The sequence below is a fragment of the Nerophis lumbriciformis genome, linkage group LG38, assembly GCF_033978685.3.
Source record: "Nerophis lumbriciformis linkage group LG38, RoL_Nlum_v2.1, whole genome shotgun sequence".
Classification (NCBI taxonomy): Eukaryota; Metazoa; Chordata; class Actinopteri; order Syngnathiformes; family Syngnathidae; genus Nerophis; species Nerophis lumbriciformis.
Genome location: NC_084585.2, coordinates 9980094 through 10041041, shown reverse-complemented (window position 1 = coordinate 10041041; position 60948 = coordinate 9980094). Strand labels below are relative to the sequence as shown.

Sequence of the window (60948 nt, the reverse complement as noted above, 5' to 3'; positions counted from 1 at the left end):
GAAATTGTCAGGAAAGAAGAGGAAGAAATTTAAAAGGTAAAAAGGTATATTTGTTTAAAAATCCTAAAATCATTTTTAAGGTTGTATTTTTTCTCTAAAATTGTATAAGAAGCAAAGTAAAAAATAAGTGAATTTATTTAAACAAGTGAAGACCCATCCATCCATCCATTTTCTACCGCTTATTCCAAGTGAAGACTAAGTCTTTAAAATATTTTCTTGGATTTTCAAATTCTATTTGAGTTTTGTCTCTTTTAGAATTTAAAAATGTCGAGCAAAGCGAGACCAGCTTGCTAGTAAATAAATAAAATTTAAAAAATAGAGGCAGCTCACTGGTAAGTGCTGCTCTTTGAGCTATTTTTAGAACAGGCCAGCGGGCGACTGATCTGGTCCTTACGGGCTACCTGGTGACCGCGGGCACCGCGTTGGTGACCCCTGCCCTAGTATATACAATAATATAAACCAAGTCATTGTATTTCATTTAGGATTATTTCATATCTTCATTTAAATAAAAATATATTTTTATATTTTTTTAGATACAGTCAATAAATAATGTGAACATGTATCATAACATGGAAATCTAAGAGAACGTGTTGTGGCTGATTGTGGACTGGGAATTTTTTTAATTTTATTTTTTACACATTTTTATAAAAAAATCAAAAAAAAAGTTTTTCCGACATATTACATTTTAGACGATTTCTCTTCTTAGTTATTATTTCTCCGGCTGTAGAAAAGACACGCTCACAGGGCACAGAGGAGGCGTCAGTGCGACACAGTTCGCGTATCGGTCACGTGACCAAAACAGCTCATGATCGGTCACGTGACTTTCTAAAAGCGGTACGCGCACCGGCACAGTGTTTTGCTCTATGAGCTCGACGCATGCGCCGATGCATCGGTGTTGCCGGACCCATCACTAGTTTCTAGTGTGTGAATGTGAGTGTGAATGTTGTCTGTCTATCTGTGTTGGCCCTGTGATGAGGTGGCGACTTGTCCAGGGTGTACGCCGCCTTCCGCCCGATTGTACCTGAGATAGGCTCCAGCGCCCCCCGCGACCCCGAAGGGAATAAGCGGTAGAAAATGGATGGATGGTCTAATACCTAAATCCCCCAATATCGGTGTGGTATCAGAAATAAAAGAGTTGTATCGGGACACCCCTTAGTGTCATATTAACTTCTAAAGCCTCACTGCTGCTCCCCAGATGGAACCGCAACACATGTTTTGTATTTTCTATGAAAAGATGAGCAAAAATGTTAACCCATTCAGTACTGATTCTGTATTACCTATACCAGGGGTCGGCAACCCAAAATGTTGAAAGAGCCATATTGGACCAAAAATACAAAAACAAATCTGTCTGGAGCCGCAAAAATTAAAAAAATTAAAAGCCATATTACATACAGATAGTGTGTCTTGAGATATAAATTGAATTAAGAGGACTCAAAGGAAACTAAATGACCTCAAATATAGCTACAAATGAGGCATAATGATGCAATATGTACATATAGCTAGCCTGAATAGCATGTTAGCATCGATTAGCTTGCAGTCATGCAGTGACCAAATATGTCTGATTAGCACTCCACACAAGTCAATAACATCAACAAAACTCACCTTTCATGCACAACGTTAAAAGTTTGGTGGACAAAATGAGACAGAAAAAGAAGTGGCATAAAACACGTCCTAGAAAGTTATACATGTAAACTAACTACGGTGAGTTCAAGGACCGCCAAAATTAGTAGGACAAAACGGCGCTCGCCAAATACTCGAATCAGTGAAGCATGTTTAATATAAACAGTGTGCTTTGTAACAATTAGGGAGGCTTGTGTCATGTTTGTCCTCCTACATAAACCATATTAAAACAAATTTTTTTTTTTTCCCCTCATCTTTTTCCATTTTTCATACATTTTTTAAAAAGCTCCAGAGAGCCACTAGGGCGGCGCTAAAGAGCCGCATGCGGCTCTAGAGCCGCGGGTTGCCGACCCCTGACCTATACCTACTCAGTGGCCTGGTGGTTAGAGTGTCCGCCCTGAGATCGGTAGGTTGCGAGTTTAAACCCCGGCCGAGTCATACCAAAGACTATAAAAAATGGGACCCATTACCTCCCTGCTTGGCACTCAGCATCAAGGGGTGGAATTGGGGGTTAAATCACCAAAAATGATTCCCGGGCGCAGCCACCGCTGCTGCTCACTGCTCCCCTCACTTCCCAGGGGGTGATCAAGGGTGATGGGTCAAATGCAGAGAATAATTTCGCCACACCTCGTGTGTGTGTGTGTGTGACAATCATTGGTACTTTAACTTGAACTTTATTAAGAGTACAGTTTCAAGGCGTCACATATTTAAAAAGCAAGCAGAATCATTGAGAGAGAGTTAACAATTTGCGCATAAAATAATGGTCTAGTCACTTCAGGTAGCTGAGGGTTTTAAATGTTTAGGGCCCAGGGTTGATGGATGGATCCTGTTTTGCTCGCTTGAATCTGCAAAACAAACCAAAAAACTTAATTCAATAAGATTTCATTGGAATAATTGTTCAATATTTACTTATTAGTAGAGATGTCCGATAATGGCTTTTTTGCTGATATCCGATATTCTGATATTGTCCAACTCTTAATTACCGATTCCGATATCAACCGATACCGATATATATATACAGTGGTGGAATTAACACATTATTATGCCTAATTTTGTTGTGATGCCCCGCTGGATGCATTAAACAATGTAACAAGGTTTCCCAAAAATAAATCAACTCAAGTTATGGAAAAAAAATGGCAAGATGGCACTGCCATATTTATTATTGAAGTCACAAAGTGCATTCTTTTTTTTAACATGCCTCAAAACAGCAAGCTTGGAATTTGGGACATGCTCTCCCTGAGAGAGCATGAGGAGGTTGAGCTGGGCGGGGTTGTTGAGGTGGGGTGGGGTAGGGGGTAGCAAGGGGTGTCTATTGTAGCGTCCCGGAAGAGTTAGTGCTGCAAGGGGTTTCTGGGTATTTGTTCTGTTGTGTTTACGTTTCGGATGTTCTCCCGAAATGTGTTTGTCATTCTTGTTTGGTGTGGGTTCACAGTGTGGTGCATATTTGTAACAGTGTTACCCACTCAGTGGCCTAGTGGTTAGAGTGTCCGCCCTGAGATCGGTAGGTTGTGAGTTCAAATCCCGGCCGAGTCATACCAAAGACTATAAAAATGGGACCCATTACCTCCCTGCTTGGCACTCAGCATCAAGGGTTGGAATTGGGGGTTAAATCACCAAAATGATTCCCGGGCGCGGCCACCGCTGCTGCCCACTGCTCCCCTCACCTCCCAGGGGGTGATCAAGGGTGATGGGTCAAATGCAGAGAATAATCTCGCCACACCTAGTGTGTGTGTGACAATCATTGGTACTTTAACTTTAACTTTAACTTTAAGTTGTTTTCACGGCCACCCTCAGTGTGACCTGTATGGCTGTTGACCAAGTACGCCTTGCATTCACTTGTGTGTGTGAAAAGCCGTAGATATTATGTGATTGGGCCGGCACGCAAAGGGAGTGCCTTTAAGGTTTATTGGCGCTCTGTACTTCTCCCTACGTCCGTGTACACAGCGGCGTTTTAAAAAGTCATACATTTTACTTTTTGAAACCGATACCGATAATTTCCGATATCACATTTTAAAGCATTTATCGGCCGACAATATCGGACATCTCTACTTATTTGTAAGCTTTATTTTGATGCAAACTACCTTCATTTGTAGCATTTCAACAAAAGACGATGCTATCAATATATTACAAATAGGGCTTCACACCTTTTGGGTGAAGGGGGCTGCACAGGCGAGGCAAATTCTCTCCGCAGTAGCAGGGCTGCTGAGAGAAAAACAACCCGTTAGGCCGACCTCTTTGCGTGCCGCTGCAATAGCATGTTTGATGGCGAAGAACACTGAGCTGCCCAAGAAGAGGGCGGGTTCCCCGATACCCTAAAGAGAAAACAAAAGAGTAATGACACCGCAGAGTTGACTTAAAAAAAACAGTTACTCGCCCACCACGACTTCTGACCTTGGAAGAGTAGACGGCATGGGGATTGTAGGAGTCCGAGAGGAGATAGACATTGAAGCTGAGGGGCATGTCGCAAACAGCGGGTATTTTATACTGTGATGGACCTCGGGTGTACAGAAGCCCGGAAGGAGAAAACTTCAACTCCTCCAGCGTGTACAGACCCAAACCCTGCGTGAAGGCACCTTCAATCTGCTCCAGGCAATTGATCACCAAAAAAAAAATATTATTGTTACTTTAACTCTGTGACATTTCTCTCTATTGACAATGTCAGACTCACCTGGCCGACGTCCACTGACGGGTTCAAACTCTGGCCAATGTCCACTACAATGTCTGTCCTCACCGTCTACAAGATCCACAAAGCAACACCTAAAAATGTCTGCCACACAGCAACTGACCGGAGATGTGCCAAGCTTTAACGTACCATGTAGTCACCGGTGAGGCAGTCTAGCTCCACCTCACTACAGCAGACCCCGAATGTGAAATAAGGGTAGGGGCGGCCCTCCATCTTGTCCCAGTCCATGTGAGAGTCTGCACCCCTAAGGGGAATGCAGCAAGCAGTATGTTCATAAGCACTCTTAGTGTTATTATAATTATTGCATGAAATGGGAATGTATTTATATCAGAACTTTCAAAAAGTTAACTCGTGTGATTAATCACCAGAAAATAGCGCATTGAGCATTGTTGCGTCGACCAGCTGTTCCTCCCAGGGAATCTAAGTTACCGGTCAAACAAATTCTTTTGATGACATATATGCTGAGTAAGAAGGACCATCAAGACAGAATTGGAATATTTTCAAGTTTTACTAAAGCTTTAGCAGGTCAACTTAACCAATACACTATGGACTGGACTCTTACTATTATGTTGGGGCGGCATGGCGTAGTGGGTAGAGCAGCCGTGCCAGAAACCTGAGGGTTGCAGGTTCGCTCCCCGCCTCTTACCATCCAAAAATCGCTGCCGTTGTGTCCTTGGGCGGGACACTTCACCCTTTGCCCCCGGTGCCACTCACACCGGTGAATTGAATGATGAATGACAGGTGGTGGTCGGAGGGGCCGTTGGAGCAAATTGCAGCCACGCTTCCGTCAGTCTACCCCAGGGCAGCTGTGGCTATGAAAGTAGCTTACCACCCCCAGGTGTGAACGAATGATGGGTTCTACATGTAAAGCGACTTTGGGTACTTAGAAAAGCGCTATATAAATCCCAGTTATTATTATTATGTTGGATCCACTATGGACTGGACTCTCACAATATTATGTCAGACCCACTCGACATCCATTGCTTTCGGTCTCCCCTAGAGGGGGGGGGGGGGTTACCCACATATGCGGTCCTCTCCAAGGTTTCTCATAGTCATTCACATCGACGTCCCACTGGGGTGAGTTTTTCCTTGCCCTTATGTGGGCTTTGTACCGAGGATGTCGTTGTGGCTTGTGCAGCCCTTTGAGACACTTGTGATTTAGGGCTATATAAATAAACATTGATTGATTGATTGATTGAATACATTCATATCGGCTACTCTAGTTGATCTGACATTCAAACGGAAAAGCCAACTCCTTTGCACACAAAGAAAACCCCCATCTCTCCCCCTCGCAACACTGATAAGGAAAAGGTGGGGGTTTGGTTTCACATTCCAAGGGTGAAGACACTAAACAGACAATCTGAAGACAAAGAGAGACTCGTAGAATATACAAAGGAAAAGTGCTACGGCTATGAATAGAGAAATAACTCTTAAACATATATGCATCCTCCACAGCATACACACTCAATGCGCAGATTGGATTGTACATGCTCAATTCCACCTGAAAAGGGCCTAATGTCAACTAACTCATTAAGTCCTGGTCTACTGCGCTTATCTAAAAACTGCCTGTCAAAGCAGGCATCAACACACTAAGAAAATACAATTTGAGACCCAAATGGGTTATTTCTATGAAAAAAATAATTCCTTTTATGTCAACCTATGTTGTAGTTGTGTTGACTTCTGTATATCTTGTATGACATTCTGACAATAAAATTGCTAATGTGTCAACATGACTTTACTTTTTTAAAGTAATTTTAAATTAAGTAATTTACTTCAATTAATCACGATTAATCAAAATGCAAAAGTGATTACTTTGATTTAAAAATGTAATCGTTCGACAACACTACTGATAATATTTCTTTGCTCAAGTTGCTGGCACCAGCAATCTGCATACAATCACCCTCTTATCAATAATAGACTAATAAAAGGAGCTGGGATAACATTTGAAACTACTTGAAACTATTTTCCAACTATTTCAAAGACTGATCAGTCTGTGTGACTCTCAAAACAGAGGAAAAAGTATAAACAATTCACTAGCATCATTCAAATATTGGTCATGTGTCATGTTCATCAGCTTAATATTTAAATAAAAAAAGGTACAATGTTGACTTTGAAAACATTTTTTGTAAAAGGTTTTGCACCCTTCAATGTGTTGGGCTAGTGATGGGTCCGGCAACACCGATGCATCGGCGCATGCGTCGAGCTCATAGAGCAAAACCCTGTGCCGGTGCGCGTACCGCTTTTAGAAAGTCACGTGACCGATCATGAGCTGTTTTGGTCACGTGACCGATACGCGAACTGTGTCGCACTGACGCCTCCTCTGTGCCCTGTGAGCGTGTCTTTTCTACAGCCGGTGAAATAATAACTAAGAAGAGAAATCGTCTAAAATGTAATACGTCGGAAAAACTTTTTTTTTTTTTTTTTTATAAAAATGTGTAAAAAAATAAAATTAAAAAAAATTCCCAGTCCACAATCATCCACAACACGTTCTCTTAGATTTCCATGTTATGATACATGTTCACATTATTTATTGACTGTATCTAAAAAAGATAAAAAATATATTTTTATTTAAATGAAGATATGAAATAATCCTAAATGAAATACAATGACTTGGTTTATATTATTGTATATACTAGGGCAGGGGTCACCAACGCGGTGCCCGCGGTCACCAGGTAGCCCGTAAGGACCAGATCAGTCGCCGCTGACTGTTATTTATTTACTAGCAAGCTGGTCTCGCTTTGCTCGACATTTTTTATTCTAAAAGAGACAAAACTCAAATAGAATTTGAAAATCCAAGAAAATATTTTAAAGACTTGGTCTTCACTTGGAATAAGCGGTAGAAAATGGATGGATGGATGGGTCTTCACTTGTTTAAATAAATTCATTTATTTTTTTTACTTTGCTTCTTATTACTTTTAGAAATACAATTTTAGAGAAAAAAATACAACCTTAAAAATGATTTTAGGATTTTTAAACAAATATACCTTTTTACCTTTTAAATTTCTTCCTCTTCTTTCCTGACAATTTAAATCAATGTTCAAGTAAGTGTATTTTTTTTTTATTGTAAAGAATAATAAATATTTTAGCTTCTGTTTTTTCGATGAAGAATATTTGTGAAATATTTCTTCAAACTTACTATGATTAAAATTCAAAAAAATTATTCTGGCAAATCTAGAAAATCTGTAGAATCAAATTTAAATCTTATTTCAAAGTATTTTGAATTTATTTTAAAAATTTTGTTCTGGAAAATCTAGAAGAAATACTGATTTGTCTTTGTTAGAAATATAGCTTGGTCCAATTTGTTAAATATTCTAACAAAGTGCAGATTGGATTTTAACCAATTTAAAACATGTAATCAAAATTTTAAAATGTATCTTAATCAGGAAAAATTACTAATGATGTTCCATAAATTCTTTTTTTTATTTTTTCAAAAAGATTCAAATTAACTAGTTTTTCTCTTCTTTTTGTCGATTGAATTTTGAATTTTAAAGAGTCAAAATTGAAGATAAACTATGTTTCAAAATTTTATTTTAATTTTTTTCGTGTTTTCTCCTCTTTTAAACCGTTCAATTCAGTGTTTTTTTTTCATCATTTATTCTCTACAAAAAACCTTCCGTAAAAGGAAAAAAAAATGTACGACGGAATGACAGACAGAAATACCCATTTTTTTTATATATATATAAATTTATTTATTTAGCTATTCTTGTTTAAATCACACTTAAGTGTAACTTACAAATGACAATATATTTATTTATTTAAGTGTGTATCAAACTGGTAGCCCTTCGCATTAATCAGTGGTCGGGGGTGGGGCGGGGGCGGGGGGCGTGGTTGGGGGCGTGGTTAAGATATATATATAAGAAATACTTGACTTTCAGTGAATTCTAGCTATATATATATATATATATTTTTTTTTTATTACATATATAAATAAATAAAAGAAATACTTGAATTTCAGTGTTCATTTATTTATACATACACACACATAACACTCATCTACTCATTGTTGAGTTAAGGGTTGAATTGTCCATCCTTGTTCTATTCTCTGTCACTATTTCAGAACACACACATTATACAAATATACATTATAAAATCAATAAGAAAACGGGAGCTCTAATTTGGGAGTCTGAATTAGGATCAGAAGTTCCTATATAAACATTGCGCACTCACGTTGCCTTTTTGCATTGATTACTGCAGCTGTGCACTGGATTCATTCACAAATACAAACTACAACTCACAAACACTTTAGAGTTAGGCTCCACCATCAGAATGTGTACTTAAACTTATAAAGATCACATGGATATTCTTCAGTGAGTTGATTCACCAAAACTAACCTGTTATACAGGAGGAAAAAGCACACAGGACGTTTCAATTGTTCACAGACTGGTCGCGCTCATCAGAATGACAAGACACTTCCGGTCTGCAGGTGATAACATTCAATTGGGAAGAAACGTCCTACTGCCCCCTACTGACCAATGTGAATACTGATAAATGTGTAATGACAGCTCCAAAAACGAATTCAAACCACAAAATAAAATAAATAAATCAACACAAAAATGTGACACATTATGGGTGGGTCACATATGCATGTACAGTAGATGGCAGTATTGCCCTGTTTAAAAGTGTCACAACATTGCTGTTTACGGCAGACGAACTGCTTTACAGTGGACGAAAACTTGACTGCTGTTGTTGTGTGTTGTTACCGCGCTGAGAGGACGTTAATGAAACTGCCTAACAATAAACCCACATAAGAAACCAAGAACTCGCCCTCCATCATTATCTGTTTATATTGTGGGAAAGCGGACGTGTGAACAGGCTGTCAACACGTCACTCAGGTCCGCATGGAGCTGGAGGGGGCGTGGCCTCCAGCTCCGCCTGAATTTCGGGAGATTTTCGGGAGAAATTTTGTTCCGGGAGGTTTTCGGGAGAGGCGCTGAATTTCGGGAGTCTCCCGGAAAATCCGGGAGGGTTGGCAAGTATGCCAGGACAGGAAGTGATTCTAAACACAGGAAAACCCAAACATAACCAAACTGCCAGTAGCAAGGCTGACAAATACCCATTGGAAAACAATGACATTTTTCAGCCAAGCATCTAAAATAAACAAATCAAATACTAAATAAATGGTACTCATAATATACGTCTAACATTTCTAATGACAACAGTCTCTGGAAGAGGAAGTGAAGTCTGGAAGCAGCGATATATAGTTTAAATATTAACAGTAAATAATAGCGAAAGGCTTTTATATTGCTCATTATTAACCGTATCAGTTTGGTACTAATCATGGATCAGGGCGACAAAAATGCAATTAAATAATCAAATGAATAGTTTTACATGCCTTTATCCGCAAGGTCTATACGAGGAAATGGACTCCAGTTCTGTGGATGACGTCCCACTAAGACTGAGCGGCATACTGAGTCTGGTGATGGAAAGGGGGTGTTTCAAGTACAATTACTTATCTATGGATTCCTCAAAAAAAACCTATTAATATTATGGGTAAGGACTGCCAGATTCATTTTCAGGAGCAATAAATACAATTAATTTTCCTTTTCATTCCTAACACAAACTTCTCCAGCTCTCTCTGTGCATCCATGTTCCTGTGTACTTTTTTACTGGGTTAAGCAGGCAGCCGATGGATTTGGTGGCAAAGCTTCCACCAAGCTGGAAGCTTTTGTTTTTCTTCAGCATGAATAAAGATGTAGTGAAATGCCTAACCTTCACACCCTCCTGATACCTCACTCAGACCCACTGGGGGGGTGTCGCCCTACGTACTTGGGAAGCACTGGTCTAAGGTAGTGTCAGAAAAATTGTATGTATCCATCCATCCATCCATCCATCTTCTTCCGCTTATCCGAGGTCGGGTCGCGGGGGCAGCAGCCTAAGCAGGGAAGCCCAGACTTCCCTTTCCCCAGCCACTTTGTCCAGCTCTTCCTGTGGGACCCCGAGGCGTTCCCAGGCCAGCCGGGAGACATAGTCTTCCCAACGTGTCCTGGGTCTTCCCCGCGGCCTCCTACCGGTCGGACGTGCCCTAAACACCTCCCTAGGGAGGCGTTCGGGTGGCATCCTGACCAGATGCCCGAACCACCTCATCTGGCTCCTCTCGATGTGGAGGAGCAGCGGCTTTACTTTGAGCTCCTCCGGGATGGCAGAGCTTCTCACCCTATCTCTAAGGGAGAGCCCCGCCACCTGGCGGAGGAAACTCATTTCAGCCGCTTGTACCCGTGATCTTGTCCTTTCGGTCATAACCCAAAGCTCATGACCATAGGTGAGGATGGGAACGTAGATCGACCGGTAAATTGAGAGCTTTGCCTTCCGGCTCAGCTCCTTCTTTACCACAACGGATCGATACAGCGTCCGCATTACTGAAGACGCCGCGCCGATCCGCCTGTCGATCTCACGATCCACTCTTCCCTCACTCGTGAACAAGACTCCGAGGTACTTGAACTCATCCACTTGGGGCAAGATCTCCTCCCCAACCCGGAGATTGTATGTAAATTATCAAAAAACATTCCGTTCTCTGAGTTCCCAATGAACAGACAAGAGGCTGTCTTTGTTGCACCAAGCAAAGGCTTGGAAAATTCCACTGTGTACGATGGGAGGAGACGAGAGGGGGTTATCTATTGTCATCAAAGACCTGTCAAGCTGAATCCAGGACCAGCCCAAGCCCGAGGCATCTTTTTCTTTTGTGTTAATGTGACCGAAAACGGACTGTTACATACTCCCCATTCCTTTGGAAGCAGCTGTTTAAAGGAGAAGTCGTAAACCTTTCTCGTCAGAGCGTGGGTGACACTGTAAGAGGTTACAGGTTGACACGTTTCTGCTCAATTGAGTCCAAATTTAATTCTGCCTTTGTTTGAGTCTTTGCTTCTTGTCCTGTTTAATAGATGTCATCAGTGTTTGAACCTGACAGGTAGGAAATCTGACACAATTTTAAGTCTCACCTGTGGTATCCAGTGGCAGATAAACTGATCTTCTCCATAATGGCTTCAAAGACCTGCAAATAAAGTAATGTACTAAATAACTTTTGTGTGTGACATAGCTGCAATTAAATGTATCATCCCTTCGTACCCAATTCTCCCATGTTCCTTTGGGGTTCTTCAGCCGGACTGGCTCCAGTCGCTGATAGAGAGTCTGGCAAGCATTCTAAAAACATGACAGTAATATTTAGCAGTGTACTTGTACTTTAAATGACAGGGGAACAAATAGCAAGAAAAAGGACGTATACCTTTACGGCAATGCCGTTGGCGTCTGTGCCATAGGAGGCGGCGGAGGGGAAGGTGTTAGGAACAGTGCTGGTGTTGGTTTCACTGATGTAGACTTTTGAGGGGGGGATGTGAAGCTCACGACTGGCCACCTGTCCGCATACGAGATTTTGATGCTCTGAAATATCAGACGGATGTCAGCCATCACATGCGCACCTGTTGCATTTTTGTGTGGACTCCTTGACCCATCTCTGTCCCAGCATGAGTCACCAGAACCGAGCCATCTACATAGATGTTCACCAGAGCGGCGCCCTAGACAAACAAACTTATTTCACCTCATTTTGTAAGCCAGAAAGGAGCTACACAAACAACCTACTTGGTTCATGAAGCCTTCTGCAAAGCCGATGCCATATTTAATCGGGGTAATGGCTATTCCTCTCTTCTTCCAGCGGTTCTGCTGGTTAAACTTGTCTACAGCATCGCAGCGGCCATTATAGTCAGACTTGACTTTACATTTGTCCCAGCAGCGCAGTAAGTTCTCTGGGCTGAACTCCATCTTGTAGTGGGTGAGTGATGGTCCTCTGTACATATTGATCTCTTGAATCTGATCAATCATTCATTATTCAGACATTTCATATAAAATATAAATAATTGGAGTGTACTTTAGATTTGACCTTATCCACAGGAAACTGTAGCGCCATTCCCACATCATGTATCATGTTCTCCACAATACAAGCACCTTGAGGCACCCCGAAGCCTCTGAAGGATGTGTTGGAGGGCAGGTTGGTTCTGCAGGCGGCAGCTCGGCCACGCAAATTGGGAATGTTGTAGGCGTTGTCCAGTTCAAGCAGTATCTTCTCTACTACCTGCAAGATCAATATCATTTGAGTCTTGCTTGGGTATTTGAAGAAGAAGCAGTCATACGGTCAACTAAAACATGTTTCCACCAAGTTCAGTTTCACTTGATGTGCATATCGGGATTGCTTGCCAAATCAAACCCGAGAGGTGAGGGATGACAAATGCCACCATGGCCCGCTCTGTTGCAAAAGCCGCAGCTCTAAGTGGATCTTGCACTGGGTGAGGAACTGCTGGACGTCCAAGGTATCTCCCAAGAATCTCTCCGGTCGTGATAGCTGGGAGTAGCTGACCGGCGCTGCTGAAGCCTGGACGGAACTGGCAACAGAATCAGCCACAGGTTTGGGCTGGGTGCGAGCAATCCCCTTTAATAGATTACTCTTTCATATACTGTAGGATTAACTAGCAAGAAGTCGCCATAATTGTTTACAGACTATCAATTCTTTTTGTGCAGAATATATGCAGTTAAACATTGCAATGTATGCTCTTAAGATGCTTTAAAATCATGTTTTAATGTAAAATATTTTTTGCACTTCCCCGTGTTCTGTATTACTGTTTTTTTTCTGTGATACCTATAAGAAATAATTAAAAACAATAATTTATATTGATTAGTTCAGTTCAGTTCAGTTTATTTATTTACATAGCACATTTAAAAACAGTTTGCCAAAGTGCTGTAGAGACATAAAAAAGTGGCACATAGTGTCACATTTACATGGATGAATAAAATACAGTAGTAAAATATACCTTAAAAAAGTGCAGAATATATCACCTAAAATACTTAAATGTAATAAATAAATAAAAACTGGATTTGAATGCCAGGGAGTAAAAATATGTTTTTGGCCTAGATTTAAATTGGCTCAGGGACTGGGAGGACCTAATAGATATTTGAAGGTTGTTCTATAGTCTGGGCCCTTCTACTGAGAAGGCTCTATATCCTCTCATTTTTAACCTAGTTTTAGGGACAGCTAGGAGGAGCTGGTCTGAAGACCTCCGAGTCCTGCTGGGACAATAGGGCTGCAGCATTTCAATAAGATACGGCGGGGCTTCTTGGTGTAAGCCAGGGGTCGGCAACCTTTACCAGTCAAAGAGACATTTTGACCAGTTTCACAAATTAAAGAAAACAATGGGAGCCACAAAATTCTTTTGAAATTTAAAATGAAATAACACTGCATACAAAGTTTTTTTTCTTGCTTTGTGCTATGTATTAACCAAGGGTCTCAGACACGCGGCCCACACCTTAATATGAAAATTGAATGTTAGTGCGGCCCGCAGGTTTTATATGAATGGCGCGTGACAGCGTCATACTTGTCAACCCTCCCGATTTTTCCGGCAGACTATGATTGTCAAGGCAACTGTTCTCTCGAACTTGCCGTGATGGTACAGCATTTAGCGCCCACTAAAATCAGCGTGCCGGCCCAGCCACACGTTGTATGGGGCTTCTGCTTGCACACGTAAGTGACAGCAAGGCATACTTGGTCAACAACCACACAGGTTACACTGACGGTGGCTGTATAAAAAACTTTAACACTCTTACTAATAATGCGCCACACTGTGAACCCACATCAAACAAGAATGACAAACACATTTCGGGAAAACATCCGCACTGTAACACAACATAAACACAACAGAACAAATACCCAGAATCCCATGCAGCCCTAACTCTTCACCTCAACCGACGCACAGAGGGGGGGTTGATGTGTGAGGGAGCAGGGTTGAGGTGGGGGCGGGGTTTGGTGGTAGCAGGGGTGTATAATGTAGCCCGGAAGAGTCAGGGCTGCATGGGATTCTGGGTATCTGTTCTGTTGTGTTTATGTTGTGTTAAGGTGCAGATGTTCTCCCGGAATGTGTTTGTCATTCTTGTTTGGTTTTGGTTCAAAGTGTGGCACATTATTAGTAAGAGTGTTAAAGTTGTTTTAAATGGCCACCGTCAGTGCAAACTGTGTGGCTGTTGACCAAGTATGCCTTGCTGTCACTTACGTGTGCAAGCAGAAGATGCATATAACAAGAGGCTGGGTTGGCACGCTGTTTATACAGATTGTAGAGGGCGCTAAATGCTGTACCATCATGGCACGCCCTTATTATTAATGTAAGGGTTAAAATCGGAGAATATTAATCCCGGGAGTTTTCTGCAAGAGGCACTGAAATCCGGAAGTCTCGGGCGGGGGGTGTCGGCAAGTCAGACTGATCAAAGAGCCGCATGCGGCTCCGGAGCCGTGGGTTGCCGACCCCTGATGTAAGCATTTAAAAACAATAAGCAACATTTGAAAATTAACTCTATAAGTAACTGGGAGCCAATGATGGGAAGCCACTGCAGGGGTAATGTGGTCACGTTGTTTGGTTTTAGTTAAAAGACAAGCCGCAGAGTTCTGCAAGCGCTGCAGCCGGTAATTTCTTTATAAGTCTTTGGTATGACTCGGCCGGGGTTTGAACTCACGACTCACCGAAGTCCACTGAGCAGGTTAAAATTAGCCCCCAACCATTCCTGCACATCATGCAAACAGTTCCGCAGCATAGTCATCGCAACCTGAGTATTACTCACTGTTACAAGCAGATATATCTGGATATCATCTGCGAAACAGTGAAAAGAGACATTGTACTTTTTAAAAACAGCACAGGGTATATAAAGAAAAGAGGACTGGTGCTAAAATTGAACCTTGGGGTACACCATACTTAACGGCAGACTCAGAGGAAGAGTATTGGCCTAGGTTTATAGAAAAACTCCTGCTGGTCAAAAATGACTGGAACCATTTTAGAGCTGTTCCTCTAATACCCACTCAAGACTCAAGGTGAGTTAAAAGAATGCTGTGGTCCACCTTATCAAAAGCAGCAGTCAAATCTAAAAGCATAAGAACGGCAGATTGACCTTAGTCCACAGCTAAAAACAGATCATTAAAAACTCTTAAAAGGGCAGTTTCTGTGCTATATTGTGATTAAAAACCATACTGGAATGTTCCCCCAATATCATTTGAGTTAAGATAAGGAAGAAGTTGATCATAAACAACCTTCTCTTAGACCTTGGATAGCGATCTAGCATTCAGTAGGCCAAGATGGAGCGTCAGATCCTCGTCATCCTGCGGAAAGGGACAGCTCTAGACTAAAACAACCAGAACCTGACAATCTGTTCCGATCAATTGATTGCCATGAGAACTGAACTGCTTGGTGGAAAAATAAGACTAAGAAAGAGTGAACCTATGTCACGCACAAAGACTGATTCATCGACTGCATTGCCAGCATTGGTGTAGATCTGGAAATCTGCCGCCAGGATCTTTCCATCTTTCTGGAAGCCAACCTAAAAACAAACACAGTTGTTGTTAACTGAAGAGTCTGCTGATTTGTACAAATGTGTCCAATACTTTGTATTTGCCCAGCACAGGATGACGTCCGCCAGTGATCAGCATGTCCTCACCTCGTTCCAGAACACAGCGGACCGGACAGTTGTTCCTGAAACAAAGTAACACAAATTTTGAAGTGATGAAGAACATCAGTTAGGTTTTTGGGAACACTTACTTCCACGCAGCCACAGACGTGATACAAGCAAGTATGTTGGTTTTTACGACCTTCCCTCCAAATGCCCCGCCTATTCTTTTGACGTGACAGATGACTCGGTTACACGGGATGGCCAACGTTTCAGCAACGGCCATCTAGAGGCAGAACATATGGCAGCACACCTGATGTCACAAGGGAGGAAATACATAACAGATGGTCTTGAAGTACCTGAAGTGCTGTTGGCCACTGAGAAGACGCATAAACGTTCAACTCCCTTTCCTCTCGAACTGGTACGACCAACATGCTCTGGGTCTCCATGTAGAAATGTTCCTGGCCGCCTATATGAATCTCTCCTGGAGAAAATATCCAAAGGTTTTCAAAGAGAATAGAGCACGTGGTCCTCAGTCCAAAATTCTTGTTTTTGTTGAATATTTTTGTAAATAACTACATTATATGAAAAATAATATGCAATGGCATTTAATTTTACTCTGACATCACAAAATTGGGTGCCGGTGATCATTCCCGGCAGCTGCGGAAATGAAGGAACAAACTTCCCTCCTAGGATTTCTCAATGAGGCTACTGAAAAGACTTCGCACACCAATGAGGATGATAAAGCGAATTTCAACCCAAATTAAGGGTGCGATGGATAATAAAGTTTGGGGAAAACACGAAAAGTATGGGAACATTTCAACATGTCAAACCAGACCTTGCTTGTAATAGCAGTACTTCTGTGATTCGGGAGCATTTAAAGTGGAGGCATGTCTAACATCTGGAGGATGTGGTCTCCAACATTTCTCTGTAAGCTAGCCAACAACAGAGAGATGGAGTTATCTCTGGGCGTTCAATCGTTTGCAACTGGACTGCTTGGTTTGTCTTGGAAGACATTTCGCCGCTCATCCGAGTAGGCTTCATCCGTCCGTGCTCATAGACTTAGATTGGTCAGATCTAGTACAAACGGTTGGTGCCAAAACTGTCTGGTCACGGAAGGTGACCAGAATGCAATTTGTGCCATTTGTTTACAACTGAATGGAATGCGTACGCGGGAGCATTCCGGACTATTTTGGACTGGAAGTAGTCGATCCACAGCAATTGTTCTGCCACACAATACCTCAATGCTAACAAGGGGAATGTTCACTTAAACGACTGTCTTTGGATTTAACAGTTAGGATGACCCATTTACATTAAACAGTTGTTTTTCTCACCACGACAGGGTGAAACCATCCTTGCCCAGGCACATCCTGGTTTTTGGAGTATAAATACACTATATGGGGTTTTGGCATCAACCGTTTGGACTAGATCTGACCAATCTAAGTCTATGAGCACGAACTGATGAAGCCTACTCGGATGAGCGGCGAAACGTCTTCACAGACAAACCAAGCAGTCCAGTTGCGAACGATTGAACGGCAAACAATGACCTGGATGAATGAGAACCTTCATAGGTAAGAGATGGAGTTGTGTAGAAAAATAACTTTAACTGTCTTTTTAGCCAGAGTCCGCTAAATTTAGTCTATATACCTATGTGCAGCTTTCTTAACACATCATCATCAAAAAATAATTTTATGCTTGACAGTTTTGGTGTTGTTTTTTTTCTTTTTTGCTATTTTATTTACTAACAAAATGCTAATTTGTTTATATTAGCACTTTACCTGTCCTTGTTTTAAAATAGACATACATTTACTGGAGTCAGGGGCGCCGCTAGGGATTTTGGGCCCCATGAAAAGAATCTTTACAGGGCCCCCAACACAGTGTCATTATTTTTTCTGTATTATAATTTCATCATCATTAGGGGCCTCTCTGGGCCCCCATCCATCATGGGCCCCTAGAATCCGTCTCATTTACCCCCTCTTTTCGGCGCCCCTGACTGGAGTTAATTTAATTTTTGTAGCAGCCTAATAAGCAGCACAGTTACAGTATAAATACACATTTCTGGATGAATTAGTCATTTTTATTGTAAGTTAGCACATGCCTAAAAATATTTCAAGCGGAATTTTAAAAAAAAGACTAAAATACAGCCAAAGAATAGGTATATTTTTCATAATCTGATTAGTCAACTAATTGTTAAGATAGTCGATAATTAGTTGATCATAAAAATAGTTGTTAGTTGCAGCCCTAACCCAAATGTAGCGGCAGCTCATTCATCGCTCCTCCTTCCATGCTAATGCGCCAAAGCAATTGTCTGTTTGTTACTTTTTGTTTAGTCATTTTGAAATGTTAAAAGGAACTCTCCAGAACTTTGGAAGGCCTCGTTGCTATCATCCAAGACCAAATTGAACACATGTTTAAGACACCATCTTTATCCTTGATGATAATCGTGGTGGTTGAGTGGCTTGGACTTGAATTGATCAGCGTTTCTCCAATTTCTGAACATTTTTGCAATGTCTGGTTTCCCTTGCATGGGGGTGGCCTTCCTTTTTCTTTGGCACTTAACCTTAAAAGGGAGTCTCCCTTGCATTTGGGAGTAGTGACGAAGCGCAGGAGGTTGGTGACCTTCCCGAGTGTATCTGTACAGAACTAAAGCGAGTGATGCGTCATCTATGTTGCTGCTTCTTGATCTTAGCGCTGCTTTCGATACCGTCGATCATAATATTTTATTAGAGCGTATCAAAACACGTATTGGTATGTCAGACTTAGCTTTGTCGTGGTTTAACTCTTATCTTACTGACAGGATGCAGTGCGTCTCCCATAATAATGTGACCTCGGACTATGTTAAGGTAACGTGCGGAGTTCCTCAGGGTTCGGTTCTTGGCCCTGCACTCTTTAGTATTTACATGCTGCCGCTAGGCGACATCATACGCAAATACAGTGTTAGCTTTCATTGTTATGCTGATGACAGCCAACTCTACATGCCCCTAAAGCTGACCAACACGCCGAATTGTAGTCAGCTGGAGGCGTGTCTTAATGAAATTAAACAATGGGTCCGCTAACTTCTTGCAACTCAACGCCAAGAAAACGGAAATGCTGATTATCGGTCCTGCTAAACACCGACATTTATTTAATAATACCACCTTAACATGTGACAACCAAACAATTACACAAGGCGACTCAGTAAAGAATCTGGGTATTATCTTCCACCCAACTCTCTCCTTTGAATCACACATTAAGAGTGTTACTAAAACGGCCTTCTTTCATCTCCGTAATATCGCTAAAATTCGTTCTATTTTATCCACTAGTGACGCTGAGATCATTATTCATGCGTTCGTTACGTCTCGTCTCGACTACTGTAACGTATTATTTTCGGGTCTCCCTATGTCTAGCATTAAAAGACTACAATTGGTACAAAATGCGGCTGCTAGACTTTTGACAAGAACAAGAAAGTTTGATCATATTACGCCTATACTGTATATACCTTTATATACTTATATTCTTATATATATACCTATACTGGCTCACCTGCACTGGCTTCCTGTGCACTTAAGATGTGACTTTAAGGTTTTACTACTTACGTATAAAATACTACACGGTCTAGCTCCGTCCTATCTTGTCGATTGCATTGTACCATATGTCCCGGCAAGAAATCTGCGTTCAAAGAACTCCGGCTTATTAGTGATTCCCAGAGCCCAAAAAAAGTCTGCGGGCTATAGAGCGTTTTCTATTCGGGCTCCAGTACTATGGAATGCCCTCCCGGTAACAATTAGAGATGCTACCTCAGTAGAAGCATTTAAGTCCCATCTTAAAACTCATTTGTATACTCTAGCCTTTAAATAGCCCCCCTGTTAGACCAGTTGATCTGCCGTTTCTTTTCTTTTCTCCTCTGCTCCCCTCTTCCTTGTGGAGGGGGGGGGGGGGCACAGGTCCGGTGGCCATGGATGAAGTGCTGGCTGTCCAGAGTCGGGACCCGGGGTGGACCGCTCGCCTGTGCATCGGCTGGGAACATCTCTGCGCTGCTGACCCGTCTCCGCTCGGGATGGTGTCCTGCTGGCCCCACTATGGACTGGACTCTTACTATTATGTTGGATCCACTATGGACTGGACTCTCACAATATTATGTCAGACCCACTCGATATCCATTGCATTCGGTCTCCCCTAGAGGGGGGGGGGGGGGGGTTACCCACATATGCGGTCCTCTCCAAGGTTTCTCATAGTCATTCACATCGACGTCCCACTGGGGTGAGTTTTTCCTTGCCCTTATGTGGGCTTTGTACCGAGGATGTCGTTGTGGCTTGTGCAGCCTTTTGAGACACTTGTGATTTAGGGCTATATAAATAAACATTGATTGATTGATTGATTGATTGAGTGTTTAATGAACAAAACCACTTAGAGTAGGTTGAAACACATTTTTAAAAGTAATTTATGGGAGTACGTCATAATCATGACGTGTTATAACACAACAAACAGCATTAGATTACTGTTAGGGGTGGAATGGAGCCGTTTAACTCCAAAGAGTTGAAAGGCTATTCACCTTCATGAACCAGATCGACAACCTTGAAGGCCTCTGTCACATTTCCTCTCTCAATCTTCCTCCGTGGCTCATAGAAGGATGACTGCTTAATGGCGTCCTGTTACAGTGAGAGTAAGACCACTTATCCCGAACCCGACAACGATGTACAACCCGATTGGTGTTTTTTCTTCACCTCGATAGTAAAAATCGGGTCTGGCAAGTCTTCATAGCTGATATTCACTGCTGACGCACCTCTTTTGGCATGGACTCTGGAGTCCGCCAAGACAGCACACACTATTTGACCGATGCATGACACCTGGACACACGGAATAAGCGCATGCACATCTTCTGCTGACCCTGCTGACAATTACATCCAAGATTAACAAATGACTGACCTGTGTCCTAGCAAGCACGTCTTCATCATAACCAGAAAGGATGCGGGTTTTCTTCCCAGGAATATCTTTGGCCGTGATGACGTCAATGACACCAGGAAGTAGTAGGGCATTGCTCACATCCACGCTTCTGTTAAAAAAATAAAAACATGAGTCATGCAGAACATGTTGAATGTGTTAATGTCCAGAATCATTTTTCCTCACATGATCTTGGCATGTGCTTTTGAGCTGGTGACCAGAGCCAGGAAATGTTCGCCATCAATTGTCGGGAGATCATCGCAGTAAACTGCCTCTCCAGTGGCCTGGCTGATGGCGGATCGATGCATGACGGGTCTGCCCACCGGGTCATGTTCGTTCTGGCCATCAGAGACATTCTGAAGAAGAGGCAGCCAGGTTTATTTGACAAATGTGTGCGTTTGAAGGAGAAAATGGTGACCTATACTGACATGGAACTCCTGTTGGCTCCGCTGGATCTCTCTGGGCAGTGGTTCAATCTTCTCCGTGACTTCCTCTTCAATCACGTTCTTCAAAAGACAATAATTTACCGTGCCAGTGAAAATACTCATTCATCCAAAGGGCATTGTATTCTCAAGGCATCATTCTGAGAAATGACCACAAGTGGACTGTTCAGATATTCTTAGAAGACGTTTCTCCTCAACTAGCAGACTTCATCAGTCCATACTCACAGACTTTAGTTAGACAGCTCTAGTTTGAGGTCATAGTGCAGGATCCAAATGATTTAAAGCAGGGCTATTCAACTGGCTGCCTAGGGGCCAAAAGCAGCCTGGGAATGAGACCATACAGGCTCCCAAGTTCAGTTCAAAATTTGGGAGACAAACATTTTTGCTACAATTTTCTAAATAACACTAGAATGCTCCTGTTGTATAAAGGAACTTGGACCATTATATGCACAGATACTTGCACTGGGCAGCACGGTGGCAGAGGGGTTAGTGCGTCTGCCTCACAATACGAAGGTCCTGAGTAGTCCTAGGTTCAATCCCGGGCTCGGGATCTTTCAGTGTGGAGTTTACATGTTCTCCCCGTGACTGCGTGGGTTTCCTCCGGGTACTCCGGCTTCCTCCCACCTCCAAAAACATGCACCTGGGGGTAGGTTGATTGGCAACACTAAATGGTCCCTAGTGTGTGAATGTGAGTGTGAATGTTGTCTGTCTATCTGTGTTGGCCCTGTGATGAGGTGGCGACTTGTCCAGGGTGTACCCCGCCTTCCGCCCGATTGTAGCTGAGATAGGCTCCAGCGACCCCGAAGAAATGGATGGATGGATGGATACTTGCACTGACATTTGAACCTTGCTAGCAAACATAGAACACTGTGTTCCAAAGTTGGGATTTACATAACTGAGGGGTTGTCAGGTTTGTCACTGACAGTTTAGTTATGTTTTGAGTTTTTCCTCTGTTTGTCTTTATTTCCTGTCGGCGCTCTTATTTTGGTAATTTCCTACTTGTCTCCCTGAGTGCTGTGTCCCCTCAGCTGTGGCTGATTGGCACCTGGCCACACCTGGTGTCAATCAGCCAGCTGCTATTTAAACCTGCCTTCTCCTCCAGTCACTGCTGGATTATTGTCGTTCCGACCTGTCGTGTCGATATCAGTGTAGCTGTATGCGGTAAGCTATATTTTGTAACTGTTTGTAGCTTACTGTCTTTTTGTTCCTAGTCCCTGTTTGCTGGATCCCTGTTCACTGTCTCCAGTTTGTCCATTCCTAGTTCCTGGTTGGTGTCTTTTCTTTATTCTTTGAACATTAAATAATGTTTTCCCGCACAATGCCTGCCGCCTTCTCTGCATCTTGGGGTTCGTCACCCACAACTCCTGACAGGGGTTCCTCAAAGCAACCCTTTAAAGGGGAACTGCATTTTTTTGGACGGCGGATGGATTTTTTCAAATGCATTCTAACACACAAACAAACGTAAATAAAATTCCACTAGCAGCGAAGACAATTGGAGGTCTTCTATTGCGCCCAAAAAATCCAGTAAATAACCATTCAAAAACTGCCAACAATACTCAATTTATAATTCGTGACTTGGATATTAACCAAGTATTAGTGATATTGTTATAATAAGCGCTAACACAGACAAATATTTATAGCGGCGCCATCATCACTACCGTGTGTCTCTTATGTTTACATCATCGAGTGGTCTGCTGCTTTCTCACTTCCTTGCTCCTAAAGGTTAATTGTAGATCATGTATCATGTTTTTTCAAGGGCTTTATAGGCGGAATTGCACGGCACCGGCTGCCATAGGCTCCATTGTAAGACAACTTTTGATCGCATTTGTTTAATATTTAGAAACAAAAACATCAATCGTTATTTCTCTCATAATGATGGTGAACAATAGGCAAAATTCCAAAAAAAAGTGCAGTTCCCCTTTGGATACTCTGCTTTTTGGCAGTGACAAATGTTTTTGTGATGTGATTTATGTAACTAAGGTGATGCTGTAGCCTCCTTACTTCGGATGCAGTCAGTAAACAAGGGATTGTTTGCCCAGGGCGTAAATTTAGCCTCTGATGCAGTTGCTATCCATTCAATACACTGAGAATACTTGACCAACGTTTCCACTATAAACGATGTAGGCTGGACCATGCAGCAGGTGCTTACCATCTTTCTGAGGGTCTGAAGGATCTCTAGATTGAATTTGAAAAGGAAACTGAGAATCAAAGAGCGACGGAACTCTGCTTTTCCTCCTGGAATCGAAGGTTTGAGGTCAAATTCTTTGATGAGGATGTCGTAAGCCTGGCTGAGGGTTTCATCATTCCACGGTCTGGATAAGATGTTGTTATAAATTAATGGTGAAACATCAACAATCTATAATCACTGTTTTGGATTCAATCTACATGGATTGTCATGAAGATGCATTGCCAAAACTAACAGAAACAATAATAAGAATACTATATAAAACATGGCTGACCGTGCAATGATAGCAGCACAGGTTTTGGCGGCGCGGGCTGTGGTTGCGCCTACACCTCCATAATAAATACTGAAATCTTCTACTATTCTGGACCCTTTAGAGAACATCACTCGCATCCCAGTGGTCACGGTAGCAAATGCGCTCTCCTTTCTTGGCGCCTGACGGAATGCTCGAACAAACTCTCCCTGCAGTACAAACATGACATGGCACCATATATTTATACTGATTTTAATATGTTCATGTGTGTATTGTTTTTGTATTTCCAAAAGCAACATTTTCACCTTTCTGGAAAAAGGGATTCGCACAGAGACAACAATCTCCTCTGGCTTCAAGATGGTTTTCCCAAGGCTCACAAAGAAGTCCTGATTGAGTGGAACCTCCCGTTTTCCTTCTGGTGATGCAGAATAAACGTGTGATTTGCAGAAGCGGTGAAAGTTCCTGTTTGTCAGTATCTTACCACTGTTGATGACGCTCACGCTGCAATTACCGGCAGCAAAAACTGGGTTTAGGTCAGAGTTTGGATATGCACTCATAATGTTTCCTCCAAGAGTCTGAAAAATGCAAACATGTGACACACAATTCACAGCCTTCATGACACAGAAATATAAATGTATAATCACTTCATGATAATATTATACAATAACCTACGCGTTTGATTATTATATTTTTTTATGAACAAACTGATGGATAACTTGCTTTGAAATCATAAGTCAAGATGACAGATAGATACTTACAACAAAAATGTTTGGAATACACGATCAAAATTAGTGCACTATCAAATCATAATAAAGGTTGAAAACAAAAACAGTCTACATGTGCTTTGTGGACTTGGAGAAGGCATTCGACCGTATCCCTCGGGAAGTCCTGTGGGGAGTGCTCAGAGAGTATGGGGTATCGGACTGTCTGATTGTGGCAGTCCGCTCCCTGTATGATCAGTGCCATAGCTTGGTCCGCATTGCCGGCAGTAAGTCGGACACGTTTCCAGTGAGGGTTGGACTCTGCCAAGGCTGCCCTTGTCACCGATTCTGTTCATAACTTTTATGGACAGAATTTCTAGGCGCAGTCAAGGCGTTGAGGGGATCTGGTTTGGTGGCTGCAGGATTAGGTCTCTGCTTTTTGCAGATGATGTGGTCCTGATGGCTTCATCTGGCCAGGATCTTCAGCTCTCACTGGATCGGTTCGCAGCCGAGTGTGAAGCGACTGGGATGAGAATCAGCACCTCCAAGTCCGAGTCCATGGTTCTTGCCCGGAAAAGGGTGGAGTGCCATCTCCGGGTTGGGGAGGAGATCTTGCCCCAAGTGGAGGAGTTCAAGTACCTCAGAGTCTTGTTCACGAGTGAGGGAAGAGTGGATCGTAAGATCGACAGGCGGATCGGTGCGGCGTCTTCAGTAATGCGGACGCTGTATCGATCCGTTGTGGTGAAGAAGGAGCTGAGCCGGAAGGCAAAGCTCTCAATTTACCGGTCGATCTACGTTCCCATCCTCACCTATGGTCATGAGGTTTGGGTTATGACCGAAAGGACAAGATCACGGGTACAAGCGGCCGAAATGAGTTTCCTCCGCCGGGTGGCGGGGCTCTCCCTTAGAGATAGGGTGAGAAGCTCTGCCATCCGGGAGGAGCTCAAAGTAAAGCGGCTGCTCCTCCACATCGAGAGGAGCCAGATGAGGTGGTTCGGGCATCTGGTCAGGATGCCACCCGAACGCCTCCCTAGGGAGGTGTTTAGGGCACGTCCGACCGGTAGGAGGCCGCGGGGAAGACCCAGGACATGTTGGGAAGACTATGTCTCCCGGCTGGCCTGGGAACGCCTCGGGGTCCCACAGGAAGAGCTGGACGAAGTGGCTGGGGAGAGGGAAGTCTGGGCTTCCCTGCTTAGGCTGCTTCCCCCGCGACCCGACCTCGGATAAGCAGAAGAAGATGGATGGGTGGATGGATGGAAAACGAAAACAATGCCTTTGGGTAGTCTACTCACAGCAACATTGCGGATCTGTTGGCTTCCCAAATTCCCTAGCTGCTTGATGAGCGCTCTGAACAGCTCAGTCTTCTCCTCTGGAAACTGGCAGCAAAACTTATTTAAAATAGCCCGGGTCTCAGAGAGGGTGTAGCCCGCTCCCACCCAAACACCTACAGAGAACCAATAACTAGTGACATTGACCATAATCAGATTATCAAAGCACAGCCTGATAGATTTTACCCACCATGTGGCGTCTCAGTCACCTCAAAGAGCTCCACTACTCGAATGGAAGATATCACCAATGGATGCGTAACGCCCTTGAATTTCATATCCGGACCTTTGACACCAAGCACAAGGATCAGCAAATTGCACCCTGCATCCTGGTTTTTTTCTTATCAGAATTAATCCTCAAATGACATATTGATTTGGACCTAAATTAGTATTCCCCATGATCAACGGAGCCTTTGGGTTGCTGGTCTTGAGCTGGACCAGCTCCTCTAGCAGAACAGGGGACTTCCAGGTCATCCTCTCCCCACGAAATGTGAGTGTCTGTGGCCTGTCAGTTTCCGCCATCAGCTGGGGGTAAGAACACAGACGGGTTAGACTAGCTAGACTTAGTCTAGCTCTGTACACAGCAAATGGAACACTTTGTGGGTTTACAATCAGTTCCGGGGGAAAGATCAGGTCTTGTGTCGCGTCCAGTGGCAGAAAGTCCAACTTGTCAAACAGCAATGGAGTTTCCTGGGAAGCAGAGACAATGTAAGGCATTCATATACGAATATAAACTAGAAATGTGTGGTCACTAAGCGATGATACAGTCAGTACTGGGGATCAGGGTTGTTCCAATATCAATTCTATTATTTTGTCAAAATTATGAGGGACAAGCGGTAGATAATTGATTATTATTCTACTTGTTCATTTACTGTTAATATCTGCTTACTTTCTGTTTTAACATGTTCTAGCTACCCTACTGTTAAAATGTTTTAATCACTTATTCTTCTGGTTTTTGATACTTAAAGGGGAACATTATCACCAGACCTATGTAAGCGTCAATATATACCTTGATGTTGCAGAAAAAAGACCATATATTTTTTTAACCGATTTCCAAACTCTAAATGGGTGAATTTTGGCTGATTAAACGCCTTTCTAATATTCGCTCTCAGAGCGATGACGTCACAACGTGGCGTCACATCGGGAAGCAATCCGCCATTTTCTCAAACACCGAGTCAAATCAGCTCTGTTATTTTCCGTTTTTTCGACTGTTTTCCGTACCTTGGAGACATCATGCCTCGTCGGTGTGTTGTCGGAGGGTGTAACAACACGAACAGGGACGGATTCAAGTTGCACCAGTGGCCCAAAGATGCGAAAGTGGCAAGAAATTGGACGTTTGTTCCGCACACTTTACCGACGAAAGCTATGCTACGACAGAGATGGCAAGAATGTGTGGATATCCTGCGACACTCAAAGCAGATGCATTTCCAACGATAAAGTCAAAGAAATCTGCCGCCAGACCCCCATTGAATCTGCCGGAGTGTGTGAGCAATTCAGGGACAAAGGACCTCGGTAGCACGGCAAGCAATGGCGGCAGTTTGTTCCCGCAGACGAGCGAGCTAAACCCCCTATCGACCCTAGCTTCCCTGGACTGCTGACATCAACTCCAAAACTGGACAGATCAGCTTTCAGGAAAAGAGCGCGGATGAGGGTATGTCTACAGAATATATTAATTGATGAAAATTGGGCTGTCTGCACTCTCAAAGTGCATATTGTTGCCAAATGTATTTCATATGCTAGAAACCTAGTTCATAGTTGTTAGTTTCCTTTAATGCCAAACAAACACATACCAATCGTTGGTTAGAAGGCGATCGCCGAATTCGTCCTCGCTTTCTCCCGTGTCGCTGGCTGTCGTGTCGTTTTCGTCGGTTTCGCTTGCATACGGTTCAAACCGATATGGCTCAATAGCTTCAGTTTCTTCTTCAATTTCGTTTTCGCTACCTGCCTCCACACTATGGAGGAAACCATCCGTTTCAATACATTCGTAATCTGTTGAATCGCTTAAGCCGCTGAAATCCGAGTCTGAATCCGAGCTAATGTCGCTATAGCTTGCTGTTCTTTCCGCCATGTTTGTTTGTGTTGGCTTCACTGTGTGACGTCACAGGAAAATGGACGGGTGATTATATTGATGGTTAAAATCAGGCACTTTGAAGCTTTTTTTTAGGGATATTGCGTGATTGGTCAAATTTTTTAAAAAACGTCGAAAAATATAATAAGCCACTGGGAACTGATTTTTAATGGTTTTAACCATTCTGAAATTGTGATAATGTTCCCCTTTAACATACAATTTGGATGATACTACACATTTTGGTCTCATTCCAATACTAAGTAGTTAGAGGGTCATACATTGGTCATAAATAATGTTCTCCTGTGTCAAGGGACTTATTTCATGGGTTTTTTCAACAATAAAAAAGACAAAAGATTTTGTGATAATAAAAGAATATCAATGTAATCATTGCAGTATTGACTATATAAGGTTCTTGTACTTGGCATTGTTATAGTCAATGTCTGTGTATGTAGAGTTGTGACCCACTCATGGCATTTGTTTTCATTCAGGAGCACTATCCATCCATCCATCCATCTTCTTCCGCTTATCCGAGGTCGGGTCGCGGGGGCAGCAGCCTAAGCAGGGAAGCCCAGACTTCCCTCTCCCCAGCCACTTCGTCCAGCTCTTCCTGTGGGACCCCGAGGCGTTCCCAGGCCAGCCGGGAGACATAGTCTTCCCAACGTGTCCTGGGTCTACCCCGCGGCCTCCTACCGGTCGGACGTGCCCTAAACACCTCCCTAGGGAGGCGTTCGGGTGGCATCCTGACCAGATGCCCGAACCACCTCATCTGGCTCCTCTCGATGTAGAGGAGCAGCGGCTTTACTTTGAGCTCCCCCCGGATGGCAGAGCTTCTCACCCTATCTCTAAGGGAGAGCCCCGCCACCCGGCGGAGGAAACTCATTTGGGCCGCTTGTACCCGTGATCTTGTCCTTTCGGTCATAACCCAAAGCTCATGACCATAGGTGAGGATGGGAACGTAGATCGACCGGTAAATTGAGAGCTTTGCCTTCCGGCTCAGCTCCTTCTTCACCACAACAGATCGATACAGCGTCCGCATTACTGAAGACGCCGCACCGATCCGCCTGTCGATCTCATGATCCACTCTTCCCTCACTCGTGAACAAGACTCCGAGGTACTTGAACTCCTCCACTTGGGGCAGGGTCTCCTCCCCAACCCGGAGATGGCACTTCACCCTTTTCCGGGCGAGAACCATGGACTCGGACTTGGAGGTGCTGATTCTCATCCCAGTCGCTTCACACTCGGCTGCGAACCGATCCAGTGAGAGCTGAAGATCCTGGCCAGATGAAGCCATCAGGACCACATCATCTGCAAAAAGCAGAGACCTAATCCTGCAGCCACCAAACCAGATCCCCTCAACGCCTTGACTGCGCCTAGAAATTCTGTCCATAAAAGTTATGAACAGAATCGGTGACAAAGGGCAGCCTTGGCGGAGTCCAACCCTCACTGGAAATGTGTCCGACTTACTGCCGGCAATGCGGACCAAGCTCTGACACTGAGCATACAGGGAGCGGACTGCCACAATCAGACAGTCCGATACCCCATACTCTCTGAGCACTCCCCACAGGACTTCCCGAGGGACACGGTCGAATGCCTTCTCCAAGTCCACAAAACACATGTAGACTGGTTGGGCAAACTCCCATGCACCCTCAAGGACCCTGCCGAGAGTATAGAGCTGGTCCACAGTTCCACGACCAGGACGAAAACCACACTGTTCCTCCTGAATCCGAGGTTCGACTATCCGGCGTAGCCTCCTCTCCAGTACACCTGAATAGACCTTACCGGGAAGGCTGAGGAGTGTGATCCCACGATAGTTAGAGCACACCCTCCGGTTCCCCTTCTTAAAGAGGAACCGCTAGTGAAGTGAATTGATTAACTCATATTATGTTCTACATATGGTGAATGTCTATTTTCAACTTGGAGAAAGTTGTTACATGTCACGACTTGGACGTGGTGTGGTTTACGGCGTGGATGGTTTTCTCGGAATGCAAGTGAACTGGACCGGACATGGCGTGAAGGTAAAGACATGTTTTAATTCTACTAAAAAAGTGCAAACAAAAGGCGCGCACAAAGCGGAGAACAAACTTGGCTAAGAAAACAAAAACTAGCACAAAGGAAGAACTATGAACATAAAAACGAAAACACTTACTGTGACATGAAAATAGCAGCATGAACTATGACATGGCATGAAACAGTAAACATGACATGAAGTCGCGTGCAGAGTACGCGTAGACGGAGTGAACAGAGTGATGACGCCAGGTCGACTACCCGGCAACTATGGCTTAAATAATAGTGACGTGATTGACAACAGGTGCGTGAGTCCGAACACATGACAGGTGAAAACTAATGGGTCGGCATGGTAACTGAAACAATGGAGCGTAAACAGAAACTAAAAGTGTCCAAAAACCAAACAGAACATAGCCAAACAAAACATGATTAAAAGACATGACATTACATCATACTTGCCAACCCACCCGGATTATCCGGGAGACTCCCGAAATTCAGCGCCTCTCCCGAAAACCTCCCGGGACAAATTTTCTCCCGAAAATCTCCCGAAATTCAGGTGGACTCAGGTCCATGCGGACCTGAGTCCGCTTTCCCACAAAATAAACAGCGTACCTGCCCAATCACGTTATAACTGTAGAATGATCGAGGGCGAGTTCTTGGTTTCTTATGTGGGTTTATTGTTAGGCAGTTTCATTAACGTCCTCCCAGACCCAGCGCGGCAACAACACACAACAACGGCAGTCACGTCTACCGTAAAGCAGTTTGTCTGCCGTAAACAGCAATGTTGTGACACTCTTAAACAGGACAATACTGCCATCTAGTGCATTTGATGAAAGCACTTTTGTGCGTGGCACACAGCAATGCATCATCAGCATGGTTAGAAAAATAGTGACAGAAAATAGAACAAGGATGGACAATTCAACCCTTAACTCAACAATGAGTAGATGAGTGTTATCTGTGTGTATATGTGTAAATAAATGAACACTGAAATTCAAGTATTTATTATATATATATATATATATATATATATATATATATATAATAAAAGAAATATATATTTATAGTTAGAATTCACTGAAAGTCAAGTATTTCTTGTATATATATATATATATGTATATGTATATATATATATATATATATATATATATATATATATATATATATATATATATATATATATATATATATATATATATAATATGAAATACTTGACTTAGTGAATTCTAGCTGTAAATATACTCCTCCCCTCTTAACCACGCCCCGCCCCCAACCACGCCCCCCACCCCACCCCCCACCTCCCGAAATCGGAGGTCTCAAGGTTGGCAAGTATGCATTACATTGCTGACCAATCAATCCAATCCACTTTATTTATATAGCACATTTAAACAACAAAAATGTTTCCAAAGTGCTGCACAACAATATTAAAAACAGTTAGTTTCCACCAAATTAATATAACCAAATTATTCAGAAGTACAGTTGTTTATTACTGCAAACTACTCCTGCAGTTATTCTAATCATGTAATAGGAACAACATACTCCTAAAAAAGCTTAAAAACACTAATAGTTGCATACTTATCAGCATAATGGAGTTATAATGGCATTTGTTGTGTACAAATGTCAAGTAGTGTATTTAGATAGTGAGTTTGGTTTACAGTAGACCCCTGGCTGCTTATTTGTGGTTTGACATTCACTCCCCAGCATATTTTTTGTTGTTGTTTCCTTTTTTTAATTGGTTGCCAAGTAAGTTTTGTTTATTATTGCCACAGTTAGTGTTTTTTTTGTTGTTCATAGTTTTTGCCTTTGTGCAAGTGTTTGGTTTCATAGTTTGTTCTCCGCCATTGTGCGCGCCTTTTGTTTACTTCCTTTTTTTGTAGTTCTAGTGTTTCAATAAAAAAATGTACTTACATTCCCGTCTCGCCCGAGCCAACTTTCCGTTGCATCCCAGAAAAACTAAACCCCAGGACCAAGTCTTGACAATCTATACCTTTGGCCATTCTAAGACAGTCATTTCCAGGAGTTATCTCACCCTCTGGGACGTTTTACTAATGTTTTTTGATGTTGTAAAAATGTGTACAATGAATATTACATTTCAACACTTCTGTCAACGAAGATTTGCGTCAGCCTGCGACACATGGTCATTTTGATAGTAGGCTAATATAGCTAATTAGCCACTTACATCATGTGTTGCCATCATTATAAGATTTATATAAGTCTTTTCATTTTTTGCGGCTCCAGACAGATTACTTTTTTGTATTTTTGGTCCAATATGGCTCTTTCAACATTATGGGTTACCACTCCTTCTTTGTCCACCAAATGTTTTATACTGTGCGTGAATGCACAAAGGTGAGCTTTGTTGATATTATTGACTTGTTATGGAGTGCTAATCAGGCATATTTCGTCACTGCATGACTGCAAGTTAATCAATGCTAACACGCTATTTAGTCTAACTGTATGTACATATTGCATCATTATGCCTTGTCCGTAGGTATATTTGAGCTCATTTAATGTATTTTACTTACGTTAATTTATATTTGCATGTCTGATGACACATTATCTGTATGTAATATTGGCTGCATTTCTGATAGATGTTTGCCATGTTGTTCCAGACCACAGCAAACGTTAGCCAGCTTGCAAAGATTGTAATAAATCCATTAGAAGAAGACAGCCTGCCGTTTCCTTTAACTTGGACACACACATCTACGTCATGTCTGTGTAATCATGTTTTGTTTTAAGTCATGTTTTGTTTAGTTATAGGACTCTTTGGTTTCTGTCTTTTCACTCCCTTGTCTTGTTTCCATGATTACCCCTTTAGTTTCACCTGTTCCACGTTTGGACTCATTGTGCACTCTTGATTGTCACCATAGCAACCCATTAGTTTTCACCTGTCACGTCACGCACCTGTTTCACGTTTTGAGTCACGCACCTGTTTTCGTTAATCATGTCTGTAGTATTTAAGTTCAGTGTTTTCAGTTTGTTCTTTCTGGTGACATCCCCACATTTATGCTCGACACATTTCTGATTCTTTTTCATGTCCATCGTTCACGCTGCTCCTTTTTTGTCCATGCCAAGTGAGTTTTGTTTATTATTGCCACAGTTAGTGTTTTTTTGTTGTTCATAGTTTTTGCCTTTGTGCAAGTGTTTGGTTTCATAGTTTGTTCTCCGCCATTGTGCGCGCCTTTTGTTTACTTCCTTTTTTTGTAGTTCTAGTGTTTCAATAAAAAAATGTACTTACATTCCCGTCTCGCCCGAGCCAACTTTTCGTTGCATCCCAGAAAAACTAAACCCCAGGACCAAGTCTTGACAATCCATACCTTTGGCCATTCTAAGACAGTCATTTCCAGGAGTTATCTCACCCTCTGAGACGTTTTACTAATGTTTTTTGATGTTGTAAAAATGTGTGCAATGAATATTACATTTCAACACTTCTGTCAACGAAGATTTGCGTCAGCCTGCGACACATGGTCATTTTGATAGTAGGCTAATATAGCTAATTAGCCAACTTACATCATGTGTTGCCATCATTATAAGATTTATATAAGTCTTTTCATTTTTTGCGGCTCCAGACAGATTACTTTTTTGTATTTTTGGTCCAATATGGCTCTTTCAACATTATGGGTTACCACTCCTTCTTTGTCCACCAAATGTTTTATACTGTGCGTGAATGCACAAAGGTGAGCTTTGTTGATATTATTGACTTGTTATGGAGTGCTAATCAGGCATATTTCGTCACTGCATGACTGCAAGTTAATCAATGCTAACACGCTATTTAGTCTAACTGTATGTACATATTGCATCATTATGCCTTGTCCGTAGGTATATTTGAGCTCATTTAATGTATTTTACTTATGTTAATTTATATTTGCATGTCTGATGACACATTATCTGTATGTAATATTGGCTGCATTTCTGATAGATGTTTGCCATGTTGTTCCAGACCACAGCAAACGTTAGCCAGCTTGCAAAGATTGTAATAAATCCATTAGAAGAAGACAGCCTGCCGTTTCCTTTAACTTGGACACACACATCTATGTCATGTCTGTGTAATCATGTTTTGTTTTAAGTCATGTTTTGTTTAGTTATAGGACTCTTTAGTTTCTGTCTTTTCACTCCCTTGTCTTGTTTCCATGATTACCCCATTAGTTTCACCTGTTCCACGTTTGGACTCATTGTACACTCTTGATTGTCACCATAGCAACCCATTAGTTTTCACCTGTCACATCATGCACCTGTTTCACGTTTTGAGTCACGCACCTGTTTTCGTTAATCATGTCTGTAGTATTTAAGTTCAGTGTTTTCAGTTTGTTCTTTCTGGTGACATCCCCACATTTATGCTCGACACATTTCTGACTCTTTTTCATGTCCATCGTTCACGCTGCTCCTTTTTTGTCCATGCCAAGTACGTTTTGTTTATTATTGCCACAGTTAGTGTTTTTTTGTTGTTCATAGTTTTTGCCTTTGTGCAAGTGTTTGGTTTCATAGTTTGTTCTCCGCCATTGTGCGCGCCTTTTGTTTACTTCCTTTTTTTGTAGTTCTAGTGTTTCAATAAAAAAATGTACTTACATTCCCGTCTCGCCCGAGCCAACTTTCCGTTGCATCCCAGAAAAACTAAACCCCAGGACCAAGTCTTGACAATCTATACCTTTGGCCATTCTAAGACAGTCATTTCCAGGAGTTATCTCACCCTCTGAGACGTTTTACTAATGTTTTTTGATGTTGTAAAAATGTGTACAATGAATATTACATTTCAACACTTCTGTCAACGAAGATTTGCGTCAGCCTGCGACACATGGTCATTTTGATAGTAGGCTAATATAGCTAATTAGCCACTTACATCATGTGTTGCCATCATTATAAGATTTATATAAGTCTTTTCATTTTTTGCGGCTCCAGACAGATTACTTTTTTGTATTTTTGGTCCAATATGGCTCTTTCAACATTATGGGTTGCCGACTCCTGGTCTATTTAATACCATAATACTGGAGAGAAAAAAATGGTTATTAGTCAATCCACATTAAGGAAGACATATCATGTTTGACGCCTGTTGAGATCTTAGATACACATGTACTGTAATAAATACAATTCCAAACAAAACTGTGTAAAAAAATGTCTCTCCTTACTCCCCAGGGTAAAATCTCAACTTACATCATATTTTTCTTCCACGCTGCAGCAGTTTTTCCCACTGTTGACTTGGCAGCAGTTGACTTCCTGCATGGATTGAGCATACTTTAGTTGAAGTACTTAAAAAATAGCTTAAAAACTGCAGAAGAAATCACTGCACTTGACAGAAGGTCCTGCAGCCGTCAACAATGGGCCGATATCCAGTGCAGCGGCACAGATTCCCTGAATCAGGAAAGCCAAGGTCAAGTCAAGTACGTTGAAACATAATTTGATCAATGCCTAATTCATGCAGTGAAGCTTTTGAAGGGTTGAAACAAAAATGCATGATATTCAAACGGTACCAGCCATGGCCTCGGTGATGTCATCTAGGCTGGGCTGAGGAGTGTTCCGCAGAAGGGTGTACATAGACATCACCATGCCTGGCGTGCAGAAGCCGCACTGGGAGCCATGCGCCTTCGCTATCCGCTCCTGGAAACACACCACGCACTGCTACTGACAAAACTCAAATCTCTCTCAACCACAGTCACGAGACTGCTAGCAAAATTGCGGTATTTTCCGGACTGTAAGACGCTACTTTTTTTCCCCCAAGCTTTGAACCCTGAGGTTTATACAAAGGTGCGGCTAATCTATGGAATTGTATTTGCTCACGGCTAAATTATGGAATGGATTAAAGGGGAACATTATCACCAGACCTATGTAAGCGTCAATATATACCTTGATGTTGCAGAAAAAAGACCATATATTTTTTTAACAGATTTCCGAACTCTAAATGGGTGAATTTTGGCGAATTAAACGCACCCTCAAGGACCCTGCCGAGAGTATAGAGCTGGTCCACAGTTCCACGACCAGGACGAAAACCACACTGTTCCTCCTGAATCCGAGGTTCGACTATCCGGCGTAGCCTCCTCTCCAGTACACCGGAATAGACCTTACCGGGAAGGCTGAGGAGTGTGATCCCACGATAGTTAGAACACACCCTCCGGTTCCCCTTCTTAAAGACAGGAACCACCACCCCGGTCTGCCAATCCAGAGGTACCGCCCCCGATGTCCACGCGATGCTGCAGACTACATTCAAGCAGTAAGAAGTAATATGCACGGCTGCAGCAAAGGACTCTGTGGCCTTGTTGGTTGGAAAAGTACCGAGATATACATAGATAGTTAACGATATACATACGGAGCCTTGCGTTTGGCAAACGTAAAGACTGCATGTTAAGTAGTGAGTCAATTCAAATCACAACATCAGCACACAATAGTAATATGGGAGTAGGTTCGCACACGGAGCATCCAGGTCTTACCTGGACAGGGTGGATCCTGGTCTTGGTACTCCCAACACCCTCAACGGTGGTAATGGCGGCTCCGTGAAGCTGGCAGAGTGGCATCAGGCAGGCATTGGCCGAGTAATGACTGAAATGTTGGTGAAGGTGCATTGAAGAAAACAATCATTTCTACAAGCTTCCATTAATGTGGCGTCCGTTTGAGACCCACAGCTTGTTTTCTGTTGGCCCGGGAACGGCCTGCATCAGAACTTCACAAAACATGACACTGAAAAGAAGTTTTTTTTTTCAGCCTAAGAAAAAAGTAATTGTTTTCAATACTTTAATCTAACAATAATTTTCTAAATATTGCAAATGAAAAACTTTAAAAAACAGTCTATTATCATAATTTCCTTTCATTGACTATTCAAAATATACATTAGCTACAACAGTGATTCTCCAACTGTGGTGATACGTGGGCTCCATCTAGTGGTATGCCAAAGATTTGATTCCTTATTTGAGTACTAAAAAATGTCCTATATTCAATCAATCAATGTTTATTTCTATAGCCCTAAATCACAAGTGTCTCAAAGGGCTGCACAAGCCACAACGACATCCTCGGCTCAGATCCCACATCAGGGCAAGGAAAAACTCAACCCAATGGGACAATGAGAAACCTTGGAGGGGACTGCAGGTGTGGGAACCCCCCCCTGGGCGATCGGTGCAATGGACGTTGAGTGGATCTAGCATAATATTGTGAGAGTCCAGTCCATAGTGGATCTAACATAATAGTGAGAGTCCAGTCCATAGTGGATCTAACATAATAGTGAGAGTCCAGTCCATAGTGGGGCCAGCAGGAGACCATCCCGAGCGGAGACAGGTCAGCAGCGCAGAGATGTCCCCAGCCGATGCACAGACGAGCGGTCCACCCCGGGTCCCGACTGTGGACAGCCAGCGCTTCATCCGTGGCCACCGAACCACTGCCCCTCCCTCCACGAAGGAGAGGGGGGCAGAGCAGAAAAGAAACGGCAGATCAACTGGTCTAAATGGGGGGTCTATTTAAAGGCTTGAGTATACAAATGAGTTTTAAGATGGGATATGGCACGGATTCGGTGACCACAGATGACGCACGAGCTGTCCAAAGTCGGGACCCAGGGTGGACCAGTCATCTGTGCATCAGTTGGGGACGTCTCTGCGCTGCTGACTTGTCTCCAATCAAGATGATCTCCTGCTGGCCCCACTATGGACTGGACTCTCACACTATTATGTTAGATCCACTATGGACTGGACTCTCACTATTATGTTATATCCACTATGGACTGGACTCTCACACTATTATATTAGATCCACTATGGACTGGACTCTCACTATTATGTTAGATCCACTATGGACTGGACTCTCACACTATTATGTTAGATCCACTATGGACTGGACTCTCACACTATTATGTTAGATCCACTATGGACTGGACTCTCACAATATTATGCTAGATCCACTATGGACTGGACTCGCACTATTATGTTAGATCCACTATGGACTGGACTCTCACAATATTATGTTAGATCCACTATGGACTGGATTCTCACACTATTATGTTAGATCCACTATGGACTGGACTCTCACAATATTATGCTAGATCCACTATGGACTGGACTCGCACTATTATGTTAGATCCACTATGGACTGGACTCTCACAATATTATGTTAGATCCACTATGGACTGGATTCTCACACTATTATGTTAGATCCACTATGGACTGGACTCTCACTATTATGTTAGATCCACTATGGACTGGACTCTCACTATTATGTTAGATCCACTATGGACTGGACTCTCACTATTATGTTAGATCCACTATGGACTGGACTCTCACTATTATGTTAGATCCACTATGGACTGGGCTCTCACACTATTATGTTATATCCACTATGGACTGGACTCTCACACTATTATATTAGATCCACTATGGACTGGACTCTCACTATTATGTTAGATCCACTATGGACTGGACTCTCACACTATTATGTTAGATCCACTATGGACTGGACTCACAATATTATGCTAGATCCACTATGGACTGGACTCTCACAATATTATGCTAGATCCACTATGGACTGGACTCTCACACTATTATGTTAGATCCACTATGGACTGGACTCTTACACTATTATGTTAGATTCACTATGGACTGGACTCTCACACTATTATGTTAGATCCACTATGGACTGGACTCTCACTATTATGTTAGATCCACTATGGACTGGACTCTCACACTATTATGTTAGATCCACTATGGACTGGACTCTCACAATATTATGCTAGATCCACTATGGACTGGACTCGCACTATTATGTTAGATCCACTATGGACTGGACTCTCACAATATTATGTTAGATCCACTATGGACTGGACTCTCACACTATTATGTTAGATCCACTATGGACTGGACTCTCACACTATTATGCTAGATCCTTTATGGACTAGACTCTCACTATTATGCTAGATCCACTATGGACTGGACTCTCACACTATTATGTTAGATCCACTATGGACTGGACTCTCACACTATTATGTTAGATCCACTATGGACTGGACTCTCACAATATTATGTTAGATCCACCATGGACTGGACTCTCACACTATTATGTTAGATCCACTATGGACTGGACTCTCACACTATTATGTTAGATCCACTATGGACTGGACTCTCACAATATTATGCTAGATCCACTATGGACTGGACTCTCACAATATTATGCTAGATCCACTATGGACTGGACTCTCACACTATTATGTTAGATCCACTATGGACTGGACTCTCACTATTATGTTAGATCCACTATGGACTGGACTCTCACAATATTATGTTAGATCCACTATGGACTGGACTCTCACACTATTATGTTAGATCTACTATGGACTGGACTCTCACTATTATGTTAGATCCACTATGGACTGGACTCTCTCACTATTATGTTAGATCCACTATGGACTGGACTCTCACACTATTATGTTAGATCCACTATGGACTGGACTCTCACAATACTATGCTAGATCCACTATGGACTCGACTCTCACTATTATGTTAGATCCACTATGGACTGGACTCTCACACTATTATGTTAGATCCACTATGGACTGGACTCTCACTATTATGTTAGATCCACTATGGACTGGACTCTCACTATTATGTTAGATCCACTATGGACTGGACTCTCACTATTATGTTAGATCCACTATGGACTGGATTCTCACAATATTATGTTAGATCCACTATGGACTGGACTCTCACACTATTATGTTAGATCCACTATGGACTGGACTCTCACAATATTATGCTAGATCCACTCGACGTCCATTGCACCGGTCGCCCAGGGTAGGGTCCCCACATCTGCGGTCCCCTCCAAGGTTTCTCATTGTCATCCCATTGGGTTGAGTTTTTCCTTGCCCTGATGTAGGATCTGAGCCGAGGATGTCGTTGTGGCTCGTGCAGCCCTTTGAGACACTCGTGATTTAGGGCTACATAAGTCAGGGGCGGCATGGCGAAGTGGGTAGAGCAACCGTGCCAGAAACCTGAGGGTTGCAGGTTCGCTCCCCGCCTCTTACCATCCAAAAATCGCTGCCGTTGTGTCCTTGGGCGGGACACTTCACCCTTTTCCCCCGGTGCCACTCACACCGGTGAATTGAATGATGAATGATAGGTGGTGGTCGGAGGGGCCGTTGGCGCAATTTGCAGCCACGCTTCCGTCAGTCTACCCCAGGGCAGCTGTGGCTATGAAAGTAGCTTACCACCACCAGGTGTGAATGATTGATGGGTTCTACATGTAAAGCGACTTTGGGTACTTAGAAAAGCGCTATATAAATCCCAGTTATTATTAATATTATTATTATTATAAGTAAACATTGATTGATGATTGATTGAAATACACTTCATCATCTTGAAGGATACACAATGGTTTTGTTTGAAGTTCGATAGCGTGACACCATCACGGTGCACGCACCGCAGCCTCCTCCTCCGCAGCCATATTTGGTTCCAGTTAACCTCACTGGTGTCACGGTAAGAAAAAAAAAACATGCATCAAAAAAGTGTAAGACACTTAAACAATTTGATCAGATGATCCTGTTTGCGGCTGTGAAGTGAAAGGATACACTTTTGTCTCAGGAAGGACAAGAGCGTGGTCTCAGGATCCACGTGCTCTTCAGTCACCTGTTGGTAAAGTAACATTAACTCCAGCATGCACCGAGATCAGCTCAAAACAATGTTAACCTGAGGTTATCTTCGCCCTACTTTTTGTATGATTTGGTTTTCGACAACCTTTTCCCCTGGTTTTCATATACTGTCTCAGGCCTAACAAACTGGTCCCTTTTCAGAATCAGAATCAGAATCAGAAGAGTTTTTATTGCCATTGTTTGAGAACGGGTTCACAAACTAGGAATTTTACTTGGCGCAATCGTGCAACATAAAACACATATAACACAGAATAGAATAACATGAGCTGTAACTGAGCTATCAGATCTTGTTATTGTTCATGTGTCTGATGGCCGAGGGGAAAAAACTGTTCGGGTGGCGGGAGTTGTGGGTCTGGATGGACCGTAGTCTCCTGCCTGAGGGGAGAGGGGAGAATAGTTTGTGTCCAGGGTGAGAAGAGTCAGCTGTGATCCGACCCACACGCCTCCTGGTCCTGGAGGAGAACAGGTCCTGGAAGGGTGGGAGTTTGCAACCAATAACCTTCTCAACAGCACGTACCATGCACTGCAGTCGGTGATGGAGGAGGTGAGGATGGACTCGATGATTGCTGAGTAAAACTGCACCAGCATCTCGGTCGGCACCTTCAGTTTTTTCAGCTGCCCCAGGAAGTACTTCCTCTGCTGGGCCTTCTTGATGAGGGAACTGATGGTCGGCTCCCACTTGAGGTCCTGGTTGATGGTGGTGCCCAGGAAACGGAAGGAGTCCACAATGGAGACGGGGGTGGGAGTGTCAATCAGGGTGAGGGGGGATAGTGGGGCTTTGACTTTCCTGAAATCCAAGATCCTCTCCACTGTTTCCTGGGCGTTCAGCTCCAGGTTGTTGAGGCTGCACCAAGACGCCAGCCGGTCCACCTCTCTCTTCTGTAGGCAAACTCGTGGCCATTCCCATGTATCATTCCACAAAATCAAGTGCCCAAATAAAGAATCCCACGCATTAATGACTTAGATTGCCATGTCATCTGCTGGTGTCGGTCCACTCTGTTTCCTGAGATCCAGGGTCAACGCAGCCGTCTACCAGCAAGTTTTAGAGCACTTCATGCTTCCTGCTGCTGACCTGCTCTATGGAGATGGAGATTTCAAGTTCCAACAGGGCTGGGCGCCTGCACACAGCGCAAAATCTACCGTGCCTGGTTTACGGACCATGGTATTTCTGTTCTAAATTGGCCCGCCAACTCCCCTGACCTTAGCCCCATAGAAAATCTGTGGGGTATTGTGAAAAGGAAGATGCAGAATGCCAGACCCAAAAACGCAGAAGAGTTGAAGGCCACTATCAGAGCAACCTGGGCTCTCATAACACCTGAGCAGTGCCAGAAACTCATCGACTCCATGCCACGCCGCATTAACGCAGTAATTGAGGCAAAAGGAGCTCCAACCAAGTATTGAGTATTGTACATGCTCATATTTTTCATTTTCATACTTTTCAGTTGGCCAACATTTCTAAAAATCCCTTTTTTGTATTAGCCTTAAGTAATATTCTAATTTTGTGACACACAGAATTTTGGATTTTCATTTGTTGCCACTTCAAATCATCAAAATTAAATGAAATAAACATTTGAATGCATCAGTCTGTGTGCAATGAATAAATATAATGTACAAGTTACACCTTTTGAATGCAATTACTGAAATAAATCAAGTTTTTCAAAATATTCTAATTTACTGGCTTTTACTTGTATATATATGAAAATATATATAGATGAAATACTTGACTTGGTGAATTCTAGCTGTAAATATACTCCTTCCCTCTTAGCCACGCCCTCAACCACGCCCCCGCCCCACCCCGACCATAGAGACCTCCCGAAATCGGAGGTCTCAAGGTTGGCAAGTATGTTCCTACATATCGAGGGCGGCATGTAAATATTCAAACACAGTGTTACTGTTCAAACGGTGTGCCCAAAAATAATAAATCGACCTGTTGAAAAAAACCTACCTTGCTTTTAATGACTATATAGGCCTACTATGCTACTGTTTTTTAATGTTTGCCATTATGATGGTACTTGAAGAGACATGTGTTTTCTGTGGTGGTACTTGGTGGAAAAAAGTTTGAGAACCACTAGTCTAGATGATATGTACTGAATATGCTTTATAGTACAAAACCCAAAACCAGTAAAGTCGGCATGTTGTGTAAATGGTAAATAAAAACAAAATACAATGATTTGCAAATCCTTTTCAACATATATTCAATTGAATAGACTGCAATCACATTATTTAAAATCTAGAATGAACTTTCACGAGCTCTGTGGCGAGAGAGCAGCTCACCAGCTGAGGTTGTCAATACAGCAGCATAAGGAAGTTGCCTCACTGTGATCAATGCAGTGTTTCCCACACATTCATTTATTTGTGGCGGCCCGCCACGAAAGAATTACGTCCGCCACAAATGGATTTTTCGGATTTTGACTCGCTCGACCGCTCATAAAAGCAATGGGACTGTCTGTGAATGTTGCTTGTAGTTACAACTCCGGTGCTGTAGGTGGCGGTAGCCTACTATGCATTGTAACTCCGCCAATAGCACTTAATTCACCTGGTGGGCCAGAAGAAGAAGAAGAAGAAGAAGAAGAAGAGGGACGGACGGACGGACGGGATAAAAATACGAGGGTAATATAAGTTATAGGTAGATAGGTTATAGCTGCATCGCTCGCGGCTCGTCATATATTTAACGTTAATCCGCGATTTCACCGAGCGTTTCACTGACGGTGAGCAGCCTGACGCTGCTTCATGCAAGTAGTAACAGTCACGTGTTTTCATACCGACGAGCTAACGTGTCCAGGTTATAACCCTGTTGTCAATAAACACACATGGACTCAAGCTAAAATGTCCACTGTCCACTGCAGCATGTGAATGCAATGAAAATAATAAAATCTGAGCCAACCAGCTGTTAAAATGTTGTCCAGGTTAATGTTTTGGCCATTAAAGGCCCTTCATTTCAAGATTTCAACTGTGATCGGGCTTTAAACAGGTGGCTGACCTGTTCAGATGATAATGTGAAATAGCATTTAATTTTACATGTATGCAATGCCATTTAAATGTAATTATAGATAATAATAATAATAATAATAATAATAATAATAATAATAATAAATACTGTGTAGTGTTGTAAATAGTCAACGGGAAGAATTTTAGTAAGATATAAGCCATGAGCACTACACAGCCAGAAAAAAACCTAGGCAGGACAAGTAAAAATATTGGGGCAAGTAGATTTGAGAAGTCGGGCAAGTAGAAAAAAACCTTAACGTTGAACCCTGCATGTGTTGAGCTGCTGCCGCTTAAGGTTAGACGGCACAGTACATAGAGCGGTTCTGCTCGTTAGTAATAAATTCTAATGTTGAATGTTCACTCCTTCACACAGATGAGTATAGAAAAATATTTTCAACGGCCGAAAAGGGCTCGACTTGGAGAGGAGGTAGGCCTACAGTCCGGACCACAGGTGCGACCTGTTCAGCAGCAGCAGGAGGAGGAGGAGGAGGTTGACTGACTGTGGCAGGACACCTCTGCCTCTGTTTCACTTCATGTTGCTGGTAAATAATATGGTTGTAGTAGTTGGCTAAAGGTAAATTATTTAGTATTCACTAATTAAAGGGGCAGAGCTTTAAGAGACATTTTAGCTTTTATATTTTATAAGATATATTTTTTGTAAGAACCACAATTAATAAATATATTTCAGTGAATCACTAATTGTTCAAATCTGTATATAAATATGTACATAAAATGTTGTAATTATATTCCAACTCCGCGTTCTTCTTGGTCATCGCCGCTGCCGCCGCCACTCCCCGACCACACCACCACAAATAGATGCCTGTCCTGTGGGAAACACTGCAATGCCCCGCTAAATGTAGATCCTTAACGTATAATAACATCACTAATATTTGGGTAATATTCAGGTCACAAAAAATATGCGTAGTATTGTTAGCAGCTTTGGTATGTTTATTTATTGGGTTTTATGGTGGAAATAAACGCAATAGACGCAATGATGGCATGGCTCTCATTGGCTCCATATTCAGCTGACCTATTTATGAGTTAGAATGCATAAAAAAAAAAAGACAAATGTCTTCTTGTCTCACGTAAGGATTGTGAATTACAAGAAAAACAGAGAGGTTGACCGTTATGCTCCATCCTCCCCCACTCCCTCTCCACTCATCACCGTCTTCGCCAACCCGTCTTTAACAAAGGTAAAAGTGATGTCAAATATTCATTCATCCATTTTATTAGTTTTTTTCCACGTTTGGACTCATTGTGCACTCTTGTTTGTCACCATAGCAACCATTAGTTTTCACCTGTCACGTCACGCACCTGTTTCACGTTTTGAGTCACGCACCTGTTTTCGTTAATCATGTCTGTAGTATTTAAGTTCATTGTTTTTCAGTTTGTCTTTCTGGTGACATCCCCATATTTATGCTTCTGCACACTCTCTACACCCTTATGATCCTTGCTGCTCTTTTTTTCATGCCGGTTCCATGCCAAGTAAGTTTTTGTTTATTAAGCCACAGTTAGTGTTTTTTGTTGTTCATAGTTTTTGCCTTTGTGCAAGTGTTTGGTTTCATAGTTTGTTCTCCGCCATTGTGCGCGCCTTTTGTTTACTTCCTTGTTTTGTATTTATAGTCTTTAAATAAAAAATGTACTCACATTCCCGTCTCGCCCGAGCCAACTTTCCGTTGCATCCCGGAAAAGCATACACCCAAGACCAAGTTTTGACAATAGTATATTTGTTGCATTATTAGATATTACAGTTTAATAGATATGCAATTGAATGCAGTACATGTATTTTTTTTTTTCATCAAATTGGAACAAACGAATACATTTAGTAAGAAAAGATTAAATGCTTTTATACAATTTCAAGGCTTTCAAGATGTGGTGGGCCAGTTGTGGCCCCCGGGCCTTGAGTTTGACACCTGTGCAATAGGAAGGTACATACCAACTAGGGCTGCAACAACTAATCGATTAAAATTGATTATAAAAATAGTTGGCGATTAATTTAGTCATCGATTCGTTGGATCTATGCTAGGGATGTCCCGATCCGATATTTGGATCGGATCGGCCGCCGATATTTGCAAAAAAAAATGCGTATCGGCAAGGCATGGGAAAATGCCGATCCAGATCCAGTTAAAAAAAAAACTCCGCTCCGTGTTTTCCAACGCACCTATTCAAATAGTACATTCCACTTTTCTGCTGCTCCATAATTTCCGTTCCGCATTTTCCAGCACACCTTCAACACATCCACAGGTCTGTGGATTCGAACACAGTTGCTTTTAGCTGCTGGCATTACACGACAGGCTCTTCTCACTCTTTTCTGTGTCTGTGCTTCTCACAGACAGCAAGCGCACCTTCTTACACACGTCACATACTGTCACATCATACGTCACATACTGTCACGTCATACGTCACATACGTATACGTCCTCCCCGAGCACAGAGGTAGCAGCATGGCTAACGTTAGCTGTGATGCTAGCGCAGCCGTGTGACCAACGTTCTCTCTAAGGTGCGCGCTTGTGCAATTGCGTACTGTTTAAACGTCCTCTGCGCATAGCATTTATATGCCACGCAAAAAATCAAATAAAAAAATAAGCGCATAACAATTTTCGACACACGGACACGACAGAGAAAACAGTTTTCGTCATCATTGTTCAAATATTATAACGTCTGTCGAGACGCTTATCTCATTCGGTGCCACACGTCCACACCATCAAAATGCCGAGGCAAAAATTTCCAGATCAACACCGTATGAAAAAATTAGTGATTTTTTTAGTTGTGATTTCCTTCTCTGCATGAAAGTTTAAAAGTAGCACATATTAATGCAGTATGAAGAAGAATGTTTTAATGTAGACATGCAAGCCTTGAAAGAAAATGTTGAAAATCAAGACTACATTTCCTGCAAATGGGTGCATTTCTACCCTATATTTTAACTTTAGATTTATTCTCATATCAAACTCTTTTGGCTGTCTTTTTGACACTTACATCCGGCGCCCCCCTCCACACCCTGGATTATAAATAATGTAAATAATTCAATGTGATTATCTTGTGTGATGACTGTATTATGATGATAGTATATATCTGATAGTATATATCTGTATCATGAATCAATTTAAGTGGACCCCGACTTAAACAAGTTGAAAAACTTATTGGGGTGTTACCATTTAGTGGTCAATTGTACGGAATATGTACTTCACTGTGCAACCTACTAATAAAAGTCTCAATCAATCAGTCAAAACACATAGAATCATCATACTGCTGTGATTATATGCATCAAGTGTTCATTCAAGGCTAAGGCAAAATATCGAGATATATATCGTGTATCGCAATATGGCCTTAAAATATCGCAATATTAAAAAAAGGCCATATCGCCCAGCCCTAGTTCAATGATGCCATTTCTGTTTGTCATGTATAATTTTGTCTATTTTGTGTTTATCCTTGAATAAACAGGTCAGTTTCTTGTTACCAACCATTGTGTATTATTCAAACTCACCTAATTCAGCTGGCTAGTTGTTATCAAGAGTACTAAAACCCTTTTCAACATGATTCTGACAAGTAAGTAGGCTAAATAACTTTAAACTTTAATACATGCTCGGATAGGCCATTATCGGTCAGTATCGGTATCGGTCAGTATCGGTATCGGATCGGAAGTGCAAAAACAATATCGGTATCAGATCGGAAGTGCAAAAACCTGGATCGGGACATCCCTAATCTATGCTATGCGCATGCGCAGAGGCATTTTTTTATTTTTATTTTTTATTATTATTATTTTTTTAAATAAACCTTTATTTATAAACTGCAAAATGTACAAACAGCTGAGAAACAATAATCAAAATAAGTATGGTGCCAGTATGCTGTATTTTTTTTCAATAAAATACTGGAAAGGATAGAAATGTAGTTTGTCTCTTTTATCCGATTATTAATCGAAGTAATAATCGACAGATTAATCGATTATCAAATTAATCGTTAGTTGCAGCCCTAATATCAACCTGTGTATTTATCTTTACTTTTGGCGACTTTTTCTTTGGTGCTGATTCACATGTTAAGTACCGTATTTTTCGGATTATAAGTCGCACTTTTTTTCATAGTTTGGCCGGTGCAATTTATGTATGTTTTTTTCCTTCTTTATTATGCATTTTCGGCAGGTGCGACTTATACTGCGGTGCGACTTATACTCCGAAAAATACGGGTATGTATCTTAGCTCAATAAATGGTGGGAACAACTGTGTTACATAACTGTAACAATAATTGACTTGCAAACATCCTGCCTTTACAAATAATAAGAAACTCACTGTTGACGGACAGTCATGAGATATGTAACATAGATGTTGTGTTGTTGCACAACTGCACCCTACAGCCAAGTGTTTTTAACATGTTTATAATGACTTCTGCATCGGCTCTTATTGGTTGGCACATCTTAAGACGTGGTAGGTGAACACTTTTCTTACAAAAGCAGCAACATAAAAACACACAATACACACACTTACCTTTTTCCCGTTGACAAAAAAACATAAAGTATCCCTTTCTGTGGCTTCGGACATTGTCACACCAATAGTTATCACCAGTTGAGTTTCGAAATGCTGAACTTCCTGGCAAGGACACTTTCTACATAAAAACCGGAAGTGGAGTGCGGAGAGCTTTAAAGCAGCTGAGCTGTCACAGCTTATTTACCACACTTTAAATACTCTGACATGTTACACAAGGTGGCGTGAATAACCAGTTCATGTACAAATAATAGTGGATCAGATCAATTGTCATCGCTCAACTTTGACATTGATAATCACTGTTAAGCATTATGTGTGCGATTTAATTTCATATTTAAAGGGGAACATTATCACAATTTCAGAATGGTTAAAACCATTAAAAATCAGTTCCAAGTGGCTTATTATATTTTTCGAAGTTTTTTTCAAAATTTTACCCATTACGCAATATCCCTAAAAAAAGCTCCAAAGTGCCTGATTTTAACCATCGTTATAAACACCCGTCCATTTTCCTGTGACGTCACATAGTGATGCCAACACAAACAAACATGGCGGAAAGAACAGCAAGCTATAGCGACATTAGCTCGGATTCAGACTCGGATTTCAGCGGCTTAAGCGATTCAACAGATTACGCATGTATTGAAACGGATGGTTGTAGTGTGGAGGCAGGTAGCGAAAACAAAATTGAAGAAGAAACTGAAGCTATTGAGCCATATCGGTTTGAACCGTATGCAAGCGAAACCAACCAAAACGACACGACAGCCAGCGACACGGGAGAAAGCGAGGACGAATTCGGCAATCGCCTTCTAACCAACGATTGGTATGTGTTTGTTTGGCATTAAAGGAAACTAACAACTATGAACTAGGTTTACAGCATATGAAATACATTTGGCAACAACATGCACTTTGAGAGTGCAGACAGCCCAATTTTCATCAATTAATATATTCTGTAGACATACCCTCATCCGCGCTCTTTTCCTGAAAGCTGATCTGTCCAGTTTTGGAGTTAATGTCAGCAGGCCAGGGAAGCTAGGGTCGATAGGGGGTTTAGCTCGCTCGTCTGCAGGAACAAACTGCCGCCATTGCTTGCCGTGCTACCGAGGCCCTTTGTCCCTGAATTGCTCACACACTCCGGCAGATTCAATGGGGGTCTGTCGGCAGATTTCTTTGACTTTATCGTTGGAAATGCATCTGCTTTGAGTGTCGCAGGATATCCACACATTCTTGCCATCTCTGTCGTAGCATAGCTTTCGTCGGTAAAGTCCAATTTCCTGCCACTTTCGCATCTTTGGGCCACTGGTGCAACTTGAATCCGTCCCTGTTCGTGTTGTTACACCCTCCGACAACACACCGACGAGGCATGATGTCTCCAAGGTACGGAAAACAGTCGAAAAAACGGAAAATAACAGAGCTGATTTGACTCGGTGTTTGAGAAAATGGCGGATTGCTTCCCGATGTGACGCCACGTTGTGACGTCATCGCTCCGAGAGCGAATATTAGAAAGGCGTTTAATTCGCCAAAATTCATCGGTTAAAAAAATATATGGTCTTTTTTCTGCAACATCAAGGTATATATTGACGCTTACATAGGTCTGGTGATAATGTTCCCCTTTAAGTACAGTTGGTTATCTACACCTGGGGATAGGTTGATTGGCAACACTAAATTGGCCCTAGTGTGTGAATGTGAGTGTGAATGTTGTCTGTCTATCTGTGTTGGCCCTATGATGAGGTGGCGACGTGTCCAGGGTGTACCCCGTCTACCGCCCGAATGCAGCTGGGATAGGCCCCAGCAACCCCCGCCACCCCAAAAGGGACAAGCCGTAGAAAATGGATGGATGGATGGTTATCATTGGAAGCACTGTTTGGAAAACGATTCTGCATGCATCCATCCATCCTTTTTCTACCGCTTGTCCCTCTCGGGGTTGCAAATTATGTGTATTTCTGGTCTTGTCATCCTCGTCCGAACAGAAGAGTGACACAGAAGTGCGGCTGGATCAAAAGAGACGTCGGAGACGCTTTACTGTGTGTGATAATCTACAAAATAAAAGAATGCATTTATTCCCTTTTGTTTATTATTCACATCAGGGGTGCTCATTACGTCGATCGCGAGCTACCGGTCGATCTCGGAGGGTGTGTCAGTCGATCACCAGCCAGGCATTAAAAAAATAGTCCTAAAAATGAGCGATCATAAATCTTCACTATGACGTCACTTTCGTCCCTTGATTGACATTCACGGCACCCGAGGGTCTTCTGAGATGACGCTGGCTGCTGCCAGCTCATTACAATTACCGACTGGAAGGCGAGAAACACTTTATTTCAACAGACTCTGGCGCCGTACCTGTCGTCAAAACTCCAAAGACCGACCGCACAGTTGCACAATAAAAGCTCTGCTTCATCCTGCTTGCGCTACCAAAATAAGAGTCTCAGGAAGCTGGCGTGCACAAGCTAGCAAGCTACGGAGTTTGCCGACAATGTATTTCTTGTAAAGTGTATAAAAAGGAGTACGGAAGCTGGATAAATAAGATGCCAAAAAGAAACCACTTTCATGTGGTATTGGACAGAAAGGAGGACTTTTTTTCTCCTCCATTCGAAAATGCGGACCTTATCAGCACCACTGTCTGATTCCAATCAATGCAAGTCATCACAATCAGGTAATACACCAACTTATATTCTTGTCTTCATGAAAGAAAGGAATCTATATGTGTTAAACATGCTTGTATTATCTTTAAACACCTTTAAGTTGTTAACAATATTAACTATATGTGTTAAACATGCTTGTATTATCTTTAAACACCTTTAACTTGTTAATAATATTAATTATATGTGTTAAACATGCTTGCGTTATCTTTAAACACCTTTAACGTATTAACAATATTAACTATATGTGTTAAACATGCTTGTATTATCATTAAACACCTTTAACTTGTTAACAATATTAACTCTATGTATTAAACATACTTGTATTTTCATTAAACACCTTTTATGTATTAACAATATTAACTATTTGTGTTAAACATGCTTGTATTATCATTAAACACCTTTAACTTGTTAACAAAAACATATGTTTCATAAATAAGTAAATATAAATTATATATATGAATGAGGTAGATCCCCACGACTTGATCAATTGAAAAGTAGCTCGCCTGCAGAAAATGTGTGAGCACCCCTGATTCACATTATTTTATCAAAAGTATTGTAGCTAACTGATAGCCGTTCCTCTGTATTTATTCTTTGTTATGCCATTATCTTATTTTAAATCAGCCAATAGATGCAAATGGGAAGTCTAATCTTCCTAAGAATGTTAGATTACACTCTGAATTCAAACGACTTAAAGGGGAACATTATCACCAGACCTATGTAAGCGTCAATATATACCTTGATGTTGCAGAAAAAAGACCATATATTTTTTTAACAGATTTCCGAACTCTAAATGGGTGAATTTTGGCGAATTAAACGCCGATTTCTGGGCAGCACGGTGGAAGAGGGGTTAGTGCGTCTGCCTCACAATACGAAGGTCCTGAGCAGTCCTGGGTTCAATCCCGGGCTCGGGATCTTTCTGTGTGGAGTTTGCATGTTCTCCCCGTGACTGCGTGGGTTCCCTCCGGGTACTCCGGCTTCCTCCCACCTCCAAAGACATGCACCTGGGGATAGGTTGATTGGCAACACTAAATTGGCCCTAGTGTGTGAATGTGAGTGTGAATGTTGTCTGTCTATCTGTGTTGGCCCTGCGATGAGGTGGCGACTTGTGCCCGATTGTAGCTGAGATAGGCTCCAGCGCCCCCCGCGACCCCAAAGGGAATAAGCGGTAGAAAATGGATGGATGGATAAACGCCTTTCTATTATTCGCTCTCAGAGCGATGACGTCACAACGTGACGTCACATCGGGAAGCAAACCGCCATTTTCTCACTTTCGTCGGTGTGTTGTCGGAGGGTGTAACAACACGAACAGGGACGGATTCAAGTTGCACCAGTGGCCCAAAGATGCGAAAGTGACAAGAAATTGGACGAAATTTGTTCAAAATACGATGCTGTGGGGAAAGTCGACGAAATTGGACGTTTGTTCCGCACACTTTACCGACGAAAGCTATGCTACGACAGAGAAGGCAAGAATGTGTGGATATCCTGCGACACTCAAAGCAGATGCTGACATCAACTCCAAAACTGGACAGATCAGCTTTCAGGAAAAGAGAGCGGATGAGGGTATGTCTACAGAATATATTAATTGATGAAAACTTTATTCATTACTCGCGGTTTTACGTAAATTATTATACATAAACTGTGTTTACCAATAATTTAGCTTAAAAACATTTATTTTTTTCAATCATTTGAGTAGTCTTGTGCATACCTGCCAACTACTCCGGTTTTCCCGTAATTAGTACGGTTTTCATCAACCTATTCCGGGTTACGGTTGCAGTGATAAAAAATACGGTTTTTCATTAATTAAAAACATTTTTTTTTCGTTTTGTTTTATTCACGAAATCGCGTAACAACAATCACAATCGACACTGCTTCCCGTAACTTCCTATCGAGCCATTCCGAATGCCATGCGCGAGGCTATTTATAGCACCGCTGCCAAGCACGAGGCACCTGTTGCCCATTGTTTCCAAACGAGTGAACGATCATGGAATCAGCCGGAGAAAAATCGCAAACGAGTCTTAAACCGAAAAGAAAACTGCAGTCATTCCGTGAAGAATATTCAAAAGCCTATCCGGGAATAATTATCCGTTCCAAAAAGGGTGAAAACTACGCGAATTGCACCTTGTGCAGACAAGATTTTTCGATCGGACACGGAGGAATTAGCGATGTAAAAGACCACGTTGGGACAAAAAAACACAAGTCTAATGCCGTTGCTAAATTTGGATTTTAGCCACAAAAAGGTAATGACACCAATGTTATCTATTGGAATTGTTTAGTACTGTTATACTGTTAAAAGTGTTTATACTATTTATGCTTTCAAGTCCAAGTTGAAGAAATCTTGTTAAATGTTGACAACATAACTACCAAAATACAGATGTCCTTAATATTTTTGCAGTGCTATTTCTGTTGAAAAGTTAAAATGATTACATTAGAGATGTGATGTGCCACTTTTCAAGTGTCTGATGGCTTAAATTAATTTTCATTAATTTTTCATATTTTGAATTATTTTGAAAGGCTTACAAAAAAACTACATTTGAATTGTAATTCCATGCTATTGACAGGACTATTAATTTTAATGAAGTTAGTTTACCATGTTTACAGTATGATAATTGTGATAGAAATGTGAATTTTAGGCACAGAATATTTTTTACAATTGAACAAGGCAGTAGATTATACAAGCTTAGACAGAAAGTTAATAATGACACCAATTTTTTTTTAATGGAATTGTTTAGTACTGTTTTACCATTTGTTTACTGTAAAAAGTGTTTATACTGTTTATACTTTCAATTAACAAATTGAAGTCTTGTGAAAGGTTGACAGGATAACTGGCATTAACTGTCAAAATAATTTCAAACTATTGAAGTTAGCTTACAGAATAAACATGTCAATCAACCCATTTGATTTTTGCTGTAATATTTTTGTTTTGAAAAGTCACTGTGACTGATAGAAAAGTGATGGTTTTAGCAACATTTTAACCTGTCTGAATGCAATCAATCATTTTGCGTTCGGGGGGCCTGCGGCCCCTGGACCCTGGCTACTAGGTTTTTCTGATTTCAAAAGTTGGCAGGTATGCTTGTGTAATGCAGTATTTTGTGTCTATTTAGGTATGGTTAACCTGAGTGCTAAAATCGTGGAAAAATATATGTTCTTAGCGCGCCTGAAATGGGCTGTCTGCACTCTCAAAGTGCATGTTGTTGCCAAATGTATTTCATATGCTGTAAACCTAGTTCATAGTTGTTAGTTTCCTTTAATGCCAAACAAACACATACCAATCGTTGGTTAGAAGGCGATCGCCGAATTCGTCCTCGCTTTCTCCCGTGTCGCTGGCTGTCGTGTCGTTTTCGTCGGTTTCGCTTGCATACGGTTCAAACCGATATGGCTCAATAGCTTCAGTTTCTTCTTCAATTTCGTTTTCGCTATCTGCCTCCACACTACAACCATCCGTTTCAATACATGCGTAATCTGTTGATTCGCTTAAGCCACTGAAATCCGAGTCTGAATCCGAGCTAATGTTGCTATACCTTGCTGTTCTATCCGCCATGTTTGTTTGTATTGGCTTCACTATGTGACGTCACAGGAAAATGGACGGGTGTATATAACGATGGTCTTTATGTGCTCGACGCCTCAATCATTGGTATGTTTTCATCTACAAAACCATTCTGGGTATCACTCCATCTTATCTGTCTTGTCTTTTAACAAAGAAACAAGGAAGTCACAGTCTTCGTTCAATGAATGTTCTGCAATTTGTCGTCCCCAAAGTAAGAACTGAACTGGGCAAGAAAGCATTTAGGTTTTCAGCACCGAAGGCTTGGAATAACCTACAATCGAACATTAAACTTCAAACCCTAGTTACGTTGAATGAGTTTAAAGCTTCTGTGAAAGGACTGCAGTCTACCTTGTCTGTATGCACATGTGTCATGTGAGCAAGTTTTAATGTTGTAAATGTGATGTTTTATGTATTTGTTTACTGTTTTTAATGTAACCTTGCTGCTGCCCTCTTGGCCAGGTCTCCCTTGGAAAAGAGATCTTTGATCTCAATGGGATTTTACCTGGTTAAATAAAGGCTAATAATAATAATAAAATCAGGCACTTTGAAGTTTTTTTTAGGGATATTGCGTGACGGGTAAAATTTTGAAAAAAAACTTCGAAAAATAAAATAAGCCACTGGGAACTGATTTTTAATGGTTTTAACCATTCTGAAATTGTGATAATGTTCCCCTTTAAAGGCCTACTGAAATGAAATGTTTTTATTTAAACGGGGATAGCAGGTCCATTCTATGTGTCATACTTGATCATTTCGCGATATTGCCATATTTTTGCTGAAAGGATTTAGTATAGAACAACGACGATAAAGTTCGCAACGTTTGGTCGCTGATAAAAAAAAGCCTTGCCTGTACGCGTGACGTCACAAGTTGAAAGTCTCCTCACATTTCCCCATTGTTTACACCAGCAGCGAGAGCGATTGGGACCGAGAAAGCGACGATTACCCCATTAATTTGAGCCAGGTTGAAAGATTCGTGGATGAGGAACGTGAGAGTGAAGGACTAGAGTGCAGTGCAGGACGCATCTTTTTTCGCTCTGACCGTAACTTAGGTACAAGGGCTCATTGGATTCCACACACTCTCCTTTTTCTATTGTGGATCACGGATTTGTATTTTAAACCACCTCGGATATTATATCCTCTTGAAAATGAGAGTCGAGAACGCGAAATGGACATTCACAGTGACTTTTATCTCAACGACAATACATCGGTGAAGCACTTTAGCTACGGAGCTAACGTGATAGCATCGGGCTTAACTGCAGATAGAAACAAAATAAATAAACCCCTGACTGGAAGGATAGACAGAAAATCAACAATACTATTAAACCATGGACCTGTAACTACACGGTTAATGCTTTCCAGCCTGGCGAAGCTTAACAATGCTGTTGCTAACGACGCCATTGAATCTAACTTAGCTACGGACCTCGACAGAGCTATGATAAAAACATTAGCTCTCCACCTCCACCTGCTCATCAACACCGAAGCTCACCTGCGTTCCAGCGGTCGACGGAGCGACGAAGGACTTCACCCGATCATCGACGCGGTCGGCGGCTAGCGTCGGATAGCGCGTCTGCTATCCAAGTCAAAGTCCTCCTGGTTGTGTTGCTTTAGCCAGACGCTAATACACCGATCGCATCTACAGCTTTCTTCTTTGCAGTCTCCATTGTTCATTAAACAAATTGCAAAAGATTCACCAACACAGATGTCCAGAATACTGTGGAATTTTGCGATGAAAACTGAGCTTTTTGTATTGGATACAATGGCGTCCCAATACTTCCGTTTCAACCATCGACGTCACGCGCATACGTCATCATACCTAGACGTTTTCAACCGGAAGTTTCGCAGGAAATTTAAAATTGCACTTTATAAGTTAACCGTATTGGCATTTGTTGCAATGTTAAGATTTCATCATTGATATATAAACTATCAGACTGCATGGTCGGTAGTAGTGGGTTTCAGTAGGCCTTTAAACATACAGGCAATACATTCAGGTCTGCTTCAATTTGTAAGTAAGAAGATTAGCATTAAGGATAAACACCATACTACTGACGACTAGCTTGTAAATATTTACAAGGTCCACTGTTTGTTTATCACCATACCGCAAGAGCCAGATCTCCTCCATCCATCCATCCATCCATCCATTTGCTACCGCTTTTCCCTTTTTTTGGGGGGTCACAGGGGGTGCTGGAGCCTATCTCAGCTCCATTCGGGCGGAAGGCTGGGTACACCCTGGACAAGTCGCCACCTCATCGCAGGGCCAACACAGATAGACAGACAACATTCACACATTAGGGCCAATTTAGTGTTGCCAATCAACCTATCCCCAGGTGCATGTCTTTGGAGGTGGGAGGAAGCCGGAGTACCCGGATGGAACCCACACAGTCACGGGGAGAACATGCAAACTCCACACAGAAAGATCCCGAGCCTGGGATTGAACTCCGGACCTTCGTATTGTGAGGCACATGCACTAACCCCTGGTTCACCGTGCTGCCCCAGATCTCCTCCAGAGGCCCCTAAATATGTTAAGTTGTGTTTACGTCAATAAAAACAACAAAGCAATAAAACAATCCAGCCATAACTCACACATCCCAGCATTGATTGATTGATTGATTGAAACTTTTATTAGTAGATTGCACAGTACAGTACATATTCCGTACAATTGACCACTAAATGGTCCATCCATCCATCCATCTTCTTCCGCTTATCCGAGGTCAGGTCGCGGGGGCAGCAGCTTAAGCAGGGAAGCCCAGACTTCCCTCTCCCCAGCCACTTCGTCCAGCTCCTCTCGGGGGATCCCGAGGCGTTCCCAGGCCAGCCGGGAGAGATAGTCTTCCCAGCGTGTCCTGGGTCTTCCCCGTGGCCTCCTACCGGTCGGACGTGCCCGAAACACCTTCCTAGGGAGGTGTTCGGGTGGCATCCTGACCAGATGCCCGAACCACCTCATCTGGCTCCTCTCGATGTGGAGGAGCAGCGGCTTTACTTTGAGCTCCCCCCGAATGACAGAGCTTCTCACCCTATCTCTAAGGGAGAGCCCCGCCACTCGGCGGAGGAAGCTCATTTCGGCCGCTTGTACCCGTGATCTTGTCCTTTCGGTCATGACCCAAAGCTCATGACCATAGGTGAGGATGGGAACGTAGATCGACCGGTAAATTGAGAGCTTTGCCTTCCGGCTCAGCTCCTTCTTCACCACAACGGATCGATACAGCGTCCGCATTACTGAAGACGCTGCACCGATCCGCCTGTCGATCTCACGATCCACTCTTCCCCCACTCGTGAACAAGACTCCGAGGTACTTGAACTCCTCCACTTGGGGCAAGATCTCCTCCCCAACCCAGAGATGGCACTCCACCCTTTTACGGGAGAGAACCATGGACTCGGACTAAATGGTAACACCCCAATATGTTTTTCAACTTGTTTAATCCACGTTAATCAATTCATGGCATCCATTTGGTCGGAGCCTTGCACTCCTGGCAAACAGTCAAACAACCTCCTATATTATTTATTACCTATACTACTAAGGTATCCTAACATCTTAATTTCAACTAAACAACACAACTACAGTTAGAAAAGACAAATACTGTAATTGCCAAACACATCAACACTATATGACACACTAACAGCAGTCAAAACAAAAAAAGACAATTCCAGGACCAGGCCATAGGTCTGGAGACATTTGTCAGGGACTTTGGGAAAAACAGGAGGGCAGAAGTCAAAAAGCAACAGGGTCAGTGATAACATCAGTCCTTTAAGAGGAGTCGTCATCTTGGTCAAAACAGGTAAGAATCACCAGGGCAGTCAGTCAGGGATTGATATCAAATGTTTCACTTATTTCAATGACACAACTACTTTTGTAGTTCTTCTGAAAACAAGCAAGAGGAATAGGGCAATATCGAGCATATGGGCTGGTCTTAAGCAAGGATATATGATACAGTCGTTGAGCAGGTCTGAAAGATCTACACGACGGTTGACGGCGGCTCAACGGCTGGAGATCTCTCTCGCCGTCCTGTCCTTATTTACTTCAGTAGTTTTTGGTGGAAACGCAGGGGGTATTTAATTTACCAGGGTAAATGGGAAAGTTCCTGTGGTGGAAAGGGGCTTCTCGACAAACAACCTTTCACACTTGCATCACACCTTTTCCTCTTCAATTAGCCTAACATGCATATTATTTAAACTGCTCGGTGGCCTTTTGGTTAGAGCAGGGGTGCTCACACTTTTTCTGCAGGCGAGCTACTTTTCAATTGATCAAGTCGTGGGGATCTACCTCATTCATATATATAATTTATATTTACTTATTTATGAAACATATGTTTTTGTTAACAAGTTAAAGGTGTTTAATGATAACACACGCATGTTTAACACATAGTTAAAATTGTTAATAAATTAAAGGTGTTTAATGAAATACAAGTATGTTTAATACATATAGTTAATATTGTTAACAAGTTAAATGTGTTTAATGATAATACAAGCATGTTTAACACATATAGTTAATATTGTTAATAAGTTAAAGGTGTTTAATGATAATGCAAACATGTTTAACACATATAGTTAATATTGTTAACAAGTTAAAGATGTTTAGTGATAATGCAAGCATGTTTAACACATATAGTTAATATTGTTAATAAATTAAAGGTGTTTAATGATAATACAAGAATGTTTAACACAGTTAATATTGTTAACAAGTTAAAGGTGGTTAAAGATAATACAAGCATGTTTAACACTTATAGTTAATATTGGTAATAAGTTAAAGGTGTTTAAAGATAATACAAGCATGTTTAACACATATAGTTAATATTGTTAATAAGTTAAAAGTGTTTAGAGATAATACAAGCATGTTTAACACATATAGATTCCTTTCTTTCATGAAGACAAGAATATAAGTTGGTGTATTACCTGATTCTGATGACTTGCATTGATTGGAATCAGACAGTGGTGCTGATAAGGTCCGCATTTTCGAATGGAGGAGAAAAAAAGTCCTCCTTTCTGTCCAATACCACATGAAAGTGGTTGGTTTTTGGCATCTTATTTGTCCAGCTTCCGTACTCCTTTGTATACACTTTACAAGAAATACATTGTCGGCAAACTCCGTAGCTTGCTAGCTTGTGCACGCCAGCTTTCTGAGACTCTTATTTTGGTAGCGCAGGCAGGATGAAGCAGCGCTTTTATTGTGCAACTGTGCAGTCGGTGTTTGGAGTTTTGACGACAGGTACGGCGCCAGAGTCTGTTGAAATAAAGTGTTTCTCGCCTTCCAGTCGGTAATTTTAATGAGCTGGCAGCAGCCAGCGTCATCTCAGAAGACCCTCGGGTGCCGTGAATGTCAATCAAGTGACGAAAGTGACGTCATAGTGAAGATTTATGATCGCTCATTTTTAGGACTATTTTATTAATGGCTGGCTGGTGATCGACTGACACATCCTCCACGATCGACCGGTAGCTCGCGATCGACGTAATGAGCACCCCTGGGTTAGAGTGTACGCCCTAAGATCGGTAGGTCGACCGACTTACACCAAAGACTATAAAAATGGGACCCATTTTTTGATGCTGCTTGGCACTCAGCATCAAGGGTTGGAATTGGGGGTTAAATCACCAAAATGATTCCCGAGCGTGGCCACCGCTGCTGCTCAATGCTCTCCTCACCACCCAGGGGGTGGAACAAGGGGATGGGTCAAATGCAGAGGGTAATTTCACCACACCTAGTGTGTGTGTGTGACTATCAGTGGTATTTTAACATTAACTTTAATGATGCATGAATAATATGCAACTGCTTTTGTTGGTTTAACATAAGCAGCTCCACATTTATATCAGCCACTTTTTTTATGTGATTCTACTACAGCAGGTTTTATCCTCCAAATGATCCCTCCAGTTATTTACAGAAGCCACTGCAGAATTTCATCTCAAGACTCAACCGGCGTTCAAAAAGGAGCACCCATCAAAACAAATATTGTCTTTCGTTAAATAAACTTGACTTTCTTTCCGAGTTAATTCTATCACTTGCTGTTATGTCCTGGGGAACTTTTACACGCCTTTACTCAAATTGAACCATGAACTCACTCTTGGTATACCGAGCATAAAGACAATGTTGTCTTCTTTATTCTGGAGAGGTTTTGAAGAACAATGTCATATTTCTTCCTAAAACACATCTAAAACTTTGTAGGATGATCAGAGTGTCGATTTACACCCCTTGCATATTCAAATTCCAGTCACATGGGGTGAGGTTCATGCAGGGTGGTGAGGCACTGAATTATTTCCATCCATCCATCCATCTTCTTCCGCTTATCCGAGGTCGGGTCGCGGGGGCAGCAGCCTAAGCAGGGAAGCCCAGACTTCCCTCTCCTCAGCCACTTCGTCCAGCTCCTACCGGGGGATCCCGAGGCGTTCCCAGGCCAGCCGGGAGACATAGTCTTCCCAACGTGTCCTGGGTCTTCCTCGTGGCCTCCTACCGGTTGGACGTGTCCTAAACACCTCCCTAGGGAGGCGCTCGGTTGGCATCCTGACCAGATGCCCGAACCACCTCATCTGGCTCCTCTCGATGTGGAGGAGCAGCGGCTTTACTTTGAGCGCCTCCCGGATGACAGAGCTTCTCACCCTATCTCTAAGGGAGAGCCCCGCCACCCGGCGGAGGAAACTCATTTCGGCCGCTTGTACCCATGATCTTGTCCTTTCGGTCATAACCCAAAGCTCATGACCATAGGTGAGGATGGGAACGTAGATCGACCGGTAAATTGAGAGCTTTGCCTTCCGGCTCAGCTCCTTCTTCACCACAACGGATCGATACAGCGTCCGCATTACTGAAGACGCCGCACCGATCCGCCTGTCGATCTCACGATCCACTCTTCCCTCACTCGTGAACAAGACTCCGAGGTACTTGAACTCCTCCACTTGGGGCAAGATCTCCTCCCCAACCCGGAGATGGCACTCCACCCTTTTCCGGGCGAGAACCATGGACTCGGACTTGGAGGTGCTGATTCTCATCCCAGTCGCTTCACACTCAGCTGCGAACCGATCCAGTGAGAGCTGAAGATCCTGGCTAGATGAAGCCATCAGGACCACATCATCTGCAAAAAGCAGAGACCTAATCCTGCAGCCACCAAACCGAATCCCCTCAACG

General features: G+C 42.3%; 1 protein-coding gene across 1 annotated transcript; it reads right to left on the bottom strand.

The window, feature by feature from the left end:
* Positions 1–2350: 2350 nt before the first annotated feature.
* On the bottom strand, positions 2351–40202 carry LOC133578108 (aldehyde oxidase 1-like). The gene is made up of 37 exons (XM_072912630.1): positions 40127–40202; positions 39927–40023; positions 36019–36127; positions 35065–35191; positions 34884–34945; positions 34766–34810; positions 34245–34255; positions 28627–28639; positions 26436–26444; positions 26143–26223; positions 25914–26058; positions 25727–25819; positions 25501–25652; positions 23989–24082; positions 23813–23922; positions 23532–23716; positions 23222–23384; positions 21058–21135; positions 20816–20985; positions 20615–20741; positions 20413–20535; positions 20241–20337; positions 16069–16193; positions 15862–15995; positions 15708–15795; positions 15557–15643; positions 12174–12365; positions 11876–12103; positions 11716–11811; positions 11523–11651; positions 11366–11440; positions 11239–11291; positions 4433–4547; positions 4289–4354; positions 4012–4200; positions 3765–3932; positions 2351–2465 (listed from the first exon to the last, which is right to left on the bottom strand). Exons 1-37 carry the CDS (start codon positions 40200–40202, stop codon positions 2412–2414), a joined length of 3966 nt encoding a protein of 1321 aa, XP_072768731.1. The 3' UTR covers positions 2351–2411.
* Between the last annotated feature and the right edge of the window lie 20746 nt (positions 40203–60948).

Coding starts and splice junctions, on each gene's coding strand:
- LOC133578108 (XM_072912630.1), bottom strand. CDS start 40,202: ATGTTACTTTACCAACAGGTGACTGAAGAGCACGTGGATCCTGAGACC. Junction 15,644..15,707: donor CTGTGCTGGGCAAATACAAA/GTATTGGACACA, acceptor GTTTGTTTTTAG/GTTGGCTTCCAGAAAGATGG. Junction 3,933..4,011: donor ATGCCGTCTACTCTTCCAAG/GTCAGAAGTCGT, acceptor TTTTCTCTTTAG/GGTATCGGGGAACCCGCCCT.